The sequence below is a fragment of the Sparus aurata genome, chromosome 2, assembly GCF_900880675.1.
Source record: "Sparus aurata chromosome 2, fSpaAur1.1, whole genome shotgun sequence".
Lineage (NCBI taxonomy): Eukaryota > Metazoa > Chordata > Actinopteri > Spariformes > Sparidae > Sparus > Sparus aurata.
The window spans coordinates 9,368,132-9,440,220 of NC_044188.1; the positions used below are offsets into that span (position 1 = coordinate 9,368,132).

The window sequence follows — 72,089 nt, forward strand, 5'->3', positions numbered from 1 at the left end:
AACAAGCATCTCACGTAAACAGTGTTTTTCTGCCCTGTGAGTCCCAGTTCCTCGTCCAGCCACATGCAGCCGCCACTCTCCCACCACCTGATTGTCGAGATGTGCTAGAAAATTCCCTGTGATTAATTGAGGCTGCAATTCCTTTCAAGTCAAGTTACACAGCTCCCCAGCAATAATTGGAAATAAACAGACATGTAATTAAATTCATGTGTCTGAGAGAGAGAAACACAAAAAGAAGAGAGGACTGGATATGTGTGTCAACAGGCCTGATGCTCCTTTTTCTTCCTGCTAAAGTCTGAAACTTGAAGCATGAAACACGAACAGTATAATTAATGTACTTACATCCATTGAGCGCAGGGTTCTCTGTAACAAAACACCCTGCGGTTAGAGAGAGAAATGTAACCTAAAACCATTTCTTGTGTTTCCTGGTCGCCTCTCTGGAGTTATTCTTGTTGTAGAAGCTCACACAGTTGTATCACTGAAACTCAGAGTGCCTCACTTTCTTAGGAAACAAGACTTCTGACAGAAGATGCAAAAGCTTTCTTACTGTAGTATCTGCATCCAGGCCAGAAGGTCCTCGAAGAATCGTGTATTTGTGTTAGAGATGGGAATCTTTGTGCCTGGCGCAGCACTGAACCATATTGATCTCTGGGCGATTTTTCTTTCCCCTGAGGGGCGGCTGAGAAACGGCTACTGTGAAGACCCTGCAAGCGGCCAACAGAGAGAAAGTCCAGGGGTTAATTGATTTCCAGTGAGTGCATCATAAATAGCCAAACAAAAATAGATCTGTCTCGGTCGGAGGAAGATTCAGTTTCATCTTCGGGAGTAAAATGAGACCTTTTTATGGCAGCTTTATGAGAAATGTGGGTTAACAGTGATTTTTGGCATTTTATAGATTCTTTTATAGAAAATACTTTATTGAAAATGATTAAAACATTCATTTTATGTTCTTTTCATACGAAATGTATCATTTTAAGCAGATAATAATGCTTTTGGCAGTTTCAGTGGTGGGTTAGAAAAAACAGCAAAAAGTGATACAGTATGGAAAAGCACACTAGAATGAACCATTCATTTCATTTTATCCTTAACATGTGTGCCCTTCCCACTAAGACATGTCATGGTGACTTGTGTGAAACAGGTTAATCTGTTAAGGTGAGACAAAGAGGTGAAAGCGCTGGCGTGATGACACAACATCGCCCACAACTTCCTGTCGTGTCTTCATAAATCTCCTGAGATAACAATAATAGCTCTTCATGCACCGGTTCATACCTAGAGTTTAGCATCAGTTTCACTAACCTACACTGTACATTCCAGGACACTGAGTGTAGCATCTTGAGACAGATCTCTTGCTGACAGATGACAAGCCAAATATGTCACTAAGCTGGTCTGAGGAGTTGTGTATACACTGCGAGGCTCCTTTAGGTGCTCCTTTGTTGAGACATTATATCCCTGAGAAATGGCAAACTATTGTTTGTAAAAACCACCTACTCACATAGCTTCCCTCCACCAAACTTCATTTAAAACACTGCAAATTGTAGTGAAAAGGTTCAATTACATGAAGATCACCGTTTGTGGTGATATGTCATTATTTCAGATTGATGATAATAGAGGAGGTATGTAGTTCGGCACAACACAGAGGAGGCTTTGTGACAGCACAAAGCATTTATTATCCTCATGGTGGCAGAGAGGGGAAACAGTGCTCATGCAGCCTCCTTCCTGCTTATCTCAGACGAGGGGAAGGCGCTTTATAATCACCAGGCGTCTGAATGTAAGACTGCAGTATACGAAGTCCATGCTCAAGACGCTGCGCTAATCACATCCGTCTCCACTTGAGTTTGCACTTAATTTGTTTCCTGGCACAACACTAGCTGAACATGTCAATTCAAAAATCACCTAAAATGTTCCAAAAAGCAGCAACCAAAGCAGTGATTTGGTTTGAAATCCAAAATATATGTTTCAGAAAAGAGTCAGTTTTGGTTGGAAGTGATCTTTCCATGACGACAAAAAAACCTAGGAGACTAAAAGACTTGAATACTGTTTTACTTTGTTTATTAGTGGTGGACCCTAAACTAAGTTCTGGAGACCTTATTTTCCTTTTGAAACATATGTTTTCCATATATATATATATATATATATATATATATATATATATATATATATATATATATATATATGTATATATATATATATATAGATATAGATATATATATATATGTAACATATACTTATACTTATACTTGAAACATATACTTTCCATGTATATATATATATATATATATATATATATATATATATATATATATATATATATATATATATATATATATATATATATATATATATACATATATGTATATGTATACATCTGCAGTGCCTATAGTATTAAAATTAACGTGTTTTCATTAGGATTTGCTCTTCACACCATCGTTCCTTTTGCTAGATCAAACAGGAAGGGACAGAAATAAAATGTGATTGACTTTCTCTCCCCTTCTGTCTCTAAATCTCTTAATCTATGACTGAAAATATGTATTAAAACACAATATGTGTCACAGACAGTACTCATTAGTGTAGTCTTCTCCTTTTGAGTTTTTCCTTCGCCTCTTTTGTCCCTCGGTGCTTCCTGTAATAGCGGGGACGGGTTGCCTGGAGACGGCGGAAACGTTTGGGAGCAGCGAGCGCAGCAGCGATGGAGAAGTATGAGAAAATCAAAGTTGTCGGAAGAGGAGCTTTCGGGTAAACTCTGAGTTTACGAACGCTAAGTCACACACATTTGTTTATTTTGCTGTGTTTTTGGAAATACAACGTTTTCAGGACGTGAAGTTATGAAGCTAAAAGTCCGTGAGGCCTCCGTTTTTTCCCCAAAATATAACGGGATGCGTCAAAATGTCCTCTGAAGAAGACATGTCTCGAAAAGTATCGGAACAGAGTTCATGAAGAAAGAAGATATTTATAAATCATATGGTGACTAGCTGTGGGATAAATCTTAATGTCAAGTCAAGAGATACAAGTCTGTATCTCTTCGTAGTTTCTGTAAATCACAGTTTGTCGGGCTTTTTTTTCAGAAGTTTTTGAAACGTAGCTAACGAGGCAAGTTATGAATTATCGCGAATCACGAATTATCGTGAGCTATTGCATCCACGTCACTTTTAATGACTAGTGGCTATGTTTTACATTTGAAAGAAAAAGAAAGAAAGATGTATAAACAGTGAGTTGCTTGAAGATATGTGCAAAATGAGACTAACAGCAAATATACTGGAAATTGATTTATTTACAACCTTTTTTATTTATAAGAATTTACTATTCACTACACATGGAAAGTCACAAGGTTTACTCTGTCATGTCCTGTACAGTATAAATGTACACTTACCAGAGTAAATTAGAATTTAGCAAAGTATATGCTATTCATAATTGTACCCTAAACACTCAGAGGATACAGTCTGACACAGCTTAGGAGTACATTAACGTGCAGAAAATAATGTAAATCTGTAATTTAGTACATTACTATATGTCTTTGTGCTAAATCTTAATGTTAAGTGTTAACTCATGATAAACATTTTTGCGGGTTATTATTGCATTATCTCCCCTTCTTAAAGCCCAGTGGTCCGAGGGCAAGTGAAATGCCATGTCGGGCTAATAAATCTAGCAAGAATAAAACACAGTGTTTTTAGAAGTGACGAAGGTGTGAGCCATCTTGCTTCCTTTTCATCTCCGTGAGTGAGTGACCGTACAGTTATATGTACTTTTACTCATCCAATTACTCAAAGTGAATGAGTCCATCCAGGGGGAGAAAGAGGGGGGATTGTCATACCATTATCAATAAGAATGTTTGTTGCTTAACATATATGACACTTTGTTTCGCGCTCTGGCTCATTTACCTAAATAAAGGTTCAACATGACCATTAACAGTTTGATATCTGCTAATACAACTAGTTTTGAGGCAAGTAAAAACTGACTACTAACATGTACATTTCTGACTAAAATATAAGTGTTGAACCCTGCATATTTTAATTTCAGCACATCACATAAAATTCTGTTTTTTACAAAAACAAAACCAGCACCAACGCTCAGTAACACTGGCACACCGAATCCAAACTGCCACGGACCATCATCCTATATTGTTTTTGAAAGAGAATGTACATCTAATTTTTCTACATCTCCCTCCCCTGTCAGGATCGTTCACCTCTGCCGCAGGCGCAGCGACGGGGCCTTTGTCATCCTGAAGGAGATCCCAGTGGAGCAGATGTCACGAGACGAGCGCCTGGCAGCTCAGAACGAGTGTCAGGTCCTGAAACTGCTCAACCATCCAAACATCATCGAGTACTATGAGAACTTCCTGGAAGACAAGGCCCTCATGATAGCTATGGAGTATGCTCCAGGTAAGATTACTGTAATATCTTATTACATAACCGCCCTTTTGTTCTTTGTCTAGCGCTTCACTTTTCCCAGTGTCTAGTGCTTTAGGGCTCCATACCTTTTCTGGCTCCCATGTCATGTCAGATAAATGTCTAGTATCAGTGTGGTGGTGCTGTAAGGGACAATTTGATCGGATAACATTTCTGTTATATTACAAGCTCAAATGTAAAAAAACATTGCACTCTACAACCTTTTTTGTTGTCAGTAACATTTAACTTGTGCACCTGCTGTTAAATTCACTAATTATCTTTGATATCTTTACCTCATTGCTCTGCTCTAAACCCAGTAACTTGATCAATTTCTTAGTTATTATGGCTATTAAAGATCAGAAATTATCTTTATTGTCTATTCTCTTCTCAATGTTTTCTTCCTGCAGGTGGAACTTTGGCTGATTACATACAGAAGCGCTGTAACTCTCTGCTGGACGAGGACACCATCCTTCACTTCTTTGTACAGATCTTACTCGCCCTGTACCACGTCCACAACAAGCTCATCCTGCACAGAGACCTCAAGACACAGAATATCCTTCTGGATAAGCACCAGATGATTGTTAAAATTGGAGATTTTGGCATCTCCAAAATCCTTGTGAGCAAGAGCAAAGCTTACACGGTGAGTTGAACTTTCTTCGGTATAAAGCTATAATTACTTTAGCAGCATACATATCCTGATATGTCGAATGATAACAAATCAGTGCCTCCGTTTTTTTGACTCTGCAGGTGGTTGGGACTCCATGCTACATCTCCCCAGAGCTGTGTGAAGGGAAGCCATATAACCAGAAAAGTGACATCTGGGCTTTGGGCTGTGTGCTCTATGAGCTGGCGAGCCTTAAGAGAGCCTTCGAGGCTGCAGTACGTAAAAAAAAAACAACTCACTAATTTGGATGTAGTGATTCAAATAATATGTGTTTGTGTAATTTTTTTAAAGTATCCAAACTGTAATTCAGTGTTTAAAACCTAAAAGATCTCACAAACATCAGAGCTACAGTATACACACTAGGAGGGATGGATTATTGTAATTTCTCAGAATATTTGATATAAAGACCTCAGGTTATCCCATGTGTAACTCAACAGCAGATTGCTGGGGCTTTTGATTTCAAGGTAGATAAATAATTCACTCCAGATTTCCGCAGTGGGGTGGTAATGTGAAAATATGATTCAGTTGGCAGGGATTTGGGGAAGGGGATTGGGGATTTTACTCACATTTTTAATGGAAAATGCAATTTCACTCTTCAACTTTGCTTTCAGAATCTACCCGCACTTGTTCTGAAGATCATGAGCGGGACATTTGCTCCGATTTCAGATCGATACAGCCCCGAACTCCGACAGCTCATCCTCAACATGCTCAACCTGGATCCATCCAAACGACCCCAGCTCAATGAAATAATGGCTCTTCCCGTATGCATCAGGCCCCTGCTTAACCTCTACACGGATATAGGCAATGTCAAAATGCGCAGGTTGTGTCTCAGTGTATGCCTAATGACGAGACAGGTGTCTTAACACACATGATTAAAGAGTAATTTATATTTTGTGAATAAAATCACCTCCTCTCACTTTTTCCAGGATTGAGAAACCGCTCTCTACTGTGCAAACTGGACCTCAAGGTAGAGCAGGAGGGAGAGTTCCTACCAACAGATCCAGAGGTGAGACACATAGTTATGCTGTTTGGTAACAGAACTAGCTGTACCAGGTGGATCACAGTACTTTAATACAAATGTGATTGTTATAAATTGGCTTTAAACAGATGGATCCATCGGTTTAGGATCAGGGAAGCTGCATTCCCTCCCACTATCCTCGGTGTACACGTGGGGAAGTGGAATCTCAGCTCCTCTCCGCCTGCCGATGCTCAACACTGAGGTGCTGCAAGTGTCTCTGGGCCGCACTCAGAAGATGGGGGTGACCAAGTCAGGCCGACTGATTACATGGGAGGTCTGTGTTAACCTGTTTGAAATGCTGCTTTTTCGTAGGAATGTTTTATAAAGGAATAATTCTGACAGATGTGATCTTTCTCTTTCCTCCTGGGTCAACTTTTTGATGTATGATACACTCTTATTCTCCAGCCAAATGCAGTACCAACAGGTTTTTACAACAGCTATAATCTTTTTTTCAGATATCAAAAAGGGAGCAAATCTGGTTTTGGTGTCAGCACCTCAGGGAGCTACTTTGAAGCCTCTAAGTCCACCGTAGAGGGAAAACAGTGTTGCAATTCTACACCAGCAGTTGCTTCAGCTCAAACAATTATTCCAAATGTTTTGTGATTTTCCCTTGGAGTTAGACAAGGCTGGCTGGGGAATATGGGTATTTAATAATAAAATAATTGCTGTAGGGCACTGAATATCACAGATTGGGCCAATTTCTTCCCTTTAGCATGTTTTGTTTACTGATGTTTTTCTTCCCTCTTTCGCACCCATTAAGTTCTAATAATCATTTACTGTCGCAGGCTCCATCAGTGGGGTCTGGTGAGACCAGTCTGCCCGGTGTGGTGGAGCAGATGCAGCCTCAGTTCATTTCACGTTTCCTCGAGGGTCAGTCTGGAGTCACCATCAAGTCTGTGTCCTGCGGCGATCTTTTTACCACCTGCATGACAGGTCAGTGAAACATCAAAACCATGCCCAGTCAGTACGACAGGGAGCTCACTTAAAGGTCATTAGTATTTATTTTATGTGATTTGCCCTCACACGTGGCTGTTAAACACTTCCAGACTTGATCAGATAGTGTCAATCGATTTGGGAAATAAACATCTGAATTCTTGTTTAGGCAGTTTGGAATGATTTTTCCTGAGCTCAAACTGTGTTTCTCTGTCAGTCTGCTCGTTTAGGAGGCAGTGTCAGTCTGTCCAGCATCACAAATCAGATAGCAGAGGATTAAAGACCCTTCCTCTCAGCTCAGTTGCCTCTCTTTCATCACATTTCACTGTAGTGACGCAGATTAGCGTTTTCTAGACCGGGATTAGAAGCACTCTGTTGGTCCACACAAGAATACACCTACGCTTATCAACTAATAGTCTTTAATCCCTGTTCTTTATTTTCAATTTGCAGACAGGGGCATTATCATGACGTTTGGCAGCGGGAGCAATGGCTGTCTGGGACACGGTAACTTCAATGATGTAACACAGGTACATGTCCACCGTTGAAAAAAAATATTTGAATGACATGCTCATATTGATGCAGATATTTCTAATATTTATTTACGTTAATGAGACTAAATATTAGAAACACCCCTCAGTGTAATGTTACACAGGTAAACTGCCCAACACATCGCAGCATCAAGGTTATCTTCAAGTTAAATCAACACAAAAAAAAACATAACCTTCATGAAAGCAGGATTTATTACAGGACTGGTTTAATTGTATTAGACTGTATTAGTTTTAACTGGGCGTACCAAAATAAATTTGGACACAGTGTTTATTTCTCCATTTTCTTCAGCATCTCAAAAGATCTATTTAAAACTTAATCCGACGCAATCTGCATTAATACATCCATGTGTCAGCCAAAGTTCTGTTTTTACTTACTGGAGATTTTCTGGTCAGACTGCGTATACAGAAACTCAGAATTTCCCACAATCCCTTATTTTGTTTTGTACGTGCTATGATGTTAATTTTCTGTTGACATTTACCTATGATGTATGCAGCTGCTGGATTGTTTATAAAAAAAATGTGTTATATTAATATAACAATGATGATTCTTTACTTTTTTTAACTGTTTTTGCATTCAGCCTAAGATCGTTGAGGCGCTCCTCGGCTACGAGCTGGTGCAGGTATCGTGTGGTGCTTCCCACGTCCTCGCTGTGACCAATGAAAGAGAAGTATTTGCTTGGGGAAGAGGAGATAATGGTAACAGCATATGAACTGGTTGTTTTTGGAACTCCCTCAATCTATCTTAACATTCATCTTGTGGTGTTTGTTTATGTTTGACTGATTTATGACAGCACTGTCTCAGCACACATCTTAATGTAGGGTCCCTATCTCTTTGTCTGGAAGGTCGCCTCGGGCTTGGCACCCAAGACACCCACAACTCTCCGCAGCAGGTGTGTTTACCTGTGGAATTTGAGGCCCAGAGGGTGGTGTGTGGAGTTGACTGCTCCATGATTATCAGCACCCAGTGCACCATAGTGGCGTGTGGAAGCAACCGGTAATTATTCTGTGTTTTACCGCCAAAAGCTCCAGTAGCCACAGTAAACATGTCACTGACTGAGATGAGCAAAAGACCAGCAGTGAAACATCGAATATCACTTTTAATGAGAAGGGATGTGATGTTTTTGTGAAACTGATCTCCTGTGTTTTACACAGAATGAAATCGTGCCTCCAGTCGGCTTATAAAGTCACTCACTTGCATGGGGTGGTTTAAGATAAAAAGAGATGCTGTGGTGCACAGAGATACTTTTCATGGTGCACAACCTGTGAGGCAGCATTCTCCTAAAATGACAGAGACTTTTCTCTCATTGTTCGTCCCTTTATCTCTGAGAGGTTTACTGTAGGACAGGATGTAGAGCTCAGTATGAGTCAGGGAAACAGCAGTAAACACGGCAGTGTTTATTTCAGGTCAAAGCAGTATTGTTCAGATACCTGCGGCTCAGCAGTTACCTGCAGCAGACAAGGAAACAGAAATACAAAATATTCTGTGGTTTTGGGATAAACATGCATTGTGTATGGAAGGATGGGTTTAAAAAAAATATATAATAAATGGAGGTTTTCTGTGTGCCTCTCGTTATAAGTACCTCGATTTTGCTATTTTGTCATGATCAGGTTCAACAAGCTCGGGCTGGATAAAATAACCGGAGAGGAGCCAAATCCCTCCACTCAGGTGGAAGAAGTTCATTCATACAATCCTGTTCAATCGGCTCCACTCAACAGTGAGAAGATAGTTTACATTGACATTGGGACAGCCCATTCTGTCGCTGTTACAGGTAAAATATTCACACAATTAATCAGTGACACTTCAATAACTGGTGCATTTAAATTAAACTTTAATTTCACTGTTAACACACAATTAAATGCTTTTAAAAAGTTATTTTAAGCAATTGTTTATTATAAGTTGCAGCTGAGTTTGTAAATGGTCGATATATATTGTATCGTTCATCTTTAGTCATTATATGGAAATAAACATGTCCAATATATTAACAATGGTTATTAGAAACTGTTGCTAATGAATCTATCAACTCACATCTTCTATGCATTTCAATGTAACTGCCTTCACAATTGTATGAAATAAAAGAAGGTCACTGTTTCATTTAGCAGTAATCAGATTTTAGGTTCAGTTTTCTAGGTTATTGCAACAGCAGATTAAGTGATAGGCTGCTTTAAAAGACACTTTGACCATGTTCAACTTCTTCAATAAAGCTAAAGTGCTAAAGCTAAACAAATTAGTTAAAAAAATATGTGTGATCACACCTCAATCAATCAATTTATTGTGTCTTTTTTTATTAGCTTACTTTCACCCATGTTTTCCTCTCCAGAAAAGGGTCAGTGTTTTACCTTCGGCAGCAACCAGCATGGCCAGATGGGTTGTAGTTCGCGTCGTAGCAGCCGTGTGCCTTATCAGGTGCCTGGGCTGCAGGGCATCACCATGGCTGCCTGTGGAGACGCCTTTACTTTAGCTATCGGATCTGGTGAGTAGAAGAGACAATATATGTGATATTTGGACCTTTTGTCTTCGTACAGGCCCTGCACACGTCCACAGGTGTTGGGAGTTATTTTGGATAGTGAGACCTCTGCTCTGGTCACAGATGGGCTGAGACATGTCAGGTCTTGAGCTAATAAGAATGATGAAGGTGTTATTTGTCTCATGGAGCAGGTGCAACAAAGCTAACAGGAGAGTCAGGGAGATATCAATCAAGAGGGAGAGGAAAGACTGACGGCAGGGCTGTAAACATGATCTGTAGGAGCTAATAACAGTCAAAAGAGGTTTATAAACAGGAGTTTATCAAACATTTTAATGTCTTTAACCTCTCTCACTGCAGCCTTTATTTGCTGCTAAAATTATTTGATTGTGCAGTTATAAAACACAACTATAATCAGTATTTCCTGAATGAGAGTTGATAGAGAGTCTCAAGAGTTTCTTTATTTCACCTGTCACGGTTCAGTCTAATTAAACTCTGCGTGAAGAGTGAGTGTGTCTCGCCCTGCTCCACATAGAAATGAATGGAAAGTAAAATCTTATCTGACAGCACTGTTAGAAGATTAGGTAAAAACACCTGTGTGGGTGTAGCACAGGTGTGCTGGGCCTTTGAAAGTCACTGCATGGTACTACTGTTGTATGCAGGGACTGATCTGAAGCTCATCTTTTTGGTACATTGAAGAAAAACCTGTCCAACACTTATCAGTTAGATTAAACAATAAACACACAGGTGTATTCTATAAAAGATAATGTGAATTTCATGGTTTTGCATAAAATGGTTGCTGCTCTACTCGAGATACCTTCGAATCAGCTCTTGTGATCAAAGGCAGGATTTTCTCAATAGGACAGCCTCTTTTTCCCCCCTATTGTTAATCCCTCACTAAAAATGTTGTTTAGAAATATTTCGAGTAGGAGTGAGCACAAGTAAACTCAACAGGGTTCATTTCAGCTCTGAGTTGAGCAACACTGCTCAGATATCTGCGGTGTAGCTCCTTGGGAAGAAAAGAGGAGGATTCTGGGATACGGAGGGTGGTGCATTTTAATGAATCACCTGTGACAAACAGTGTGAGCAGCAACTTGAATCAAGAAACAGAAATTAATAATATTCACTGAGATGAGTTTTGTTACTTATATCTGTTGTCCAACTAGGGACAACAGATATTATTGTGGATTGCAATTGCTGTGAATTATCAACGTAACTGTGAATATCATCACGTGAAGTAGCTGAAATAGCTCGCTAACCTTCAGTCCTATGGATGTCTGTGTTATTTTGAAATGCCTCAAACCCTGCGACTGTCATAATGGCTGACGGCATGGCTTGTCTGTGGTATGTGTGGAAATGTATTCAACACCTCTAGTTTACATTTCCATCTCCGTTAACACAATATTCCTTCCAAACAAACTGTAAGATCAAGTGATTTAAATGTTTTAGTGCCATTATAAGAGTTTTCAGGGTAGTTTAATCATTATCAGCCTTGATGCTTGATCAATATATCCGCCTGGCCTTGTTGAACACTGTATAGGAAGACAGGCCGGTAGGACGTCCAATCAGTTTATGAGCCTGAGATGGCCTCAGTTGAAGGTTTCTTTTCTTCTTTTTCCTCAGGACATTTGATTTATTGATTGCTGTTGGGTTGTTTCTATAGATATAACAAAATACCCTTCTAAAACAACCTAGCAACCCTAGCTTTAAGTAACAGATGTGTTTGTAAGTGTGTGTTTTGTTCTTAAATCTGAGGGTAAAATGTCATGTTGTACCAGCGATTGGCTCCCTGGGGAGAGAGCAAACAGTTCCAGTCATGCCTGTAGGTTTTCTTTGTTGAGGGACATCTTTGTTCAGCTCTGACTTCCTACAGATAGAGCCATTATGCTGCCACTGCAGCAGAGCTGTCAGTTAAAGATTTGTGTGGGTTAATGCGTCCTGAGCTTTTTTGAATTTAAAGAAACGTTGACCGGCTGCTTCCTCTGCTGCTCTCCACAGAAGGGGAGGTGTACACCTGGGGAAAAGGGGCCCGCGGCCGCCTCGGAAGAAAAGAGGAGGATTCTGGGATACCGAAGGCGGTGCAGCTCGACGAGAGTCACCCATTCGCGGTGACATCAGTGGCTTGTTGTCATGGCAACACTCTGCTGGCAGTGAAACGTAATATTTCGCTTATTAGCCCTTTGTTAACAAACACTATGAGATGTTGGGATGTGGTGAAATCTAACTGAGAGAGTGCTAATCCTCAGATGAAAGACGGGCTGAACTCGAGACAAGCTTCTCTTGATAACATCGACACAGACGCATGCTTTTTCATGCAGAATTGTGAAAGGACTTAGTTGTGAGTTTGTAAGATCACAGGCTAAAGACACGACTATAGCTTTGATTCATATAGTCGTACATCAAGCGCTCTGTTTACATAAACAAACTACATCCTTTCAGCTTTACTCTGCACACTTAAACCTTTCTATCTGCATGCCAAAAGTAATCATTCTGTCCGGTGTTTCTCTGTGGCTGTTGATTTTGGACTGAAATGAATGACGCAGCTGTAGACATCTTTCTGAGTGGAACAGAAAACAGCAGTTTGCATCAGTGAAACCCACTGATTCTAATGAAAACCGAAGAACAGTGGAGGTGGGATTAAATCGTCCCACTACACTCCAAACTGAAAATAGCTGCAGATTTAGAGAAGATTAAACTGCATCACAATTTAATAAGGAACAGAGATGTTGGTAATCCTGGCTACAGGCTACAGGGCTGCTGTTTCAATGTTTCTGTGACCTGAACCATGTGACAAGGACGTGGAGACCAACATGGATCAACACTCACAGAGGTCATTAGCATGATCGGACCAGGAACTGATGAGCTTAACACTTCACTTTATCAGAACAGTCGAGATGACAGTGTTTACTCTATGTTTTTATGTATAGTACACATGTAGTTTTAGATAAATATCACAGGGTCAAAAAGCAGTTTATACCACATGATTTTATTAAACAATTTAATGCATACTGTGTCATGAAAAGACGAGTCGGGTCTTTGGATTTAGGGCTTATTTATAGCTGACTGACAAACCAACAAGATGACAGTGAGGCGGGGAGGCTGGTTTGAGTCCTGCAGACTCTTATCTGTAGTGAGACTCAGGTGTCACTGTAGAAATGAAACTGATGTATCTATTTTAAAGCCTTGATGTTTCCTGTAGATATCGAAAGTCTTGAAATTTGACAACTTTTTTTTATCAGATATTTTAAAGCATGTGTCCAAATTTTTAGTCTGGCGATGAGAGACTGAAACTCTTAACACACCTGTTCACCTTTTTTAAAAAATGTAAGTGTGCTACAGCTGTAACTGTACAATATGTTTGCCCAGCAGAGACTCTCTGGTCCAGCTTCTGAGTCTCAAAAAACTGTAATTGTGATTTTTGCCTGCCAAGGCAAGGCCAGGCTGCAGTTGCATTGCATCATAGTGCAACATCCATAAAAAAATAAAGTTTGTTTAGTACAGACCCCAACATATTTTAGATCGTCATGATTTTAATAGCTTCTTCTGTGAAAATGACAATTTTGATGCTAGAATTGATTGTTCTCTCTCATCAAGAATCCTTTCACAATCTGTCAAAATAATTTGAATAATTTTCTATCTGTGGTCCATCACCTGCAGCCCACCTGCAAGTGCCCAGTTTTAATCCTAAAGTAAATAACAGAATTGATTGACTTCAAACATCAGTATTTTTTCAGCGAGCTTTTCTGTTCCTCTGCAGGAAGGTTCAACCGTGCAGACATGCTTCCTGTTTCATGTCAGACAAAAATGACAAGCTTGTATTGATATTTAATTAACACCCACTATCAGCCTCATTACTGGCAAATTGATTCACTGGTTGCAGGAGAAGTCATGTGATGTTTATGGCTGCGTCTAATGATTTTTTTTTATCATTGATTAGTCTGCTGATTATTCTCTTAATTAATTCAACAAATTGTTGAAGGCAAGGTGATTGTTATCGTGTGCCCTTCTATCCAAAACCCAAAGAAACTCAGTTTACAACAAATCCTCAACACTGAGAAGATGCACTCATACATTTTGAGTATTTTTTTAAAAAAATGACTGAAATAACTGACAGATTACTAGACTAGTCAATCAATTGACGAGTAATTTCAGCTGTACTGATGCTTCACCCTCTTCATTTCCTCCCTTTTGTTCCAGCCTTGCTTGAGGAACCTGTCCCGAGATGATTTTGTCCTAAAAAAGAACCCACCCAGCGTCGGTCATGGCTCCCGGCGGCGTCCTGAGGTGAAGGACAGCTTCCTCTGAATAACTCGTCCCAGAGGCCCATCTGTGCTGCCGCTGAAAGATTCCCTTTCATACTGCAGCTGCGTCCTCACACTTTCACTCGCTCTTCCTCTCTGTCTAGTTTTCTTTTTTTCTCCTCCAGGAATGAATGTTTGTTTCATTGGCTGGTTTGATATCATGAAGCACAGAGGAAGGTCACAACCTGCCTGCTGCAGCAGGTGTATCTCACAACAGGTTAGTCGAAGGAATGTTGCGACACAGTTTCTGAAGATGGATTACAGGAAGTCATTGAGGCAGCTTTCATGTGGTGACTTATTGTCCTCTCTCACATGCAGCGTTTGCATGATAAAGACCAGAAAAAGTCAAACTGGTTTGAGCTCTCTTAAGCCACCAGTGAATAAGATGATACGATACAAAGACAGGAGAAGAATGAAAGCCACTCGAGTGTTTAGTAACTCATCATTCCAATGAAACGAACACATTCATCTCAAGCACATCGTCGGCGGTCACATTGTGCTTTATTGGATTAGTCCTCCGATACATTTGTAACTGGACGTCAGAGTTCAAAACAGATAACGATGTTTTGTTTACGGTTCAACTGAGCGTCTTTAAGACTTAATGACTGCGGCTGAATTCACTCGTTCACTCAATCAGTACTCATTCAGCAGTTCGTAGCGAGCAGTAAAACGAGATAAGAGTCATCTGTATTTTGCTTCATGATGTTTTTGTTCCTTTGTACGAATCTTTGAAGGCTTAAATGTTTAAATATATCTGGAAGGTAAATCAAGTGATTTCATACAGAACCTTTACCTATTACCTTAACCTATTTTTGGAAGAGTCCTCGTTGTACCTCACTGTACATGTGTATTATATTTTAAATGAGATGCTATATACTGTGTATATATCTGTAAACTGTTTTTATAGGATGGAACCGAGAAGGTTGAGAAAACAAAACTGCCAAAGCAGAAACTAAAATGTCAATAGTGAAAGAAGTAGTTTTTATGGCATTTCTGCAGCTGCTCTGTAGTCTGGTGGTACGGTACCGCACCAAGGCCCTGTCTACACATGTGCGAGCATTTCTTATATGGAACCTTTTGTCTGTGTTTTGGCCTTTTGAAGTCACTGAAAACAAAACTCCTTCCAGGCTGAAGATAATCAGAATCTCTGTCTTCAGAATTTATGACTGGACAGGCAGAAACAGACATGTCTGGAAATGATGATCCAGACACTCACACTTATCAATGTTCAGTGCTTCGTTGACAAAATGTTAACTCGGAGTACATGTTGTGATATTGAAGTATTTGAAAGGATGTTGGATTTTTTTATTTGTGCCAGTATACGTGAATGGCTATGATATTTGCATTTTAAGGTGTGTCAGGATGGACTGAGCTCATTTCTAAAATGATGCTAAAACACTTACACTGGATGGAGGTCATTGTTATGTTTCCAAAAATATCTTTGTTCATGTGAACTAGAAGTTTACTTTGTACTTTACCATTGTCGTGTTGTGTGTCCACAGAGGCTGCCAAATTAAATCACAAAGAAAACAAAAAAGTAGTAGCAGTGGCTTTAATAAAGGTATTATCATCCACGTATACTTGAAATACCAAAGATTAACACTCATGATGCGGAGTGGCCCAACTCATGATTGTATATGTTGTATTAATAGATGATAATCATTGATTCATCTGTGTATAAGCTCCACTGAGGTTGCAGCTGCTTAAGTTTAATGTACCTGATTTACTACCGAATGCTTTAATCTGTGGTGAGACGTCATTATTCATTTGTTGATCATGTTTTTTATTAATAGAAATCTGCACTCTAACTAAAGGCAGTAAATAAACGTAGTTTTCTTCTGAATTGTGGTTGAGTAGATTATAATGTACCACAACATGGAAACTCCTCAGGCTCAGTATTTGAGTTGGAGCACTGGTGCTTTCGTGGAACATAAAGTATTTTTATGTTTTAACTTACGATGACATTTTTCTACTGTTAAGGCTTTTATTGTTGTGATGATAAAAACACTTAAAGAGAGATGAATCTTTATGGGCGTCTTAAGTGAAGTTATACAGCAGGAAACATCCAACCTGTGATAAACCTCATGTTATACGAGAAGATGGTTGTAAAGTCTTCGTCACCTTCTAACAGCCACAAGCGGAGCTGCAATGAACATTTAGGTTGATTTTTTTCCAGAGGAGATGAGGTTTTTATTATTAAAAAGGATGTGTGGAAACAAAATGTTGAGCCTCCTCATCCTGACGGTGAAGTTTGACTTTTAGACAAAACATCAGCTGCTACAGATTAATAACTAAGTGCACTGATTTATTCCTCTGCTCTATTCTGCCCACACAGTCCCTATTATCCTCACATTAATCACCCAATCACACGTTAATCTGCGTTAATTTCCACAGAGCTGCGATCAGCTTATATAATTATTATATTAGTAGATTAATATGCATTTTGTCATTAAAAAGAAAACCACTTGGTTTTTTTCCCCCACAATATGACAACTGCTCCCCTCTTAAAGGTGTGCCAACACCTTGTCTGAGGACACAGGATCGTTTACCATTGTTGTCTTGTGTGATGATGTAATGATGATGTAATCCGGTGGCAATACAGCGGATGAGAAAATGATCTAAATATGCTGCCATGTGTTGCTCTTATTTATGCTGCCACAACAGGATCATTGATTATAGCTCGGGGACTTTTAGTTTTTCTCTGAGCGCACAAATGCAAGTCAGGTTTTAATTTTTTATCACGTATGAAGACAAAAAATAAAATAAAATAATTCCTGAAACAGGTGGAAAATACTAGATTGTCTTTATTTTTGTGTGTGTGTGCTCCACCAGCAGAGGGCAGCTGTCACCTCTGACTCTGCTGTAGGCTTCATGTGGGTCCATCTCTACGTTCACTGACTCAAACCTTCACAACAGAACCCTCCTCACTCCTCACTGTCATAACAATCAGCGTGCATGTTTATTTTTGTTTTAATGTATAACCAGCTTGTGAGTAAAAAGACGCACAAGCTAAAAATCTGGTACATTGCATATGAAATGAGGAGCTTTGGGGTGTCAAAACAAAATTATTATTTTTTGCACAGAGAAGCTGCAACGAAAAAAGCTCCCCGAAAAGAGCGACGAAGGGAGATAAAAATTAAAAAAGATAATAATGATAATGGTGTGATGATCACAGGAGTGTTTTTCAGCTTCTTGACTCCTCCTGCGCGGTGGTGGAGGAGGAGGAGGAGGAGGAGGCGGGACTCGGTGCACCTAAACAGACGGAGGGGTTATTCATTGTGCTCAGTGTGTCAGTGCTGCATCCAGAGAGGAAGGAGAGGAGAGCGAGAGAGAGAGAGAGAGAGGGCCACACACGGCCACATTAACCCTGCGCGTCTGGAAACCTGCACACACACACACGCACGCACACACGGAGAGAGAAACGCGATCGGATCTGCGCTCATCTCTGCAGCCTCTCCCCCGGACCGAGGCGCTCCTTTTGTTGCCGGGCTGCAGGAGCAGAATCTGGAGGCTGGACTCGCCGATCGGCAGGAGAGGAGAAGGAAGGAAGGAAGGGAAAAAAAGGGGGAGAAGGACGTGATATGAACGTCTCCTCTGCGTGAGACGGCAGCGCGGCTCGAAACAAACCCCCCGTGTTGTTTTTTTTTTTCCCTCCTTGTTTTGCAGGCGGGTGGAGGGTTAACAGGAGGATCAGACACACAGAGACAGAGAGAGAGAGACAGAGAGAGAGGGGGACATTTCTACCTTTTTCACCTGCAGCTGAAGGCCCCGTGAAGAGAGAAACACATTACCCTGCAGCAGCGATGCCCGGGTTTGATTACAAGTTTCTGGAAAAGCCAAAGAGACGCTTCCAGTGTCCGCTCTGCAGCAAGGCGATGCGGGAGCCGGTCCAAGTGTCTACCTGTGGACATCGGTTCTGTGACACCTGTCTGCAAGAATTCCTAAGGTACGGTGTGTGTGTGTGTGTGTGAGGGAGAGAGAGAGAGAGAGAAAGATCCACCTCTGTGCGTGCGTGCGTGTGTATGTGTGTGTGTGTGTGTGTGCAGGCGATACCAGAGCGTGCAGCCTCGTCTAGTTTCGGTCGAGCAACAGTAAATAAAGGATGTGTAGGTGTGTCCTCCTCACCTTTCCTTCAGCCCGTGTTCGTTTTTTTTAGACGTGACACAGCACCGAGCCCGGTGCACAGCGTCTGGACCGGACGGTTCCGATGGGCCACTGACACATGACCGAGCAGCCGTGTTGTGATCGGTCACGCAGGTGTCTCTCAGCACAGGTGGAGGATGCTGTCATTGTTCTGACCGAGCAGATCGCTCTTTTTATTTATTTTTTTGGTTCGCTTTCTGTCTGTGATTTTTCCTCCTTCTGGCTCATTTGGGGTTTTGTTTGTGTCGATATCATTCATGTTGTGGTGTTTGTGTGTCCTCCAGAGGGCCCCTTGTCTCCCCATCCTGTCTGTGTTTGTGGCCCCCGGGGTTGGCTGAGTCTGCGTGGGTCAGGATGAGGAGGGTGTGTGTGTGTGTGTGTGTGTGTGTGTGTGGAGACAGGCAGTCTTTGTTTTATCTGTAGGTAGACTCCCACCGGTCAATAATCATCACACTCTCCAAGGAAACTCATGTGATGCCCTGAATCTCAGTTTTAACAGCAGCAGCAGCAGGAGGAGGAGGAGGAGGCAGAGTGTGACCCAGCAGAAGTCGAGAGCGCCTCTCAGTCTCTTTCGTGCTTTTGTTGAAGTTTGAGCACAGATGACTCGTACGTTGCGCCTGGTTTATCTTAAAGTTAAAGATCTTGACGTTGCACTGATGGGAAGTGTGTTGTTCCTCAGTAAAAGCTCCGGAGGAAAACAGATTGTGAGATTTTGGTTTCCTTGGAAAATGAGTCCCGTGGAAAAAAAGCAGCTTTTATTTCTTTTGTCTGTCAGAAAGTGTCAAAAACGTCAATCAGAGTCCCAAACTGACGTCTTCAAATGTCTTGTTTTGTTTGACTAACAGCCCAAAACAGCACATTGTCACACTGGAGAAGCTGCGAGCGGAGGATGTCAGCAGTAGTTGCCGATTAATTTCCCAGCCTTTAAATAAAGGAGACAGTTTTTATGACAGAGCTCTTGAAACATGGAGTAGCAGTTCACAGGAGCCAGCACAAGCTTGAGATGCACTTTAAAGCCTTAAGATGAGAGAAAACCAGGCTTTTATTATGAGTTACGGTGGGATGAGGAGAGAACAGCATCCTGAAGTTTCACACCCACACCTGAAGTCAATATGGGTCATAATAACCTGCGTTCACAGTCGACCTGTATGTTTTTATTCTCTGATGAGGACGAATTCCAGAAGTTACAAAATCCCCCTTTAAGGAATCATTAACAGTTGATCAATAATCAAAGTAGGATCACTGTAAATTACTGTCAGTCTAAACGGCCTGCTGTATTTCTTTACTTCTTGTTCCAGTTTTCCCCAAAAATGTGTAAAAAGTAAAAACAATTCTACTCCTCCCTCTCCTGGAGACCCCCGAAACCCTTCTCAAGGACCCCTGTTGATTCCTGGACCCTAGTTTGATGCAACAAGTAGTCTATTAATCAATGAGCTGAATGACGGAAAAATAATCTGCAACTTCTTTCACGATCTTTTAAGTAACCTTGCAAGGAAAAAAAGGCCCAGATTGCTGTTTTCAGCCCCTCAGATATCAGGATCTCTGCTCCCTCCCTGTGTCACATCATCACAGAGTGAATATCTTTGAGTTTTGGACACTTGAAGATGAAACTGTGATGGCCAAATGCCTGACGAGATTATAAAATCCTCATTAAATCAGTCATCGGTTTGTCGTGGATGGAAGTGGACTTTCTTTCTTCACACACAGAGAAACAAACGCTGTTGTTTGTCAGATTTCTGAGTCACATCTCGCCGATACGGGCGAGCTGTCCTTTGTGTCGCGGGCGAAACAGCGATGTTGGCGTGTCGCGTGATTCAAATCAGAGGAAGACAAAACAGAAACTTGTTTTTTGCTCATTTTTGTGTTTCAGTCCCTCTCTGTGGAGAAGTTACTGCACTCGCATACAGTTCAATGTAGTGTTTTATTAGTTCATGTCAGCTTTACAGCCTGTAAAGCCACTGTGATGTGTTGTGTTTTTAGGGAGAAATCAAGTCTGTCTGACATCTGCAGTTTAATTCCAGTTATAAAATGGGTGTTATTTACTCTAACCAGCTCTGAAACAGTCTAAGATTGTCTTCAGTTTAACTTGACGCCCTGACGGAAACTCACAAGCAAATAAAACAACGTCTGCCATCAGGAAAGAGGAATAATCTAATCTGAACTTAAAATCGGGTATCAGCTTCTCATACTTCTCACAGCCTCCTTGTGTCAGAAAAACAGTCGACTGGTTTGACGGCAGGGATGTGAGTCCACGCTCTGAATGCATTACCGGCTCTGTCGTGAGTTCCTGGTTTGCACCTTGAGTCATCAGGAAGCCTCCTCTGGCTCGCTGAACAGCGGCACATTTTCATCTGGCTGAAAAGCAGAAACTCGGATGAACAAAGAGAGCGAGGGAGGAACAGCGCTCGCTGCTGATCAATGAGTTTGGCCCGACGCTTTGTCTGCCTCATCCTGCCCGCCTCCGTCCTCCAGTTTACACTTTTTTTAATATATATTTTATTTTTACTCCCACAGACTGAGTGAATTTAACAAAAAGTTTCCCAACTTGTGAAACTTTTTGTTGAGTAACTGTTTCTGTGAAGTCGGGGTGTGAGTCCTCTCTGTCTGACCTGCATGCTCTCACAGCTGTGCACCTTTTAATACCACGACTGCACAAATATACAACTGTCTATAACTTGTATCTAATGACTTTATTAGTGAGTAATAGGTGATCCATGAGAAAGTGTTTTGAGTTGTCAAGAGTTGAAAACTTCCCCTGACTGGTGAGATCATTTGACAGTTTGTTTCTAGAACAATCTGGACCAAAGTCCCGTTATTTACAGCTTTTCAACTCCCCAAGAATCACACTCTCGCACTTTCACAGTGATTTGACGAACGATATAAACACCGACTGCCAGCCGGAATCCTTCTGGGTCTACAGGGACATCAGTCATATTCCTTTTCAGGGACATTTTTCTCCTAAGAAATGCTGGAGTGCCTTTAATAGCCGCAGGAAGCACTAGCCAGACGGTCCAACATAATAACTCCGTCTTGGTTATTTAAACATCTCATTAAACGCTTATATAATGTATAATAAACTGCTAATTACACACGTCAACATGTCATGTTACCTGAGAGGTGCTGCCAGATGGTCTTTCATTCAGAGGTTTGAGTAGAACTTGACTTCATAAGACGATAACTCTCCTAACAGAGAACTCCTCATGAAAAACTATTTCCTTCCTTCCTTTAATGGTTAAAACTATGTATTTACATTAAGAACTGTAGATTGAACTCATTAATGATTTGATAGCACTTGCAAACTTTAGCTATGAATAAGATTAGATGAATAAGAATTTAAAACTGCATTATTACCAGATAGAAAGAAAAAAAAAACAGCAAGTTTTCACAACCTGGCAACCCAAAAGTTCTAAGAAATAGCTGGATAAAGGTAATGGCAGCTTAGTAAGATATTTATTAACCATTATTGGACTTTCATTGAAAAGGTGCCATTATTATAAAGCGGCGCCTCGTTATCTGACATCAGATCTGACATCAGATTGTGGCGCTGAGACGACTGAACAAGTTGTGTCAGTCATCCAGATTTATCACACCATCAAAAATGTTTTCTGCATCTTGATGTCAAAGATCACACTGACAAGTTTCTGGTTCACGTCTCCACACTTAAATCAACATTTATGTCAACAGCAGGCGGTATCTCAGCACCTCTTCCTCTCGCTGACTCCAAACAAAGACCAGAGCCGAGCGCCCGCCCGCCCGTCCACCTCTTTAATTAACAAAGTGTGCCAGTTGAGGCCACTTTCAGCTCGCCGGGCGCACGCATCTTTTGTGAGGAAAGTTGAAATTTATTGAGGCTGACAGACAGCAGTTAGCTAATGCTTCGCCCATTGTGCAACCAGGTTGCTCCTTTGCCTGGAATTATCAGAGGCTGGGAAACATCCAGTCCGGGCCTGCCAGCCGACTCTGCCCACTTCCACACTGACAGCTCCGAGTCGTCTCCAGAGTCGCTGCTCTGTTGCAACAAGCCACCCAAGAATGCAGCTGCATGGCATTGCTTCACTGTTGATCAGCTCCCTGGCAACACTTCACTTTGACACACACTACTCAGCATTCATGCGCAGTATATAAAAACTGATAAACTGGCCAGGAGGGTTTATTGGTATACACAGTGGATCAGTGCTCTTCAGTCCTCGTCCTGCATGTGTTAGACGTTTCATCAAGTTCTGCTAACGACACAGGACAGGAGGCTCCGAGGACGGGACTGAAGAACACACCAATAAATCATTAATAAAGGGTTATGATAACAATCAATGCTGCATGCTGAGATTTCATGATCAAATCTACAGTTATTAATGTTAATAAGTTATTAATAAATAGTTGTATTCATCAGGTCTGTAGTTTAAGATGTTAATACATAATTGTTTAAGTATTGAGACATCAAATCTACAGTAATAGATGTTAATAAGTCATTATAAAGATTATAATTATATATATTTTTCATATTGTTACACCTGTGTTTTACTATATTCTCATGTATTAGATGTTTAGACACCAATAAATCCTTAATAAAGTGCTTTAATCATTAAATCTGCAGTTATTAATGTTAATAAGTTATTAATAAATAGTTGTATTCATCAGGTCTGTAGTTTAAGATGTTAATACATAATTGTTTAAGTATTAAGACATCAAATCTACAGTAACAGATGTTAATAAGTCATTATAAAGATTATAATTATATATATTTTTCATATTGTTACACCTGTGTTTTACTATATTCTCATGTATTAGATGTTTAGACATCAATAAATCCTTAATAAAGTGCTTTAATCATTTAATCTGCAGTTATTAATAATATAAACTCATTGCAAAGGTTGTAAAAACATAAAATATGTATTATAAATACTTTGCAAGTGAGATATAAGGCTATCTTTAAGTGTCTATTGATGTGTTTGTGTCAAAAATTGTTAAGACACATTTTATATCATTAAAACTATTACCATCAACTACCATAGTTGTTGATAAAGTAATAATAAACAATACAGCTCACAGCTACATTATGTTTGTCATGAGCCATTTATTAAATGTGAATGCTGTTTGTTATTGTTGCCCAGTTCTCCGTCACACCGAGTTGTTTTCAATCTTTTCACTTCAAACGATGTCGCAGTAAAGTGGACCTTCCCTGCGAGGAACTCGAGGAAACACATGAGTTGTTCTCACTTCACCGTGTCCCCCCACACTGGGAAACACTGCTTTGTTGCTCCTCTGGCATGTTAGCATGTGATGCTAATGGGCTGTGTTTCCGCCCTGGGAGGAATGTGTGAATGCTTGGCAGCGGCGGCAGCAGTAGCAGTCCTGGAGGCTGCCCCAGCTCCGAGGGAGAGTCAGCCCGGCCCTGCAGCTTTTACGCTCACTGCAATCAAATATGAGTCACATGCTTCAACAGCTCAGAGTGCTGACCGGGGCTGGCCCTTTGTTTTAGCAACAGTGCCTCCTTAATAAAGGAGAATCAACACTTAATGGCGGGCCTTGTGGCCGTGCCACACATGCCAGGACTCATGGCTCATCAGTCCTGGGTCCTCTGAGCTGCTGCAGTAATGCCAGGCAGTGTGACAGCGGCGTCTCTGTGGGGATGATGCAGTGCTGTGCTACGGCCCTGACAGGGGTGTAATTGGTTTGTTCGGCTCGGGAGCGTCTTCCTACAGGCCCCCGCGTAGTCGTGTAGCACTGCTGCAACTGCTGACTTACCCAGAGTCACGAGGAACTCCGAAGTGGGCTAATATGAGAGTTTTTCACGGCTCGATTATTCACTGTCCAAACGCCAGGGGAGTGTTTTCTTGGAACGGGCCGTGATTCATTGCAACTTTGACACATCTTTCCGTGTGTAGCCTGGTCTTTTCTCTCCTCATTGATGTAGGTGATACTCACTTTATCTACCGCGCTCACCCACGCGCTCGTAGTCTGAATGCCCCGATGCACAATCAGCGGCATTATGGGCGCCACAGTCGAACGCCTCTTCACTTTTTTACACAGCTTCCACCAGGAGCTGTCTGTCTTATTTGAATATGTGGGGTCAGATAAATCAACACCTCTTTCTGACAAGTCGACTCTCATGAGGGTGTAGCTAACGGCTTTATTAGTGGTTCATCAACTGATCAACGTGGGCTGCAACTGGTGATTACTTTTTAATTATTTTGGTTGTTGGTTGGTTTGTCAGCAGGTCTACATAAAAACTTCTGAACGGGCTTCCATGAAACTTGGATGGAAGATCTGTCTCGGCCCAGAATAGACCCCCTTAACTTTTGATGCAGACATTTATGTTACTTTTAGCTTGACGTTGTGTTTGTTTTGACCTTGTTAACTAATGAGGAATGCTAATGCTATAGCTTACAGTGAGCTTAAGAAGTCCTAGTTGGCAGATTTTGTTCCATTCAGACGGAGCCAGGCTAGCTCTTTCCCCCTTTTTTTCCCCGTCTTTATGCTAAGCTAACTGTCTAATGGCTGTGAGAAACATGAGGAGGGTGTCAATCTTCTCATTTAAGTCTTGGCAAGAATGTGGCTGAGCGTTTTTTTCCCCCCAAAATGACAAAGTGTTCCTCGACTGAGCTGAAAAGACGAGTGTCTTGCTGGAGGATAAACACCTGCCAGAGGAATCTCAACCTTTCTCAAAAAACTTGTCCTGAGTAATGGCGTGATAATCGACTGTGAAGCTGTAGAAGGTGATTTAAAATCTGATCTGAAAGGCTTTTGGCTCGTCAACATGTGGTAATCTGGGCCATTTCTCCCTTTAAACACATGATGAATCCACTTGTGTCCATTGTGCGTGCGAGCGTGCAGCAGGACGTATAGAGAGGCACTTTGGCTGCTGTGACAGGGCGTCTCTTAAAGGCCTAAATGGAGCTGTGTTGCATTGGTGCCCAATGTTGTGTGTAAGTCTGCCACTTGAGGCAGCTGGGGCTTTGTGTCTCAGTGGGTATCTGTATCTGAATGGGAGCAACGCCATGGATGGCTGATGAATGACTGTGTGTTCATTACCATCCCCGTCCCTCAGTCCCATCACAGAGACATTCACAGTCCCCCGCAGGTGTCCGAAAAAGGCTGCGCAGGCATCCTGGGTCCAGATCCGGAGAGTTCGGGGGGACTCTGCTGTCCCATCCTTCTCTGGTGACAACGGCGGTCAGTGAGCTGCACACAGAGAGATGTTGTGTCGAGGCGAGTTGAAAGCCCTCAGGCCTCCGCTCTTGCACTTCGGGGTCTGTGAAGGCCTCTCAGCGCTGCGCACTGAGGCTGCTGTCAGCTGATGTATTTGGGGTGACGGAGCTGGAAAGAGCCCAGTAAATTTTAACACATCAATGCATAGAGGGAGGCGCTCGCTTGGAGAAGAGAGACGCGTACAGAGGAAAGAAATGCTGCGAGGTACAGCAGGAAGAGAACAGTCAGTGCTCTGTGCTCTGTTTGAATGTACCTCCACTCTCATCGTGTGCAGCACCTGTAAAGTTTTAGTGACAAGCGTTGCCGCCCACTCGGTTCTCTCGTTCTGGCAGCGGTGACTAAATGTTCCTGAGCTTCACACGTCATCACAGTCCTGGACTTTGATACTAATGATTGTGAGAAGTCAGTGATGTTTAAAGTTTAACGTGGATGTTCACTTCCTGCTGCTTCAACAGAGAGAAAAAGAAAAAGAATCTGAAGCGTTTTATTGAAAAATCTGATTTTTTTTTTTTTTTTTGGCTCAGTTCCAATTAACCTGCCATGAACCATGAATTGATTAATAATTTTGTCTAAAGTGTCAGAAAATGGTTTAATATGACAAAGATGACATATTCAATCAGCTTGTTTTTTCCAAAAACAGCCTGGAATCCCAAAGATATTTATATTTACAATCATATGATATAATTATGAGAAGTCAGTGATTTTTAAGGTTCAGTGTGGATGCTTACTTCCTGCCGCTCCAAATTATGTCTCTCTAGAGGAAGAGAAAGAGTCTAAAAATAGTCTGTCTCAAGCGTGTTATTGAAAATGTGGAGTTTTTCTAATGGGGTTTGGTTCAGTTCGGGCATTGTGAACCACAGCTGCAGCTTTTCTTTATTTTCTTTACTGATTAATCTGCCAATTGTGGTAGCTTCTGAATGAATTTGTCAGTAAGATGTCAGAAAATATTTAAAAATGACAAAAGTTACATGTTTAGCTTTCAAATCCATATTAGATATTCACATTCTAAACAAACAAACAGAGAAAACAGCACAGATTTGACAGAGATCGACTAGAATCAGTAAATGATACTTCTGCCTTAACAAAATGTCTGAAACGATTAATCGGCTTTCTAAAACGCTGATAAATTTCTCCTCAGCTCCAGTACGAACGGCGGCACTTGAACTTGGATGCACATTAAAGGGGCTGCGCTAAGCTGAAAATGAAAGCCTGGGAATGTAATCCAAACAAACAACAGGAAACGACCCTAAATCACTGTGTTTTATGGGTGTAAGGAAATGGATGTTGACATTCAATAGCCAGTAATTACCCGTGTTTAAGAAAGCAGGCATGAAAAAAATGAAGTGGAGCTGCAGATTTGACCCACAAACTCTCACTTACAGAGGGGAGATTATTACAGACAGTCAGATAATTCACTTTTTCCTTCCAACACCGTGACGACTGTAAACACAGAGTCCACTTTCTCACCACGGTCTGGAGCATAGGGAGCAAACAAAGTTCAGCGTTCTGCCCCTTTTTCTTAATCAGATAACTTTGATGGACAAAAAGAATTTTGTTCAACTTAATTCTCTCGCTGTTGTCGTTTTGAGAATTTGCCCCGTTCTTGCGATCCTTTCCCACAGAGACGGATGGATGTTAGCCCGGCCTGCTTCAGGATAAGGTAATCGTGCTGGATCTCCTGGGAGGAAGCGGAGAGGCTTTAGAGATGCAGCTGTGATGATGACATCGCTGAGAGAAAGTGGCCTGACCATTCTCACACAGCTGCAGAGAAGATATGCGCTATTATGGCGGCTCGGTGTTGCGACAGCTGTGTGTTGCGTGGACGTGAAAGAAACGAGGGCGGGCACTCGTGTCGGGATGAAACTCTCAGAAGACTTTAAACTCTTAGGTGGATTTCCTCGTTGGGATGTTTGGGCCTCTCGTTGTGACGGAGCGGCTCGACGCGCGTCACCTTCGGGTCGTCTCTCCACTGCGAGGGAAGTTTATTGGTGGCAGCCAGCTTGAGCGCAATTCATCGCTTTTGAAAGGCTTTGGAAAGTGATTTTATCTGACTCACAAGCGAAACAGGCTTGAGGTTGGACGAGAACACGCCCTAAATGCTTCTGGCGTGGTCGTTTTTTATAAAGAACTGTAGATGATGGTGTCTTCTGACTGCTGTGTGGTCGAGAACGATGTGAAGAGTTTGGATGGAGGCAATTTGTGGTTTGTTGACAGCGTTTTAAACCGTGACTCAGCTTCCTACTCACCCGAATTCACCTGCAGAGAACAACTTCAAATGACTGCAAAGTAGTGTTTGACTTAACGTTACGTGAAGAGCCGGAGTCATCGTCACAGGTGGTTTTGGCTGTGAAGGAAACATTGCACCTCTGGGCGTTTTTGTGTTTTTTTTTCTGTCAAAATGAAGACAAAAAACATCTGGATTTGTTTGAGTGTATCACATTTAACATTACAGAGTCGGTTCCCTTGAGGGAGATTCATGGTTTGTTACAACTTGGCTTTTAGTTTTTGTTGAAGAACAACATGAGAGATCAGACGGGTCTTAACAACTTGGCCAACAACACACAAACTCAAGTGGCCGCCCGTGGTCTAATGAATCACGTTAAGGGGTCCTGACACTCATCTAAACCTGGTCGTTTGGACTGAAAGCCAGACCTGAAGAGATAAGTCAACCAGTAGATCAGCTGGTCGACGTACAGACGGTGACAGATTGTGTAATATTTAGTCCAACTGTAACAGAAGAAGAGAAGAAATGTCAGGTCAGCGAAAATGACTCACGGACGCCTGTCTGTCCAGCCGTAAATGTTTCCAACATGGAGGACACGAATTGTTCTCAGTGTTTCATCGGCCACCTGTCACTATTATTTCCCAAAAAAAAAAACATTTGATTTTGAGACTCATGGTGACAGAAATGGCACGATGTGACGTACGTAACATACTCGCTGAAATGCCAATAGTAATTTTGCTTGAAATCTTTTGTTTTTCTTTTAGTCCTGTTAACTTTTCAACTATGATACATGAGTTTGAGTCATAAAATCAGTCTGTTGATGTGTACAAAGGACAGTTTAAACGATAAATTAACTGATTTATGATCAAACTTCTCTTTAGTGACACCACTGTGCTCCCAGATCACAGCAGTTTCCAGTTGCCAAGAGAAGCTCTGATGGCAAAAGTTGTAATAAACTGGAATTTTTCTTTAAAGACGTTCAGGGTTTATGTGTAGGATGTGGTGTGGGTGTATCATTATATGAATATCTCTGAACCTAATGACACTATATGAGCCGCAGCAGCAGTGCGTATGCAGCCTCCCTGTACGACACAGTTATAGGCATGCCTGAACTTGCCCTCCTCTATACGAGCTCCTTTAACACCAATCTCGCAGCCTTTTTGGTCCAAACAAAGACGGAAAACATTCCAGCTATGCAGCGAAGTACCTTGCCCCTCACACAGCGAGCATGCTGGGACCGAGCCACCAAACCCAGCCCTGCTGCTGCTGCTGGACCGCAGCCAGTTGGCCCAGATCTGGAGCGCATGGCTAGTGCGTACACGTGCCCGGGTATGCATGCTATGTGAAACAGCTCAGATAAAGGTGTACTTATCATAACACATACATGCTCTGGTGCCTGTTCCCACCGCTGCAGCCAGCCCCTCCACACGATTCTAATGAAGGAGGTAAACATCAGATACTTCAAGGTTTTTTCAGTCTGGCTTCGTCTGCGCTCTGCTTCCTATTGTGCTTACCGACCTCCCCCCACTCCAATCTGTTTGTCTTGCTCGCAGGTCAGTGAACCAGCCCGAGAGCCGACAGACTCGCACAACACACACACGTGTTCACGCTCCCACAGAAATCATTCCAGCAGGGTGATTTTTTGTTTTTCTGATTTGTGTCAAACATTCATGCATGAGTGAATTTACAAAACGGGGTGTTAGATGAGCTCCCGGACACCATCAGGCCCACGTTAGGGTCCGTTACATGATTAGTCTGAAATTAACTGGCAGCTGCCTTGATAATCAATTAGCTGCTTTGATTTGTTTTATCTGATAGTCAGTTGTATATTGTGGTGAAAATGTCTCATGCATTTTTTTCTTTTCACTGATTTCTGACATTTTATAATTGGCAGATTTCTCTTATTAATTCAAAAACGAAAATAGTTTTTTTTTAAAAATATTTTTCCTTATTTTCTTGAGTTATTCCATAATTAATGGATCTTGATGAAAAGAATCATATCTGGTAAATATGAGTGGGTACAGTTTCATGCAGGTCCAAATTGATAAAATCCAGATGTAGTGGATTTAATTCAGTTTTATTTGATGCTAGATCAAGCTTCACTTAATGGAAGGGGGCTTGGCGAAGGTATGCGCTCTAGTGACTGCCATTCTAGTTATTTTCATTTACAATTTTTATGTTTGCATAAAGACAATTTGTGGCAGTGGTTGCCTAAGGGTTAGATGAGCGAGCTTGTGACCGGAGGGGTCGTTGGTTCCAGTCTTTGAACCTGCAGGATAAACATGGGCATTTTTCTCCACAGCTGATTGTCATTTTACAACTTAATCGATCACTTCGGTCCACAGAAAACAGTTGCAGTTGTTGCAGCGCTGATCTAAAGACCACAGGTTACACTTCCTCATACAGTCATTTTCATAATTTCTCTTGAATCTGAGTCAAACTGGTGATTGTGACAGAAGTGGTGTTATGTTATTGTCCGCTATCACTGCCTCTATAGGGAACTTCCCATGGAGCAGATCCTGCAGTATCAGTGGACGTGATGTGTCCCGTGATGCTCTGGCAGAGGACTTGTTGGGGAGTTGTCTTCATAGTTGCAGGCAGCTGAGGGACCGCTGCAGTGGTTGCCAAGCTGTCAGGCCGGCATGTGAGGAATCTGTGTCTGAGGTTTGAAAAGAGAGCAGCTGGGAGCGGAGCGCAGCGCAGGGGAAGTGGGCGGCTCGCTGCAGAGACACCTGTCCTCAGTGAAAGGCTCCTCTGTAGAGCAGAACAGGTGTCGCCGGAGCAGTTAAGCCCTTCACTTGAAGCGAACACACTCTGAATTATAGTCATTTATCCACGAGGGGCCACATCGATGTTAAGGTCAGCGCCCGGTTGCCCCTCAGCCTTTCCGCCCTTTTTTTTTCCCGTCCTTCCTTCCTGCCAACACTCTTCCTCTCATCAGCTGGCCTGTTTACTGTGGTGCTCCTTTAACCAAACAGCTCAATGACTCCGCCAAGTACACTAACTCCCTTGTGTTGTGTCTCGGCCTCTCTCTTGCATCTCGCTCAGATATGTCAACACAGAGTTAATGCTCCCAGCCTCCGTCTTCCTCTCTCTACACAAGCCAACTATTGATCCCATGAAAGGGAGCCGCGCAGGAAGGAAGTCGCTCTGTCAGGTGCACGTCCAGATGGGATCATTCAGGATGAGGGAGCGCTTGTTCTGTAGACTCGGAAACGGCTCGGGATTGGCTGATTGTGGGGGAAGATTAAGAAGTTGCCTCACATCAGTTTTATTATTGATTAAGGATGACTTTCGTTAAAAAAGATGGCCATCATAAATTTCCCAAAGCCATCGTCAGACGACCCTGAGACAAAGAAAGCTAGAAAAACGATATCAAGTGAGGAGCAGCAGCGAGTCGATTGTCCTCACATCTGTTCCGTCGCAGCCCTTCAGGAACACCTCTGCTCATTCACTCAACTTGTTGCAGAGTGCAATTGTTAAGAAAATCGCTGGTTAATCTTTACATAAACTACATCTGACAAAAACCTCCTTTTTGCTGAAGTGATGGCTTCGTGGTGACATCTCTATCAGTCGCTATAATTCCTCTTTGCATGCCCATCTTTACTCCTCTGCTGCTCTTTGATGAGCTGATTGAGAAATCTTGTCATTTATCTCATTGTTGCTCCCGGCAACAGAGGCGGGTTGAAGTATTCACGCTGGAGGGACAATGCAGCCGAGGCGTTTTGAAACAAAGGAGGCGATTTTGACGTCAGCACCTCGCCTCGCCGAACAAAGAAATTGCATCCACGGAGCAGAGAAGTGGACAACTGCAGGAGGCGCAGCTCTGAGCTGGCTCACAGTCAGCCCGCAGAGGAGGGCGCGTTCAGGCCGGAGGCGGGTTCCTGTGGTTGTTTTGGACTATATCTACATGTGTTCTTCCCAGATTCAGACTGATAAGAGAAAAGACAGGAGCCAGAGCATGTCTGAGTGGTGATTATACGGGATGATGATGATGCGGGCAGTGATTGTTTACTTTTTGTGAATTAGTGCATGTGTCTGTGTGTGTGCTCACCGTCTGCCAACTGCTCCCTCATCACACACACACACACACACACACACCCACACCTAAAAAGCCCTCACCTTCCCTCCCAGTTACCATGGACACAAAAGCACAGGACCTAAAATTGTCACTGCCAGTGATGTGCACACCTCACACACTGACAAATCAGGAAAAGGAGCTTTTCCGCTCGCAGCTCAATGAAAATGCAAATGAGCCGGAAGCTGAGATCCACGTTATATAACTCCGGCTTTCTTTTTTTGGATATCCGCGCGGAAAGTGAGGCGTCACTCCGACTGCTTTATGAAGGTAAGCGGCGGCATCGGGGAAGAAAGTTAAGTTAAGACGACGCTGAGAGAGACAAAAGTTTGCAGTCGTTTCTGCCTGAGAGGAACACAAGTGACTCATGAGAACATCAAACTCACGGCTGCGCCTCCCGCACGCCGCTCTGATAACGGTGAATCACAGTGAGGCAAGTCACAGACTCTGACAGGGGAAAATCTGAATCATTAAACCAAACTCCGTTCTGCTCCGTCTTCAGTTCAGCGTGACCTCAGTCTGCCAGAGTTCATCTGAGGCAGGAACTTATTCTTATCACTTTTCACAACATGGGCATCAAACAATCGGTGAGGTTGAGTCATTGTGTCGCCCCATTTTAAAAAAAAACAAGAAAAAGAAACATCTCCTGTAATGATTCTGCAGAACCGGACTGCTCATTAGCCTCCAGCTCATTACGGGGTGTGTCACTGAGGGCATTGCACATTTCTCTCCGAAGGTGTTCTTGTGGGATCGGACTAAAATAACTCCCTCACACAGCAAAGCTGATAATGGTTTACCCACACCTGCTATCTCGCACACACATAACAGGTCAGCTCGAGAGGTGTGTGCGTGTGTGTGTGTGTGTGTGTGGCATGTGAGTGAAATACTTATCTATGACAGGCAGAAAAGAAAATGCAGCTGGTTAATGAGTACAGAGCTGTTCCCTCTGCTGTTCCCCAGATTGATAACGTTTGTGTTCAAAGCAGCGGACCAGCGTGGGCAGTGACCTACAAACGACAAACACTTGGTGGATGATCCCGTTTTCCAGAGTTACATACAGATGTAGGAAAGATTGTCACAGAATGTCCACACTATCTGCGAAATAATGTGAATTCATGCATGTTTCCACTCCGTAAATTGAAGTAGCGCACAAAAATGGATGGAAACTCACAAACAAAACACAAATTTATCAGTCCGGTTTTATGATTTTCAACTATTTAATCAAACGCCAACTGTTCTGATAATGAATTCGTCACATTTCTCTGGTTTCGGCTTCGAACACGTGAATGTTATCTGGTGTCTTCACTCCTCTAAACTGAATATTTTTGGGTTGTGGTTAAACCCGAGACATTTGCTGACGTCGACTTGGGCTTCGAGAGAGACTGATCAACAACTTTTCAGCATTTTCCCTCCAAAAAAAAAAACGAGTCGACAGATATATTGACGATGAAAACAATCTTTATGAAAAAGAGCAATATAATAATTCCCTGTAAAACAGATTCAAAGAGTCAAATTGTAGGTGTGATTGCAGATTTCTGTTTCATAGCCTTTTTTCCGGTGCGCAGGAGTGAACAGGTGTGGGTTAATTAAAAGATCTGTCGTCCATGAGAAGCTACTGGTTGGAGAGATTATCTGCGGCACCCACCTGCTGCTGCTGGTCGCGGTGGCCAAGGTGAGATAATCTGCCCATCGGTCAGTCTCCTCCTGGACGTGATGTAAGACGTTTTCAGTGGTCTGGTTCTCTGTAAAAAAAAAATTTTTAGCCTAGTTGCAGATGTTGTTTTCCAACTCAGCTTGTTTACACTCTTTGCTCCACATCTTCCCTAAGTAGTGACAGTCACTCATAAAAGAATGGTTTTAATTGAAGGGGGCTGTGATGGGGGGGCTCGGAGGCTGCGTCCTCGGGGGAACACAGTAGATCTGTCCGTGTTTCAAAACAACTGTCTCCTTTGTCTGCTATTGGCTTTGGCATTGAGAGGAGTCTCTCATAAACAAGGAGAGCTGAAGCACTCTGCTATAAAATGTGATTCACGATGAGAGTATGCCAAACAGCAGCTAGCCTTTCCCTCTTCTGGTGCCATGAGCTCATGTGTCTATAGGTGCTGCTAAATCGTGAAACCTTACCTCTAAGTGGCCTCTGATTGATGCCTCGCCGATTGGTGGCCAAGAGCCGAGTAAATTCTCTCTTTAAAGAGAAACTGTCCCTCTTGGCTTCTGGGCTGGGGGTGAAACAGATCTTGGTGGTTTTGGAAACTCATAAAAACAAACCCCACGGAGAGCAGAAGGAGGTCGTTACGCCGGAATAATGAGCCGTTAGGAGCGGCTAACAAGCCACTGGCATACTCCTCTTCGTTCCTCCACAGAGGTTAAGACCTGCTTGATGTAAAAATAATAATTTTGACAAACAGTAAGATTTAGAAAATAGCGTTACTAGCCAAGTATGCGTTCATATACGAGGCATTTGACTCTGAATGTGCCTACACAGGAAGAGTAGAGATGCTCCGGTTTTATTCAGTTGATGGGATGATCTATAATAATCTACGTCTCATGGCCGTGATTGATAAAATAAGATTGCAACTTTCACATTTATTTAAAAAGTAGTTAATAAGCTGTAGTTTCTACACACCTGAGGGCAGCGATGTGGACTCGACTCACCGTTTGTGAGTCTTGCAACTTGACTCGGCAAAACTAAAATGACTCGTGACTTGACCTGATGATTGAATGATTTGTCTGTGTTCATTTTATGTTTTTAGATGTTGTCTTTTTTGGTCCGGCTTTCAGAATGTCAGTGTTTTCGGAAGTGGTAAAAAAAAAATGGCTGAGGAAAACAGAAATGACTCGAAACAAACACCTGCACTGGAGCAAGTTTCCTGGATGACACGCATTAATGCAGAATTCACACACTAATTGAAAAATGCACAGCACCCATTTTCTCTCGTTTTGATCGACAGCTTGTACAACAGCCCGGAGCACATTGCTGCTTCCACACTTAATCTGTATTAGCGCTGCGATTTCATGCTGTGCTTCATGATGATTGTGACTCCAATGGCTGATTCATTAATGCCGTTTGAAGGCGACTGTGTCTAGTACCGCTTTTCCCCGATGCCATATGCATACAGTTGGCAGGCAGCTCTCCTTTTAATAGGCCAGGCGATGCCTTGGCAGTCTCAGAGCCCCTTCGTCCAGTGCAGGCATTCCACAGGATTAGCGTGGCAGCGTCGCAGCTCCTCGAAGCCAGTCGCCGTCGCTTTCGGATCGCCCTTTTGAGCAGAAATCTGCCCTCTGAGGCTGGGCTAAAATTAGACCGGCCATCTGTGATTAAAACTGCTAAAATTTGCACGTGTCTGGGGGGAAATTTATAGCACGTAAGTGCTTCCATTTGGGCTAAATCACACTTGATCGCTCTCTTGTTGTCCGGCATCATTTGAATCTTCGCATAAGTGTGAAGGCGGGTAGTAAAATGGAGAGTGGGGTATTTCACACCTGCTGCAACCTTGACAGCAGCTTTTAGCACTTTCTTCACAGACCAGCGGGTCCTTCATGCATGTGCGACATGTTTAAGCTCAGGACTTTCATTGATCTCCGGGCGCAGTCCTCCACCCACCCCGCCCCTCCACAAACCGCCCTTCAACCAGATCAAACATAAAGCATCTCCTTTCAAGCCCTCCATCTTTCCTTTCATGTACGCAGTGCAGGCCCTCCTGCATGCAGTTACTCCTCCGTTGTGGTGGTCTCTCTCTCTCTCTCTCTCTCTCTCTCTCTCTCTCTCTCTCTCTCTCTCTCTGTCTGTCTTTTTGTTTTTGCAGCGTGGGTGAGGGTGACTGCACTCATGCATGCATGAGCTCAGCTCCCGCTACAACCGATGGGACAGACCTCTCTCCCTCTCAGCACCCCCACCCTGCGCCCAGATCAGCAGCAGTTAATGAAAGTGGATTGATTTTCCTGTACCTCCTGCATACAGAGTATAATCTGGGGGATGAAATCGACCAGGAAAACAAAAGAACCTACAGCATTCTATTACATTTGTGGTTTTATTTATTTGATCGCCTGCCAAGCGCAGTGAAGAAACAGTCCGTGTAGGTATGAAACTGCATAACTGAGATTGAAATCCGTATCCGTACACGCAATTCTTTCAACAGGATGAGAAAAGAAAAGCTGAGGCGATTGTTACCACGCTCGTATTTGTAGGATGATGTGAAGCTAATGGCCATTAGCACAAGATTACGAATTCACACGTTGGGACATTTTATTTTTATTCTTTAAACAGAACTAAAGACTAAAATATATATAAAATATATATAACAAGTTTAGTTGGGTAATCTTCTGGATTATTTCTTTGGTTTACCAAAAGAATAACTTTGTTAATGCAAAGCTAATTAAAGCAGTTAGCTTAGTTTGGTAACTAGCTGCTGGTGGTATCCTTAAATGTCGTAGGCCTAGTGTTTAGCCAGACTCGTGGTATCACCTATGTAGCCCACATTCTGTGAGTAATTTTCTTGTCAAGAGTTAGATGAGAAGATGACCATTAATATCTGTCTGCCAAATATTAAGCTACAGCCGGCAGCTGGCTATCTTAGCTTTGCACAAAGCTTTGTGGCATGATGTACAAAAACTGAAGTATAAAAAAGATGCAAACAAAAAGTCAAGACGGTCATCTGATGGATTATTAATTGGTGGCGCCAGCAGATAAATTTAATAATAATGCTAAGCTAACAAAGCTGTCTTTGTGCTAACGGTAGGCTAACTAACTGCAGGTTTTACTTCCTTACTTCTTAATCTGTTTGCCAAATATGAAGCTACAGCCAGCAACCGGTTAGCTTAGCACAAATACTTGAATCAGGGGGAAAACAGTTAGCCTTTCTGTAGCTATTTGAAGGCAACAAGGTCACTAATTCACGTGTTTGTTTCATCTGTATGAGAACCAACAGATCGAGCCACGTAGCTGTTGTCTTTGCGCTGAGTTAGCCTAACTAGCTGCTGGTGCTAGCTTCAAATCTAACAGACATGAGATTGGTTTCCATCTTCTCGTCTAACTCCCTGCAGAAAAGGCACATAACGGTGTTTCCACAATGTCAACCTACTCCGCTAAATCACAGGTGAGCTTTAGGACGTAGCCATAATCAACTTGATTCATAAAGTCAACCGAAAACAAACTAAGCAGAGCTGGATTAGCATTTCATGTTATAACCCTCCCTGCTCTGATAACGACTCTATGTCAAAGTCCGATCAGGCTGATGGAAGGAGACAGTGCGAGGGGGGATTATAAATACTTGCGAGCGCTGTCTCCCCTCCTCACACACTTAAGGATGGATTATGGCATCTCGCAGGCTCGCGCTCAGGCCGCAGATGGCTGCTCCTCCTCCCTCTGGCCCTCCCTCCTCCATCTATTCATCCATCCTTCCTTCCTTCCTTCCTTCCTCTCCCCCCTTTCTCCTCTCTTGCTCTGTTTTTGTATCCAGCTTGTCCTCTGGCAGGTGGCTCTTCCCGTTACGCTTTGCTATCATGGCGCTGTGTCTAAAGCTGCACCCCTGGCAAGTTGATGAGTCATCGTCTTAATTGCTCACAAATTCAATCCGACCGTCTGATTTTTTTTTGCCTCGGCGGCATTTATATAATCACGCGAGCAAATATTTCCTTCAAGGAAATGTAGATCTACTTTCAGGAAAGAGCATAAAACTATAAAAGTGTATTAATTGTTTCCCATTAAGCCCTTACATGGTAACCTTATCATAAGTGGACAAATTATGATGCTAACAGAATTGTTACACCATTTACTGCAACATGTGTCACTCTAGTGTGTCTCTGTTGAACGTTTAGCATATGTGTTTGTTGTGTGTTATATTTTGGGGCAGTAATTTGCACCAAAATGGAAATACCTGCTCTAAATATACATTGTTGGCTACAGTTTGGAATTATTCTGTTCATCTTTTTGCCAAAATGAGTGGGTTGGCATGGGCAAAACAATATTTATACATCTTATAGCTTAATTTCCTCCTGTATTTTGCATCATGTATTCTTCAATTTTCCGACAGCTGCCGTCCTGTGTTTCTGGGTTTTCCTGCAGCAGTTCTTGTGCGATTTTCTTTCGTGCAAGAAGCCAAAAGTTATTTTTTTAAAACATATACATCCCGTGCCAGAATATTATCCGGGATGTCTTCAACTATCTCGTGCCATCATGAAAAATTAAAGAGCACAGATTTTGGTTTGTTATCAAACTTTCATCGCTTCACCAGAAGTCCTTAAATAAGATAGAGTACAGTACGCAGCTCTTTATCTGCAGCCGGTGCTACTGCAAAGCTGACATTTAAGGGAAAAAACAAACTGAGAATTTGTTAACCTTTGGAAGCTTTATCACTGTGTGAACTCGCGCACAGATGGCTTGTGCACACAAATGTCAGCACGGTGAGGTGAACTGCAAGGAGAAATGAATATCATTACATAAGCGATGATGTCACAGGCGAGGATTGGCCTCAGGTGTCCTGACAGTCCGGATCCACACAGCGTAACGTGTGTGTGTGTGTGGTTGTAAAATTACTTCTGAATATTACAATGGAGAGGAAACAAAATCCCAGAAGCATCCAAACCTGTGTTCTTTTGTTGTAAGGTGGTGTCAGTGTAGATCATAATAAAAAGCAGCGTTTTTTAAATGGTTTTTCTATCTTGGTCCACATTTGGTCCTGGCGAGTGTGTTACATGGGGTGCTAGAGATGAAGCCCGGGAAAGAGGCCAGACATCCACCCACACACACACACACACACACACACACACACACACACACACACACACACGTACAGTCTCGTAGTAGTGCCTTTCTTCCACTTGCATCATTTTTTTTTTCCTGCTTTGGCAAGGCAACACAACAAAAAACTAGTATTTGTCTGGATGAAGAATCATAAAATTGAGATTTTAAAACTATGCTTCAAAAGTGTAGCTCGGCTTGATTTATGTGAATGTGTGTAATCACCGTAGGAAGCGGTTGAATTTTCTGCCTGTCTTTTTGGGGTTGTCTGACGCTGAGTCAGATGTAATTTATGTCTGTCTCGTTGATGACCGTGACCTGCAGACTGTCAGCCATTGTTACTTCGTATGAAACAGCTGCCGGTGGCTGTTAGTGACGAGCGGAGGAAGTCAGATGGGATTTTACAGGTGTCATATTATGTTCTGCCAAACTCTTAACAGGTTCGACCAAAAACCGAAGACGTATGTTCAAGGGAATAACGTCCACTTTGCACATGACTAGAATTAACAGGTCATTTAAGAATTTATCCAAAGAGAATTCATGTGATGAATAAAGTCTGTGTTTCATTAATGATTATCTGATGTCTCGTTGCCAGATGACCAACTCTATTAGCTGCCTGTGGGGGGAAAAGCCCCCAGATTACTGAAACAATAACTCAGACTGGACTAATATTCATCAGATGACCTTGTGCCTGGTGAAATATGGTCGGTAATTAATGACAAAATTTGTGCTTTACAAAGTAAGGACGGAACAGATTGGAACACGATTAAGCACACAGATGACCTTTAATAAATTTTATAAAATCATGGGAGGACGGCAGGTTGTGCCAGCTCCATAAAATAGAGAAGAAGATGCTCTTTAAGTCTCTCGTCTTAAGGATTTAAGTACCCGCCACTGGGCTGGTTCGAAGGCTTTGCTAAGTGCTGGAAGGACGGTAGTAACATAAGGATGTTCATTATCCTGCAAGACTGTGTGTCTAACTTGTTTTGTTTACAGGCAATGATGCTAACTTTTACGCAACAGATGATAGCAAAAGAAGCTAGTCCCAATTTTAGATTTTACATATGCCTACTTAAAAGACAGTTTAAGAAATTAATCAATAATCTGAATAGTTGCTGATTTTCTGTTGACTGACAGTTGACTTACAGCCCCACTCTTTACACTTTGTACTATAGTAGGCCTAGTTGTCGATCAGACTAGCTAACATGCTGTATTGTGTTGCAGCGTACGCTATATGCTAACATCAGCGAGCTAAATTGCTCACATTGACAATGCTAGAATGGAGATGTTTGGCTTACCATGTTGGCCACCCTAGTTTAGCATGTTAGCATGCTAATACGACCTGTTTTAAAGCCAGGCTGCTAGCATGTTCTTCTGCTCACAATAACAACACTTAACACGTTGACATTTGGCTAGCAGGTTTATTATGTTCACCGTCTTCGCTTAGTGTGTTATCATGCTAACATGGGCTTATTTAGAGCCACGCTGCTCACAGTAACAAAACTAACATGCTGGCATTTTGCTAGCAGGTACAACCTTGTATTTACCATGTTCACCATCTGAGTTTAGCATACAAGCAAACATTAGCTTGTACTTATTCGACCCTTAGCATGGAGTCTTACTGCCTGCTAGAGATAGATTTTGGTGAGTTTATCGTAGATATTATAGTTGAAGACAACCAGGTGCAGCCTCACTCAGTGAATTAGAACGTGACGTGTTCATAGACGTTGGCATTGCCTTCCTGTTATCAGCGGTGGAAGTGGATGTCATCACAAGCGTTATAGAGGGCTTATGCACAATATAATCTCTAGAGAAACCACAGGTATGGACAGCTTATCTTGTCGGTATTAAATCCCACACAAGAAGCTGTCACAGCATCGTTCTGTGTGGATGTCCCACACAGAGAGCCTGTGAAGGAGCAGTCGATCCACCTGTGGGCTGATGTGTCATCGCACTCCTGTGAAAGTAGGAGCTGCTCCTCCCTGTTCAGACAAACAAGAGGGCTGGAGAGAGCTCGGCTCACAGCCAGATCAGCTGTGGGCGAACGGGAGCTCTGCGCCTGCGGTGTATCAGGTTCCAACGGTAGAAACACCACCCGGCCTCAGCCCCCTTCACTCGACCTCGTTTAGGGGCCAGCATTGACTGCTCACGTTAGAGCGTTAATCCAGCTAGTCGTGAGGATGAGAGGACGAGCTACCGCAGGCCAAATACCTCCTGCAGCTTTATATTCGAGGTAGTGCGAGCAAGTTGTTTGAAAGAGGGATTGTCAGTTTAAGAAGTAGCACAGCCTGTAGGGCTGCTAGAAGTGGGTTGTTACACCTTTAGGCTGTGTCCCAATTCCAAACTAAAGACTGATTTAAACTTTTTAGCATTTTCATAACTGTACAGAAAGATGACAGCACACATACTAAATTATTTGTTTTATCCTGGAGTGGATATAAACTATTGTTCCAGCAGAAATGTGGAGCCGCTTGCAGGCAGCCCCTCAATTTTCATTTGGAAGAAATGAAAAACAAATTGTGGGTTGTGGTGAGACAGCTCCAGAGACAGCTGGGAAAACATAAAAATAAACTATTAAATCTTTGGAAAAACATTTTGCTTTCTCTTTGTGAAGTTGCCATAATTAAAGTAGCTGTCCAAAGTCACACTTAATTTCAAAGTCAGTGCAAAACCGCTGACTACCCTGATTTATTCTATATTAAAAGCCAGTTTATCTTTACTTCTACCTTCAGTATACTGTGAGTATCAATACTTTATACAATATATATTGCATAAGTATAGCGCAGGATTGGTTTCACTAAAGATCTGTTGTAGACTGGTTTATTTCATCAGCTCTTGATTAAAAGCTGCAGTATTTAATCTCCACTTTGCAGAACAATGACAGTCTAGTTTAAGGTCCCAACAAAAGATAATAATTAATATAATTTGACATTTTAAAAAATACTATTACTTGCTTTCTTGCAGAGGTTTAGACAGGAAGCTTGATGGGTTAAATAGCATGCTAACTCGCTCACAATGCAATGCTAACATGCGGACGTTTAGCTAGCAGAAACAACGTTAACCGGGTTCACCACCTTAATTTAACGTGTTAGCTTACAAGCACTGGCTGAATTAGAGCCATGCCACAATGCTAACATGCTGGTATTTCGTGGTTTCATTTCTAATTCATTTAGTGTGTGAGCATAGCAGGCTAATATATGCTAATTTAAAGCCATGCCACTAGTATTTCTAAAAATGTTTTACAGATCTGTGTATGTTTCTGAGTATTTTCGTCTTTTCTATTTATATAGTGTTAGACAAAACAAGTAATTTGTATCCTTGAGTTCTGGGAATGAAAATACAATTCCTGTGAATGCTTTGAAATTTTATTTTGGTGGAGCAACGGTCCAAAGCCCCCAAAATACTCAATCGACTATGAAATGAAATGAAAAATCAGCTTTCTGAAACATTAAGGAAATGTCACAGACCGACGATACATTGAAGGATATCAGTCATATATAATGTCTCCGCATCTGTCGTCAGTATTGTTCACAATAGGAGGCTCTGAGGAAAGAAGTCTCAACGACACACAGTCCTCCACACACAAACTCAAACCCAGATGGATTGTGTAGATTATGGGAACTCCATCTGAGATAAAACAAAACTCCTGTTTTCTCCGACTTCCTGCGAGGAGAAAGCAGAGAGTTTGGTTTCAGCTGTGAGGCTGGAGGCCTGCGTCGAGGGCGCTGGAGGAATTTAAGGTTTTGTTTGTGTATATAAGAGTTAATCCCGGTTATAACTTGAAAAGACAAAAAGGGTTTAGCGCGAGGACGAACATAAAAGCCGGCATTGAGCTCCTGGAGGAGATAAGTTCAGTCGAGGCTCCTGATGCTATCTGAGTCGATGAGAAAATACCTTGAGTGAGAGAGAGGTCTGTTTAATGTGTGAATGTGCCACAGACTCTCTGAAGGCCTCACGTTTTTGATTCAGTTTGTTCAGTGAGTCTCAACTGCCCTGCCCGCCAACAACTGTAAACACGAGGAGGTTTGTTTTGGAGTTAATGTGGAGCAGGTCTCAAGGTTACTCTGTGGTCCCTGTTGCCGACGCGTCCCCTCCTGCAGGCTGGTCGCTGTTGCTTGAAAAAAAAACAACCAACAGCCCTGAGCTCTGCGCCGGTGGGATTAAACCTGAGGGATTTGTATGTCTCACCGTCTGCCTGTCAGGAGCCGCGCGCAGTGTGATGAGGCATGTTGTGACGGCTGTCCTCGTGGTATCAGCTGCATGAATTGGCGGCTGTTAAATCTGCACCTGAAAAAGAAGATTTCAGGGATTTCGGGGTCCGAGGCGACGATGTGTCTGACGTGTGGGTTCATTTCACCTGCGGGGGGTGAATGTGTTTTTCCAGAGGTTAACACAATGTGATCGCTTTGTAAATGTGGGGGCCACTTGAACGTGATCGTCTCAGCAGCAGAGCAGCTGTAGAGCCTCCACCACTCTCACAGCGCGAGCGGACAGAAGGAGGCGATAAAAGTTTAATGAGGTGGTTGTATTATACTGTACGCTGTCCGGTCTGAAGCTGCTCCCCTGTGACATCCCAACACGATTCTGGAGCACTTGTTTATCAGCCTCTCACCCTGGATGTTCATTGACGAGGGTGTGAACTGTGGTCAGAGATCAGTGGGAGAAGATTGGTGTGAAACTTGTTTTTTAAAAGAGCTGGCTGTTTGTGAGGTGCAAGTTACCACTTGTGAGGTTGTACACAAAGGAGTTTTCCCTTTGGGCTTAGTGTAACAGTTCTGTTTATCCTTTAATGACTGCGTTAGGGCTGCGAGGATTGATTAACGCCTGCCGGTTAACCGTGCAATTCTTTTTCACCAATAATCTAGGGCCCAAAGCTAACGCATCTGACAAATGAGCCAAAAAAGGGACTCATTTTTGTCTAATAGATGAGTCAAATGAGAATGTTTCACAGCTGGTCGATGTTGGCCTCAAGTCAAATTTGTCATGAGGAGAAAAGATCAATTACGGGATCAACAAAAATAATTGGAAACAACTCTGATAATCTATTAATCGTTTCATCAAGCAGCTTACGCGCACAGGAGCTTAGAGCCATGATAGCAGCTCAGTGAGGGCGTACCTTAAGCTAAATGCTAACACTGACATGCTCACAAGGACACTGCTAACATGCTGATGACGTTCACCATGTTCAGCATCTTATTTTAGCATGTCGGTATTACTGTTAAACATAATAAGCTTACTGAATGACTCAACTAGCAAGATAACCCGCCCACAGTGCTATTGCTAGCATGCAGATGTTAAGCTAACAGGTGCTAACCATGTTCACCATCTTAGTTCAGCCTGACAGTATGCTATCATTAGCTTATGACTCTGGGCACAATGACAGTGCTAACATGCTAGTGCAACGCTAGAGCCATGCTGTTAGAGCACTCACTTGCTCGCCCGCTCAAAATGACAATGCTAATATGCAGGTGTTTAGAGAGCAGGGATTGACCGTGTTCAACACTTTAGCCAAGCATGACGGTATGCTAATTTGAGGTAATTTTGTGCCACAGTGCTAATATGCTAACTTACCCACAATGACACTGCTTAGCCTGAATGCAGCTTTTTAAGATGGCAGGTATAATGTTACCGTGTTCACTGTCTTAGTTTAGCTTGTTAGCATGCTAATATTTGCTAATCTAGAACGTTTCTGCGAGCTCACCTGCTCACAAGAAAGCTGATATTTAGCTAGCGGGTATACTATTTACCTTGTTCACTATCCTAGTTTAGCATTCAAGCATACATACATTTGCTAGTTTATGACCACAGCACTTTTAAAAATTCTTTAAAAACAAAAAATTTGAATCCTTGGCATCTGGTAATCTGTAGCACTTTTAGCTAGTGTTGTTGACAAAAGATTTAAGCGAATTATTTGATAAACGAAGGAAAAGATCAGTAATCAGTCCATTTCTTACAGATCTGTTTGTTATGTTATGTCTTGTCACGCTGCTCTCTTGTCTCTACTAGAAAGCCCTCAGCAGTCAGAGGAATTGTTAGTCAGAGGATGGAATTGAAGTGGAGCTGTGTTACACATCGGCTCCACCTTTCACTGCTAATGTGCTGTCACAAAGCGGCAGCGAGTTCGTCTCACGAGCGACCAAGAGAGTCGAGCGTTATTATCAGCAGTGGGGCCAAACACATGAATGTGTGGCTGCGGGAGCTTCTCTGCGACCAGGGGAGGAATTATCCTGACAGTCTGTGACTAGGCTCTTTTCGCCTGTCTGCCTCTCTGTGCGTCAGACTCGGGGCCCGGGCTGGATGTGGGGCCTCTGGCTGTCCCCCCTGTCCGGAGCTGAGAGCCTGTCGCTTCCCATCTCCTCTTGCTCTGTGGCTGTGGGACGGGCAGCACTCTCTAATACCTCGCCATGATTCCTCTGTGATGGCGATGAGTACAGTAAATGACTTCACACTACGCATGAGATGCTGACTGGGCCCCTCCTGGCCTCTAATCGATTGACCCTCTTTTACAGCCCGTCGTGGATTGTTAATTGGTCTCCAGCTCCCTGCTGACACAGTGACCCTAATGGAGGAGAATTACTGCTGTCTCGTCATGCATTAACCTCTCTCCTCCATCGCCCCCGCCCTTTTCATCAACCCTCCCCCCCTCTCAGGCCTGTAACCTCTGCTCCCATCCCCCCCCCCTTCCTTCAGCACACACTCCCTGGTTTCATAGCAGCTGGGTAGACGGGGCCAAGTGCTCCAACAGTCCCGTCCTGTCACATGTCGCTGGGCCTCTGGGAGCAGCGGTCAGGTGACATCGCAGCCAACCAAATTAAAGCACCGAGGGGCAAATACTTACTGTTCGCACACTGTTGTCCCTTAATTAGTTTAAACATAATTTAGGCATGGTTGGGGGTATGAGGGGCCTCTACGCATGAGAGGTCAGATCAAGCTTCAGGGCATGTGACTCTTGAACAAAGCACATTTTTGTGCATCCCTGTTGTGGACTTCAGATGAAAACAGGAATACGTAAACAGGATCGTGGACGTGGTAACAGAGACAGCCTCTCTGATTCAGAGACAGCAGGGGGGGCTCGAGACGTGTCGTGACACCGCTGACATCTCAAGAGATCAGCCCCTGATCACCTTTTTCTGTTTTCTCAAGTAACCTTTGTGCGTTAAGATGGCTTCACTATTCCGCTGCAAGCTTAGACTCCATGCAGCAGCTCACCCCAAGCGGCTGCTGGCTCCATTATTTACAAGTGTGAATATTTCATGATGACATCAGGGAAGGGACGCTGCGCCTTAATAAGCTGTGGCACTCGCTCATCTGGCCCCAAAAACAGGCCAGTGAAGGCTCCTCTGTGGCGCCACAAAAACTGCACTGGGGCTTGTAGTAAAACAAGAGTTCTTAGTCTTATTTTGGGTTAAAGTGCTGGAGGGGGAAAAGAACAAAAAGCTCTCCTCACCCCTGCATTAGCAAACCAGCAAATCGACGATTTTTCCTGAGGAACAGCCTCGAGCAAGGAGGAGGGTTTACACGGCTTTATTCTCAGGAAACAGAAGCCTGTTGAAACTAGCACATTGTTATCTAGACTGCGAAACCAGGGCAAAAAAATCCAACTCCAAACTGTGAGAGAAACGGTAAAAGAAAGCCTGGAAGTGGATCATCAATCATCCCTCTGTGTTTTATAAATAAACCGATCAGGCTCCGACTTGTAGTTTTTGTCCTCTGTTGTAATAAAAGTGCAACTGCGCGGGCAAATCCTCCGAGAGGGCGACGATGAAAGAGCCGCAGTCATTAAAGGCAGCGTCTCAAACATCTGACTTTATTGTGCGGTGTGCGTATGTGAGTGTGTGTTTGTACGTCATACGGCGTGATGACTCAGAGAACTTTTCATATTAAGCCTGCTTGAAGAGACAGAAGAAAACTGAGGGCAACGCAGCGCCGCTCTCACAGACTGTCAAAGAAGTGCCTTTTAGCTTCTGTTGTACTCCGTCAGGGTCGGAGTTAGTAATCTCACTGAGCGCTGAATGTGCTTCAAAAAAAAAAAATGGCTGATTGTCCTTGTCGAGGTGGATGTTAACAGTCTTTTGTCCACAGTCGTCTTTCATTCAGAGTGATTCCAATAATAACAAAAGCTTTCTGCTCTTCTGTTGCAGTGAGGGCGTCTTCAAGTGTCCGGAGGATCAGCTGCCTTTGGACTATGCCAAGGTACCATTCACACCTCAACACACACCTTCACACACTGCTCATCCTCAACCCAAGATCATTTTACTTAGGATTTCTTCTCAAATAAGATGGTAAAAACACTTTTCATGTAGCTACTTTTTTCAAAGGGTCAGATTCCCTGTCCTTAAATAGGCTAATTAGCCTGCTAACAAAATGATCAAAGGGCCATAATGAGGCTGTTAGAGGGCCACATTTGGCCCACGGGCCAACGCTAGCAGCTCTCGTCCGTACTTAAGCATGGCATTGCTTTGAGCTGAATGTTAATGTCGGCATGCTAACATACTGATGTGACGCAGGTTTGATGTTAATTATGATCACTTACCATCTGAGCTTCTGATTAAACGTATGCTAATCAGAACTTCACACAAATTGCAGCTGAGCTTTGTTTTGCAAGTATTTGGTCATGAAATGTAAGAGTTTGACCTGATGGTGGCGCTAGATGAAGAGTAAGAGGGTCAGAAAGTTACTGCAACTAATCTGAAGGGGAAGATTAAGAGCTGTGCCAAATTTCAACGCAATCCATCGAACAGTTGTCAAGATGTTTTTCACTCCAAACCACAAACCGCACTGGAGAAAAATGATTTCCAAAGTCAGAAGGACTGAGCCGCTGGGGATCATGAAGATCACGTAGCAAAGTGGTTGTTGAGATATCTCGGTCTGGACCAGAGTCATGGACTACGGACCTGACGGCAAGCATGGCTGAAAAGAATGCTAAAATAAAGAGGATGCAAAAAGTATTTAGAGGTATAACATATAATAAAACAGTAAAACAAATAGGAACCTGTGAAAATGAAAACCAGAAAAGCTTCAAAACATAGTCAAATTACAGGTGATGGAAAAATGTAAATAACTCGTGTGCTGTGATCCAACAAGGAAAATGCAAATCAGGGACGAGGCGGGCAGCTCAGATCCTGACAAACATATAATCCTGGTACGTTAGATCTAGATGTAGTTTAGATATGAGCTGCAAACTGCCAGACTGGAAGAGAAAAACAGCTCCAGGACGGTGACTTTGACTTTAAGGTCTTGTAATAACAGTGGGAAGGCCGACTGAACCACGACATCCAAAATAAACTCTCTCCCGGTCCGGTGAAAGAGAACGCTATCTTCATTTCAACTGAGCTCTTTTCTCTCTTTGTTTTTCAAAGGCTGTTAATCAGATTGAGTCCGGAGGGGAAAGAGATAGTGACTAACTGTGTTCAGAGTGAGAGGACGTCTCTCTCCCGCATGACGTCTCTGCTGTAAAGTGAGAGACTGCGACGCGAGGATCAGGGCTTAATTTCAGACTAACCAACTGAACGGTGAATGATTGGCCCTGTTTCTGAGCAGCTTTTGGCATCAATTGAAAGTAGACCGCTCTGTGTAATTCTTCCATGCAGTTAGTTAGCATTAGCCTGAATTAGCCATCAAGTCATTAACCCCTCAGAGCTGCAGTGGGATCAGCAGTACAGGTCTGCAGTGCTGAGCTCGGAGCGATGGAGGCGCCTGTAATAGCAGGGACTCCCCACGGGAAGGATGTGCTCATGGCACACCTGTCACACGTTGTTATTTACCCTTGCAGGCTCCCAGTCGCCTGCAAATTACCCCTGTCCTGGTGGTCTTACCGTCAGGGTTATTGTGACGCTCCTTCGCTGCACACTGTCCTTCAAAAAAGAAAAAAAAAAACATGCACAAACACAGCCGAGTGCAGTCATTAAAGGATTGTGCTGCTGCTGCAGTAGTAATAGTAGTAGTGTGGGACTAACAATGGCTGAAGCAGACGGAATAAACCCCCAAGTTGGAGCTCCAAAGAGCTTAACCCCCCCTTGATCTGCCTGGGACTAAGTTATTAAAAGGTCATTACAGCCGTCTCCCTGCAGATTCCAAGGCTGGAACAATGAGAGTTTCAGTTTGCTGGAGAGGATTTTTTCTTTTTTTCCTCTTTGCCTCTCTTGAAAGAAAGAATGTGATTATGGCAGCAGAAAAAGCGCTGCGAGTCCAGCATCGATTTAACTTTAGCTACAGACCAGATTTAACAGGTCAAGATAATGCTTTAATAGACCTCTCTAGTCTGGCAGAGGCATCTGTCTGTCTGTCTGTCTGTCCAGAAACAATAAGATAAGTGGAAGCGTTTTATTGTGGCTGATTTTTCAAATGGCTCCAGTGTTTCCGTGCTGAGGCACGTGAGCGCAGACGAGCTGCTAGCGAGCGGCTATTTGTTTAGAGGGCTGTTGTGACATTTTGAGGAAGTGGCTTTTCTTGTTTGACCAGTGCTCAGCCCGTGTGACAGCATGGGGGGATGGAGATGCAGAGCCGGGCTGTAAATCCTCAGGACTGCGTACTGTATGGGAGGATTTGGGGTGTTTGGGCAGAAAACTGACTCATCCCCATCGTTCAGTGGCCGAGGAAAAAATAAATCTTTTCCTCTGCTCTCCCCCTCGCTCTTTCTCTCTCTCAAAGGTCCTGTAGACCCATAAACTAAGTCGTTAACGCTGCAGCAGCTGAGTTGACTCACTGCTGCAGTTTTCTTACACTATCAAACAATTTGACTTTAATGGTGTTTGTGTGTGTGGATGAAAGATTCTTCATGTCGCTCAGGATTTAGTCTTGTTTGATGAGATGCAGAAATCAACATGGTATTTGTTGTGTAAAGGGATAGTTCACAGTTGCATTAAGGACAGAGCTGCAGTGAAAAGGGATTTGTTTAGCCTAGCTTAGCATAAAGACTGGAAGCAGGGGGAAACAGCTAGCCTCTGTCGGCCCACCAGCGTCTCTAAAGCTGACGTGCTAACACAACCTAACTCCTTTGTTTGTTTAAAAGAAATGTAACACTGATTGTTTCTAACTTCGTAGATTAATCTACACTGGCCAGTGTTTTTATATGTAACATGAGTAACTAACTATGAGACAATACGTCAGTTTCTGCATTCAGATCAACACAGCGGTGCTGGTAAAACAATACGGGTCATTTGTCGTAGGTCCAAGAACCTCCTCCTGACCCGGGTGCTAACTCATTTCCCACATTAGGCAAAAATAATAAACATTGTGCTGAAAAATGTGGTTGATTTAGAGAAGGAAGGTGGGAACAGAAACAATATGAGCTTGAAAACTTAAAAGATGCAAATGGTAATATTCTCTTTTTTGTTGTTGTCAATAAATCCCATAAAAAGACCAAAACTAACCTTATTTGTTATTTATACTGTAATTGTTGCAAGGCTCTATGTTGTTTTTATGGTTTATTATGTGTGTGAGCAACTCACTCTCTGTCACTGTCCTGTCAAAGCCATCGCCCAACTTCAAAACTTTTATTCATAACTTTCAGCTAAATGCATGATATTGGATTATGTAACGATGTACTGATATTTCCCGACTAATTTTCTCCAAATGCCAACTCAGTTTTCAATATACATGCACTTTTCAATTTTTCTCAGCTAAATTGAGAACATGAAGAGTCTGGGTGGACATAACATATTTTATATCTTTTCAAAATGTACACAATCACTGAGGAAAATTAAAAAGAAACTAACCCTTGTATCAACAAAAAAGTTTATTTCAGGTCAATTCCAACGACCTGCTGAGATTATCGTGTGTCAGAGATTATTTATCTTAAATAGATTGAGATAACTTCCCTGACCCGAACCTTCTAAGGTGAAACCTGATCCTTTAACATTAATTAACACCAAACTTGGAGATAAGTGGCTTTTATTGGACAGCAAACAACAGTGGACTGTGTTCGAACGCGATATGTTATAGTCCTCCAGCATGACCCGGTCCTCTCCTCTAACTCCTCATGACCTCGCCCTGCTCTCCTTCCTCAGATCTACCCCGATCCTGAGCTGGAGCAGCAGATCCTGGCGCTGCCCATCCGCTGCATCCACAGTGAGGAAGGCTGCCGCTGGACCGGCCAGATGAAGCAGCTGCAGGTGAGAAGCTCCGACATCCTCTTTCACTTTCCCTTCATCTTCTTCCCCTCCATGTTCTTAAACACTCTGACTTCTCCTCCTGGTACCTGTTGCCGCCCTCCCTCCCCTCGCCTCCTGCAGTTGTCTGGCGGCGGTCTGACTAATCGCCCAACAAGTGCTGGTGTGTGTGTGATTCTGATGCCTCGCTGTCGTTGTGTCTCCCTCAGGGCCACTTCTCCACCTGCGCCTTCAATGTGATTCCCTGCCCCAATCGCTGCTCCGTCAAGCTGACGCGCCGTGACCTGCCCGACCACCTGCAGCACGACTGCCCCAAGCGCAAGGTCAAGTGCGAGTTCTGTGGCAGCGAGTTCACCGGCGAAGCCTACGAGGTGAACACAGACTCCAAACCTGTTTTTATTATTTCTCTCTTTCCTGTTGCAACACGGCGGGAGTTTGACGTAAACAACCCAGAGTGCCGCCTCGTAATTTCCAGCCCCATGTGAAAGAGTCTTTGTGGAAAGCAGCGGGAGAGGCTAATGCACGTGTGTCGCTGCCTTCAGAGAGCGCTGGTCTGTTTTGAAACGACACGTGTGTTGGCAGAAGGAAATGAACCTTTGACTGGCCCTTTCATACTGAATATGTTTTCTTCCATCAGTCTCCTCGCTAACACCTCCGTCATTTCTACCACGCTGCCCCCTCCTCTGTTTACTCTGGCCCTCAGGGTCCACCCTCTGCACACACCGACAGGGGCATTAATACACCTTTTGGATCTCATATTGGAACCATGTTTAACACTCTGACTCATTCAAAACCTTTCAACACCGCTGACAAATGAGACTAATCTGCAGATTATTCTCTAATGTATCGATTGTTTGGTTAGTCTGTAAAATGTCATAAGAAAGAGTACCAAGGTTACAAAGTGCTTTACATCGACAGCAATATGGAATAAAAATAATGTAGGAGAGAAATGACAAAGACCAACTACAAATATGTAAACAGAAACATCTCCTGTATCCACATCATTCGCAGCATGTGCTGACTGTAGTAGCTCGAAAGTGTAATCATGCGTTTCATTTCTTCCCCAGAACCACCAGGGCGTGTGTCCTCAGGAGAGCGTTTACTGTGAGAACAAGTGCGGGGCGAGGATGATGCGTCGTCTGCTGTCCCAACACGGCATGGCCGAGTGTCCGAAACGCACACAGCCCTGCAAGTACTGCGGCAAGGAGTTTGTCTTCGACACGATCCAGGTCAGTTTCTCCCCCCGTGACTCCCGTCAGTATCACCGTACCTGTCGTCTGTCCTGTTCGAGGCTCTCAGAGGGTTTCCATGCTGCGCTTCATGGTGTCCCTGTCCTGTGGCAGCTGGATGTTACTGAGAGCTGTCTGGTCTTTTATGTGGAAGCACCTGCCTCTGTTCACATCTGGCCAGAGGCTGAGCAGCCTGTCTCACTCACCCCTCCCCCACGCTTTGGGGCCAAGATGTCAAAACCCAATCTTGTTTTTCCACAGTCGTTTAATTTAACATCATTTCATCTCTACAAACAACAGCTGGAGAGTACCTTTTGGGGCATTTTGCCTCCTAATATGACGCTTTCTGACTTTACGGTGGTATGAGATGACAATAAACACTCAGGATGTAAAATTTGATTTGTTTTATTCAGGCAGATTCTATTCCTGTGAGTTTGTTGTCCATTGTAGGGCTGCTACTTAATATAATTTTTTTTTTAAACTGCAATGATTAGTCGATAAATCAATCTCTAAAAACACAATACACCTATTTTGATGATCAAATCCTTGTTTGAGTCATTTTCTAAGCAAAAATGACAAAAAAGCTGCTTCTTTCAGCTCCTCTAATATGAGGATATTCTGCGTTTCTTGGTTTTATATACAGTAATTTCATTTTAGGGGGATTTTGTCCCCTGATATGATTTGACATTTCCAGTTTTAGCTTCTTTCAGCTCCTTAATCAGCTCTCAGCTCTCATCAGTCTGTTTTCTTCCTCTCAGTTAAATGTGCTCATGTGTTGATCCAATGATTTACTTTACTTTTCATGTGTAATTGACAGCGTGGATATTTTCTGTGCCCTCAGGCTACATGATAAATTATTTTCCTTTTTTTTTTTTTTCTTCTGGTCTATTTCTGCAGCCTCATTTTTAACGGCATGTGTATTTTTTTGAAACTTTAAAGGACATGTCGTCCCGGTGCAACCATCACTGTGCAGCGCGTGTTCTTATCACTCATCCTTTCTGCGCCGCTCATATTAACACCATCCCCCGACTCCCTCTGCAGAACCACCAGTACCACTGCCCTCGGTTCCCGGTCCAGTGTCCCAACCAGTGTGGCACACCCAACATCGCCCGAGAGGATCTGGCTAACCACGTGAAGGACAACTGCGGCAGCGCGCTCGTTCTCTGCCCCTTCAAAGACGCCGGCTGCAAACACAGGGTAAGACCGACCTGCATCATTTAACCTTAAAGGATTATTTTCCGGCCTCTGGAGGAACCTTTCTGTCGGAATGCTAATCAATTTGTTAGTTTACACGCTCACTTCCTTCATATCTGTGCTCACTGTGTCCAAAGTAATGATTTCACGAACATACAGCACTGTGCCTGTAGGGTCTGTTTTAATGAGAGCAACACTTGTGTATTCTGACAGCACTTTTCGGTCTATTTTTGAAGCTGACGTCAATTTGAGAAAATGTGGACACGCTCGAGGAAGAGCGGCAGATGAGCGCCTTACTCTGTGGTGTGGGCTCCTCGTTCTGTTAAGAATCACAAAGCATCTGGAGAGCCTGATGTGTAACGTGTACAGACGGCCTGATGCGCAGCGAAAAACATGACTCCACAGCAGCAGAGTGACCGTTAAATATAACAAGACAAATGTCCACGCTCTTGAACCTCGTAAATAGAAGTTCGTCTGCGGATGCACTTAGCTGTATATAAACGATCGAGGCAGAATCCACAGTTTCTGCAGTGATATTTATAGTTGTCTCTATTTTTCAAACATGACTTTCCATAGTGTAGACACGAAGGACATGCGGTTTCATCCTCAACAACATTTCATCACTCTTCACCACTTTATTGTGCAGTGAAGGATGACACTGATGTTTATCTCATGGTCTAATATTAAGACATAACTTAGCCCTGTGTGCCATTTAATAGTAGACGGGGAGCTGAAGTTATCTCAGAAGTGCATGCAAGACAACCAAGGAAGCTTTTGTCATCTTTCTCTTACTTTAAACTTGTTTTTTTCTTCTTTGGACCAACTCATGCTTCATTGTTTAATTTATTAAGGCACATGGTTAAAGTGGTTAAAGTTTCATGTGGTTTTCTGTATTCTGTTGGCAGTAAAACTTCTCTAAATATGAGAAATATCAGAAAATCTAAATCAAATATCAGTATGTGAAGTATTAATAACAAACAAAAATATATAAGCCATCTAGACGCTCCAAATCAGATGTAAGCTTTGCATCACTTCTCATAGCTGTGTATGTGTAAACTCTGTACGTACTCACTGTGCAGCAGCCTCTACATAACCTCTGTGCTGTCTCTCTTGCAGTGCCCCAAACTGGCTATCGGTCGTCACCTGGAAGACACCACCAAGTCCCACCTGACTATGATGTGCAACCTGGTGGGTCGTCAGCGGCAGGAGATCCTGGAGCTGCGGAGGGAGATGGAGGAGCTGTCCGTCAGCCACGACGGCGTCCTCATCTGGAAGCTCAACGACTACTCCCGCAAGCTCCAGGAGGCCAAACTCCGAAGCAACCACGAGTTCTTCAGCCCGCCCTTCTACACTCACCGCTACGGCTACAAGCTGCAGGTGTCGGCCTTCCTCAACGGCAACGGCAGCGGCGAGGGCTCCCACCTCTCCGTCTACATCCGCGTGCTGCCCGGAGAATACGACAGCCTGCTGGAGTGGCCCTTCTCCTACAAGGTGACTTTCTCCATCATGGACCAGAGCGACCCGTCGCTTTCCAAACCCCAGCACATCACCGAGACCTTCAACCCCGACCCCAACTGGAAGAACTTCCAGAAGCCCTGCAGCAGCCGCAACTCGCTGGACGAGAGCACCCTGGGCTTCGGCTACCCCAAGTTCATCTCGCACGACGAGATCAAGAAGAGGAACTACATCCGAGACAACTGCATCTTCATCAAGGCTTCTATAGAGATTCCCCAGAAGATCATGGCTTGAGATCTGACCTTTGTGTTTCTTTGGATGAAGGAGAAAGATAGGTTAAAGACTTGAACTGACACGTAACCTTGAAAACTTCTACACACTTACCCTTTAGATACTTTCTGCCCTGACAGCCTCTCCACCACGGAGCTTGAAGCGAGTCTGTATGGCTGTGTGAGCTGACTCGGAGGACCTTGATATATCACAGAGGAGAAAGTGTTTGGTCTGCAGAACCATCACTCTCTGGCGTTTCTTTTTTTATTCATTTTTTTTTTTTTATCTGTTTGCTGACCTTTTATCACAGTCTACAACAAAAAGCCTTGGAAATCAAACAGTGCCTAGAGAGTTTATCTTAAGTTATATTTTTGTTGTTATTTCCGCAGTACAGATGTTAAAGATTATGGAAAAGATATAAGAAATGGGGGGTGAAGGGCTTCACTAAGCCTCTGCACTTAGAGTGGAGAGAAAGTTAGTCGGAGACATCCCGTCGGGGTGATCTGAGGAAGAGGGAGCTCAGCAGACTCAAGCTCAAGCCCAACTGCCTTTTGTTTACACACTCATACAGTATACCCCCATTGATCCCTTAACAAACACAGAGCCCTTGGAAAGAGACTACTGGTGAGGTTTGTGTACACACAAGCGTCAAACAGCGGCTTTCGAGTGAACAATGTCAACCTTGGTGATTTTCGTATTTTAAAGGACTAGTTGGACATTTTTGGTTTCAGTTGAATGAGAGGGTCAGTGCCACTTATATCTGTCCCGTTAATACGACCAGCAGCCGGTTAGCTTGGCTTAGAACAGAAACTAGAAAAGGAGGTTATAGCTAGCCAGATGAAGCTTTACGTTTTATCTAATTTCATCAATCTGTAAAAAGTACAGAGTTTGTCGCAGTTTGCCTCGCAGCTGCTTCAAATATATAGCCCTCCGTAAAGTGGCAAATTGTAACTTTACCCTTTGTTTTTTTTACAGATTAAACAAACAAAATGACAAGGTAAAACATTTAAACCTGTGAGCTTTAGAGGTTCTGGTGGGTCATTTTTTCAGCAGGTGGACAGAGCTAGGCTAGCTGTTTCCTCCTCTTCCTAGCCTTTATGCTAGGCTAAGCTAACTTTCTTCTGACAGTAGCAGCCAGTTGAATTAGATCAGCATGAAGACAGGAAATAAGCTAGCCAGTCAGTCTACCATCGCCTAAACTCCAATTTAAATATGAGAGTGGTTTCACTCAAGCAAATAAGCTTATTTTCCCAAAGTGTCAAACTATTCCTTTGCTTTTGGGCTTTTAAAACAAAAAACATTGAAGTTACAGATCCGTCTCTTCTAGCTAACGGCTCCATCACAGGACCTGTTCGGGGCTTGTGTTTGTCAGTAGTTCGACCCAGTCGGAAAAAAGCTTGTGGAGCGTGCAGACGTACCAAACATGCACTTCATAGTGACCCTATGAGGCTTATTGTGTGCACCAATAGGGGAAAAAAAGCACCTTCTTCGTCGGTCTTCGGATGAGCAGAGCAGACAAAGAGGCCAGTTGTCGGAGTGCACGCGCATTTAATAGTGAAGGAAAAGCCATGTGGCCTTTTTATACAGTATGTCTTCGCATGAGGGTTTTAGGGGTGAGCAGGGCAACATAAACACATGCATGCTTCATGTGCTACCACCTGGACCACGTTTTTGTACTGTAACCTGTATTCTTGAAATCCTCTCCTGTTGATGGCTAATTTGTCTCTTTTGTTGGACCATTTGAAAGTTGACAAATTGTCAAAAGACTAGGTTTTTTTTAAGTTTTATTGTTTTGTTTTTATATACAGAAAAATGTGAACACCATTGGTCATATAACCTATAAGGACAATGAACACTGGGCTGTGAAGTGTATTGTTTTACATAGCCCGGGCACGGACAGTGGACTGTTGGAAAAGGATGGATAATGAGGAGGATCTCTGCAAGTATGTGGGTGTCTTGGGGACTTTGAGCATTTGGATGGACGTTAGCCCTGTGCGATACACCCGTCTCCATCACAGCACCATCCGAGAGGTGGAGGACTTTGATGATACAGTACACTCATGATGTATGTGAATACTAATGTAAAAATGCAGAAGCACATTCTGTCTTTTTATTATTCTACATGGAACAATTCATGATTTCTTGTCATAATACCAGCTGATATTTTACAGTGATTTAAAGAAGTGAGAAGACGAAAAACTTTTTTGTAAGATTCTGTATTTTTAAAAATACTTAGCTGTTTTATACAAACACTTTTCGTTGGAGAGTCGGGGTTGACTTTGGGAATTTTCAGACCCTTTCGTCTCTTGGACATTTGGATAATTTGTTTGTACTCGTGGTTTGAGCCTCACATATTCTGTCTGTATTATTTCCTCTTAAAAGTATTTATTTTAAGGAGCCGTCGTGCGAGTTTGCACAGATGGCACAAATGTTTTAATATGTTGATTGATGAGTGCTTGTCAATTTCTTAATTGAAATAAAATACCATATATTATAGTTGTTTTACCAGTCGGAGGTTTTTTTTTTGGTTTTTTTTAATGCCAACTTGCCAAAAAATGTTTGACACATTTGATCACTTGATCCTAAAGACGTCACCAGACAAACAGTACCGGCACCATTTTTGATCCATCGTCTGCTCGTATCCACATATTGACACATAAATCCAAGACTCGAAGAAATGCAACACAACCGCTGCTGAACTGAGGAGAATGAACATCATTTGGTTCGCTGACAAAAGTACGGCCTCTGTCATAACAGTATAGGACCTAGAATTGGTAGTCTTTAATCTGGGAATACGTTTTTTGCCTTAAGATTCAAGGTCCAAGGTGATCTTTTTACGTTTCGTCCTGTTTTACCAACTAAAACATTTAATTCCTCGGTGTGACTGCTTTTGTTAAACTGAAGAAGCTCCTCTAGAATTAGTTCCGCTACTGAACACTGAAGAATTACTGAACGCATTTTGAGTTAATACGCTACTGAATCATTGATGAAATATATAATCAATATTAATTCTTAATGAAGCTAAAAGGCTATAAAGCTCGTCTCAACATCTCAGAGTAGCCATTATTATTACTCTAAAGTGTTTGTTTGCCTTTTTAAACGTCTCCTCTGAGAAAAGCTCGCCTCCTGTCCTGACCTCTTGTTGCATGTAAAGGGTTTTGTTCAGTAGCCTCCCAGTCCAGATCAATAATCCACTCAGTTTTCCTGTCGGATGTGCGAAAGTTTGTGCTGTTTTAGTCATTATTAAAAGTAAATATACGAGAGACCCTGTTTCTGTTCTAGACAATCCACAGTAGCCGACTCTTCTTTATTTCCATCCCGACACCTACTCAGTGATCTAGGTTAAAGGTGAACGCAGATTCTGTCCTGCCTTTTCTTGTAGTCTTTGCTCGAGATGGAGGGAGGCGAAGGAGCAGAGAGGAAGTGAGGCAGACACCAGGCTTTGAAGCGATGCCAGGAGTTTGCATTAGCTTGCAGTTTAGATGATGTTCAGTGCGGCGGGATTTAGGGAAGAGGGTAAAATGAGCTTTTGACGTGAAAGTCACTGAGTGGTCCCTCAGGAGGACAGTCCTGTTTTCCACTTACAGCGTACAATAGCCGGCCAAAGTCCTCCTGAAACAGAACTCTCTCTCTCTCTCTCTCTCTCTCTCTCTCTCTACTTTTGAAAACAACATCTGTTTTAGGAATACAGCGTGACTTTTCTCCGCTTCTGTACAACCTTTTTGAGGGGAACTGCCAAATATCCTTGCTTCGTGAGTGACCTTATTTTTCATTCCAGGATAGCTGTTTTTAAGTTTCCCCACAGTGAGAGGGATCATTCATTGAATTCAGGGAGGGGTCCTCTGGTCAGGACAGTCCCCTCTGTCCCTCCTCAGACCAACACAGAAGAAGTTCAGAGCTGCAAGTTGAGGCCTCAAACTTTCCTGGCACACGGTGTACAACCAACAGCCCTGCGCCGCTTCGGGGCGACACAGATTGAAAATAGTAACAGCTAATTACACGTTAGCGAGCTCCATGTTTCCCATGCGAAGCGGAATCACGTGCAGCTCGGTGTACAGTGCTGCCCTTTGGCTTTGCCCTCGTTCGAGCGACCCTCTGGCTGGCTCTGTAAATGATTTGCAGGTACAGTCACGTTCTCATACAGAGCGCGCACACCTCATTCCTGCCGGTTGCGCTCACCCAACCTTTGGTCAACGTATGCTGAAACTCAGATGCCAGCTGGGTCGAAGGGGGAGGCGGCAGTGGCGGTGGTGAAGGCAGAGAAAGGCCCAACCCATGAGGCTCTCCTCGCCCATAAAAACTAACACATCAAAGGGGAGCTGTGGTTTGTGAAGCGGTGCCATGCTGTCGTCCCTCTTGCTGAAGATCAGCAGTTCTGCCTCACAGTGCAGCAACAGAACGGGGGTGGTATCAGAGTGAGGGGGTGAATCGGCGTCCTGCAGCAGAGATACAAACTCTGCGGAGCGGGGAAGCAGCAGGAGTTCACTCACCACTCAGGCATCAAGTCATCGGTTCAGCTTTGACCCTGGAAACACAGAAACCTTAACTAAAGGTCGACTGGGACTGTGAGAAGTGGTGTAAAAGCTCTTGAGGCCAAGTCAAATTTTATTTTTACAGCCCAGAATCATAAATCAGAATTTGCCTCAAGGGGCTTTACAATCTGTGCAGCACATGACACCCACTGTCCTTCTGCTATACCCTCAACCTGGATGAGGAAAAACTCCAGAGACATGAATTAGATGTTGTATTTACAGAGTAGACCAAAAAAAAAAAGTATACAAATGAAATTAAACACCTTGAGGCAGGAGCTGAGTTAAAACCTTGTGTTAAGTCTCTTTTGACAAGCTCATTGGCGTTTCATTGGGTTGAAATTCATAGTAAATCTTTGGATTACAGCTCCTCAATCACAGTATAAATACTTTGTACATTTAGGGCACTAATAAAATACTTACTGGGTACCAAGTGGTTGTAGCGGGGATGTTCAGAGAATCAGCAGCTAGGTTAGGTGTAGCGGACGGACTGGATGGTAGGGTAACGGCAAAACTACAGCTCAAAGACAACCAAAACTGGACATTAACAGACCTTATATCTTAAACACAAAGTTATTACCCTCTCAGTCTCCACATAAGTACTAGTTAGACTGTAAATGCTGGCTTAACATTTCAGCCCACATTTACAGTCTGTCCTGAAGGTGTCAGGGCTCAACTCAGAATTACCTCATTAAGTAATTTGACCTCATGCAGGTTCTGTCTTGGATTATCCAAAATCTAATCTTCTATTGCTCACATGCCGCTCCACCCCACCCACCCCTCCACACTAAAAGGCATTAGCTGTGAGTCAGTGTTATAATTCTACTTGCTGTTTATCTACTACAAGCTGAGACGGTGTAAAATGTTTGCACATCACTTGTGAATAACTTTGGCAGAGGATCGACCTCAACCACATCTTGTATATGAATCATTAAGAAACATCTGAAACACTCTTTGAGACCCTCAGCATACCTGAGTCATCTGATGAAATGAGAGGCCTGTTGGATATTCTCACCGTGATGCTGTAGACGTTATGATCTGTGTGAGGCTGATATTGATTGAAAGCTTGCAGACTACAGACTACTACTATTTCTTGTTCTCATTCCACCATCTAAGCGTTCACAAGCACCTTCTTCTTGGATCACAGACTGGATGACACACGCTTGCAGACCACCACTGTTTATGATGAGGCCGTCTGACCACGCTGACCTCACTGACCCATCTGGCTTCTCTGACGCAACAGCCGGACTGCACGGAATGTGAAAAGCCAGCAAAATACAGCTGACTTATCATTTGGAGAGAAAAAAAAGACAGCCTCTCCTGCGTATTGATTTTTTAATTCCCTGTGATGTGCATCCATCCAGCGAGTGATTGATTGTTTTCATCTCTTTTTAAAGCCAGCAGAGTACGACCAAAAGCACTGACCTGAGGCCAAAGGTCAGTCAGACCCACCGTGGATACCTGCCAGCAGCGCGATGCTGCCAGGCCTGGATCAATCACTGGCCTGGATTACTGGAATAACACGCTGGTCCAGGGGGGGAGGAACCTGGAGGCGTTCACAGGCCTCACGCTCACCCCGTACACATCAAAGACATCTCTGATAGATCATAATAAATGTGCTACAAATACCGGATGGTTGATTCTGCCAAACAGGATTTTAGGTGCAGAGTAAATTCAGCCCCTAGACTCAAACCACATTCATAACAGATCAAATATGCAATTATATTTTGTTATCACTGAGCCACACTTAACCCTCCTGTTGTCAAAAATGACCCTAAACTGTGTTTAACAGCAGAGAAAACGCCTTAAATGTTTTTTTTTCAATTTGAAATGTTATGATTTTTCCTTTAGTGACTCCAACATTAGAAGATGGGAAATATTGCCTTTATTCATGTTTCCATGGAAGCTGTACACCGCTTTGGTACAAAGATCGCCTTGTTGACTATTATTGGAAGGGCCTTCAGTAAATTGCATTTAAAATTACTTTATGCGCATTTGTGAAACTTTCTTGTATCTTTATCTCTTCATCTCTTGATAAATAAAATGTGTTTACCACCTTTGCAGCACTTTAAGATATTATTAGAACAATAAAAGTGTACTTTAGTAAAGAAAACATGTGACAGCTGTGTTAAAATAAAAATGAGTGGTGTCCACTGAATGAATTCAGTCTTTCTGCACTGTAATAAGAGAAAACTCTGATATTCACACAGTTTCTCATGAATGACAGGTTGTCTCTTTGTGCCAAACAGATTTGGCATTTAACATGAAATGAAATTGCTTTATCTTAGATCTTCAGTGAGAGTGGGTAATTTTTGACCGGGATGACAAGGAGCATATACAGAATCTGATGACAACAGGAGGGTTAATGAAACCTGAAAACAAACAACAGACTTCAGCTGTGGTTTAGTTTTAGTCCAACAGGGGGCTTGTTTAGTCGCCTTATCTCCTGCTCCATCCCACTCCAATTTCACTGCTTTGGACTCACACCCTGAGTCCGAAGCACGCTTGACCCAGAATGCATCTAAGTCAAACTCAAAATAAATCCTTTCTGTTTGGAAAATGTGGTTTATGCTGAGTGATTTGGAACTATGATTGAGAAATTCTCTCCAGTCCAAACACATGCTCTGACCTCTGATCGTTGCTGCAGTCAGGTTGATCAACAGGAGTGAAGATGAATGACTTTTTCATCCTAAAAGTTAAAAAGTAATCTCCCATCTGTAAACTGCTCTGAGAATTTTTCATATTTTCCTGATTGACCTCGTAGATTTTGTATCACATTTGCGGTCATCATCGTTCTCCCCCTGACTGGAAACACCACGTCTCTTTGAAACTATTAAAGAAAGATGTATTGCACATGAACACCCAAAAGCCTTTCAGACTCTGCTCATTTATGTTTTCGCTGTTTCCTAAAACACAGCCTGTAAAAGTGGCCTGTGTTTGACACCTCTGTGAGGATTCTCGACAGGTCTGATGCAAACATCCAGAGAGGTGTGAGAGTCTGTCAACCGCTGTTTGTATACTGCGAGAGAGAAAAGTGTGTTTTTCAGACAGTGTTTCTTGAAATCTGTTGCTTCCTGAACACAACTCAAGGCAGAAGCTGTTACATGTAGTAGTCCAAAGCCCAAAACTTTTCTTTTTTTCTGCTGCTTAAATGAGTTTTTCTTGATCTTCTAATGAGTCTGATATTTTAATCCCGGTTATCCTGCTACAATATTTCTAACCCACTGGGTCGATTTATTTAGCAAACTATTACAGCAAGCAAAGCAAAACTTTGTTAACATAAATCAGGACAGTTCATCGTCACTCACTGTGTTAGATTACCTTGATGCAGTGTGGGAATTTTTAAACTATTTTCCTGTGAGTATCTGAGAACAAAACACACTCCCAGGCTTTGGCATTTTAATGAGCACCTCCTCAGATAAAACTGTGCATGTTTAACTTTCATGGTCATGTGTACAGTGTGTGTGCAGGAGGTTTGCGGCTTGAGTCTGTGAACCTGAAAGGCGCTCTCGGTGACCGCTGCTTACACGAGTCGACATTCATGATGACAAATCATCCCTGCAGCGTGTGAAACTCTGGAGGCTTCCTGGTCATCCACATCAGAACCTCAGATGAAGAATGTCACTCTGACCGCACTGCGTGTCCCTGTAGCTTAGTGTTTCCATTACTGTCCAAATTCCCCTGCTGTCCAAGAGGATCTTCAGCATCAGTCACATCCAAAGTGGGAGGGAGCCTCTGTTTTTAATCAAGATCTTAACTGGGCAAATATCGAAATTCATTAATGTCATTTTATTGCAAACTAGCCGTGGTGCAGAAGAGCACCTATAATAGAAATTTGTGAAAAGCCGAAACAAACAACAAAATTGCACAAGCTTTAACGCAGCTAGCTTAAACAATGATTGTTCAACAACTGCAGCACTGATGTGGTTTAGACAGCATGATGGCTCATAAGCATGAGCCATCGAGATTCCTTGAAACAGGGTCCAGTCTCAGTTCCATTTTTCTATTTTTTTCTATTTCCTGTTAGTCATTTCTTTTGACTGAGTCTCCCTGTGGCCTAGTATCCTTATTTTGACTAAAATAACCTTGAGAGACGTCAGTGTTTTTTTTGTTTTTTTTAACCTCAGTCACAAATTTAGTAATGAATCACACCCCAAATTCAACTAAAGTTCCCATCAACCAGAATTAAATTAGCTTAATCTGGGATTTAATAGTTGCCACCGCAGAATCCTCTCACTACTGAACAGTGTTGTGTTGTGGAAACAAATCTCTTTTGGCCTGAAGTCCTGCACATAATCTTAACTCCTGCCTTCAGTCCCTAAGTAATGGCTTTCTGTGGCTCCGACCATGCAACCCATAATCTGGCCGTATGGTAAAAGGCCACATGGCAGATACATGAGCAGAGCAGAAGACTCTCAGATCCCTCCGTCCAGACCAAAATAGACATCTTATGGTCCTATTTTTATTTCCTGTTTTCTGGAGTTCGACTATACAATTTTGTTTGGTAAGTAGCAGGTATCAACAAGCTTAATGTGGCATATAAAGTTATTTTTGTGACTTCACATTCAGCTTAAACCTCTTAACCCCACAGCTGAGACATTAGTCTAATTAGGCCTTTAACTCATGTACAGTAATGGCAATAACTGGAGAGTGATCTGTGTGCAGTTGATTTTCAGCATGTGTCTACATGTGTGGATCCGTTCTGTACATCGATTTTCAATAGTAACTGTGACACCCGCTGACATGTCATTCAATATCGCTTTGTTTAGCCAGGACGAATATGAAGACGTCTGTTTTTATGTCACTAATTTTAATGTTACGCTGTCATAAAAGCAAAGGCGCAAATGAGTTTTAGATGATTGATACTTCTTGTGTTTCCTGGGTTTCATGCTGTGTTTGCTTTGCTACCTTCTGTGTACCTCCCCAACTGACATCCCCCTCCACACCCGCCCTGCAACAGCTTTGTTAGCTCAGCCTCGTCCCCAGTGTCCTTCCAGCCAATCAGCTCCTTTCCTGCTCTTTTGTTTCTCCCCTCACCTGTGTTTCTCCACCTCGCCCCACCTGCGCCTCATCCCCTCGTCACTTTAGTTTGCATTTAAGTCCAGTTTTCAGTTCAGTCTTTGTTGACTCATCTCGTTGTTAACCTGCTCATGCTGTGAAAACTTCTGCCACTGCTCTGCTGGCTCCCAGATTTGAGTTTATCTTCTTTGCTCTCAGTGTGACCGAGTCCTTAACAGTTGAAAACTTTGATAGATATGATAAACAACAAATATGGCAGAGGGCCCAAAACCTTGAATGTGCAATATGTTAATAATATGACAGGGCTAGCTTGATAGCATGCTAACTTTGATATATATAGTAACTATAAAGTGTATTGAGACAAAAAATTCAGGCACAAAAGCAGTATGAGCAGAGTGCATATAAGGCAATAACAATATCAAACTCAATCTAAATTTTAAACTACCCATAACTGCTGAACGATAATTTTAGCTCACTAGGATCTGCATCAAATTGTGCTTAATCATACATACCATCCACCTAAATACGGCAGATTTTTTTTTCTTCGAGATCAATGCATTATTTCCTAATCAATTAACACAATATATGTGTAATTCTGCTCATAAACCAACCAACATACAAATGAACATTGGTGAAAACATAACCTCCTTGGCAGAGGTAAGAAATTAAATTAGGAATACGCATTATTGCACAACATTCATGTAACACTGACAGATACGAATGCAAACCTGATATGTATCAAAATAAAATTTCAAGAGTGTCGGTGGATTTTTAAACAATTCAACAGTGAGTGGAAAGCTGCACCTAAAACTGAGTGACCTACATTTAAAAACAGTCAACAAAAATTTAATGTGTGCACAATTTTCTAGCTAAAACCTGCAAATACACTTCTTCTCATCACGTATACACTGAAAATATTCATGTCATTTATAATGAAATAACATTTCTCTTTTCAATCCTGGGAATCGCAGCAAATACACAGCAGGTTTCATCCCACCAACAGTATAATTCAGTGCTGTACACATGGAGTAATGCCCTGCAGTAGCGATGTCACACTCCTGTCAATCCCTGTATAATCCTATTACAACCACTTTCATCATCACCAAGATATATAGATTAAATTTCCTGTGTCAACAGTGATTACACTGGGAGAGCCATGGGATTGCTGAAACATCCAGATGGGCAGTGGCAACTGGAAGTGATCAGTAATAGTGTAAGTATAGATTATATAGTTCACCACTGGCTCGGGACGCTGCACAAGCTGCCCTTTCTGCTACAAATGCCAGTCAGTTATCTTTTTCAAGAAGTGAATCAAATCCATGTGACTTTTCAGCTGCATTTCAAGACAACAAAAACATTTTTTTCATCTTTTCATGGGAAGAAAAAAAACAGAAGAAATCCGGAGAAAAGAGAAGAAAATCTTGACCAGATGGTCCGGCCAAGATTATCCTCTAAACATGGCTTCCCGGTCTCTCTGAGCCCCCTGATGGCAACGCTGTCATTTCAAAGAAGTCGGGGGGTAAACACATGCAGCTCTGTGTCAAGCAGGTCTCTCCGCTGGGGGTCTGCATGTTTAGCGTCTCTGTGTGTGTTTGTTCCTGTGTACAGATGTGTGTTTGCTGTGGCGCGGTCAGGGAAGGGTTACTCAAATAAGTGTGGTTTGTCTTTTGACCCAGCTGCATTGAAACACACAGCACCACCCACACTTGTCTTCAGCTGTATTCCCACATCTGTGCTGTGGCTCAAATATCACTGCTTCCCCCACAAGCATCTGCCATAGGCGGAGGACGCCGCCTCGCACAGGCCTCTCAGATTGTGTTGTCTTACCCATTTGTAGTCACCGGCCTCAACCTCTGAGATAACCTCAGCCCCTTATGTGAAATGTTCACTCTTAAGCCCTGGTTTATTAGGAAAAACGTCCTCCAACAGGCAGGATATCATCTGTAACACACAAACAGCCCCCTCCTCTGTTAGGGGAGACTTTACCTCATCCTGAGCAGCAGGGAACGGCCAGTTTCACTTCACCGGTGGGCGTTATTTTGGCCATCTGACGGAGACGGAGAGGACGGTGTGAGGAGTATCAGTGAGCAGAGGTAGAGTGGAGCGGTTGCCACGGTGAGCGTGCTCTGTTCCACCAAGCCGGCCTCTGATTGGCCGCAGCCACGGCTGAGGGAAGGAAATTCTGCCAATTGGAAACAATTGATGTTTTGTTGCCGGGCCAAGCTGTCCTGACACAAAGCTGACATTTATTGGCAACAAGATTTCTCCTCAGGTTTGAGAAGGGCTCAAAGCTAAGGCCATTTTTGCTGCTGTTAGACTTTTTTTTTTTTCCTGGATAAAGAGACAGACAGTCAGATAACAGTAACAATAAGAATTCTGATATTCAACTTAAGTAAAAGTATTAATGCCACAATATAAAAATATTCTATTACAATCATTATATTATAATATTTTCAAATATAATACATGAACATGCACATATGATCATCAAACTGCATCTTTTGTTTTCTTTGTTTTTATCAATACGCCCTTAGTAGGAGAAGTTGCATACTGTGGCCTGAGCTCCACGTCCTCAGCCTTTAATTGATACATGAAGACAACCGGACTTACTTGAGTTCCTTGAAGGTGTTTCACCTCGAGAGTGTCGACGGTGAAATGAACCTGCAATGTCACGCTCTCGTTGAGCCGCTGGTTCTGAGCCCTTTGTAGGATCCTTGCATTTCCATGGCCTTTCATGATGGAACCGAGGCGTAACTGGACTTTTCCAGGGTTTCTACAATCAGTTCTCCTTCTAAAGTCAAGTCCAGTTGCCAGTTATTTTTCTTCTGCCTTAAGATTGTAGCTACTGGTCCTGCAATCACTAATAGGCGGCAGCTGAACATTGGTATGATGATGTATTTTCTGACACAACAAAAATAATATTCACATTCAGTTGTAACCACAGCCGGTCTCCTGTACATCTCTAGTAAACACAAACACTCACACGCATGAATCACATAGAACCAGAGATAGACGTCTTTCATTCCACACATTTTCACTTAATGCCAAAACATGACGAACACATTACCCACAATGCAGCCCTAACAACCAACCGGTTGGAGGAGATACTTGTGTGTTATGCTAGTAGCGGTATGCTAATGTAGCCTTAAGCTGCTAGCATCAAGCAGAGATGAGGAGCGAGCTAAAAAGGTCTGGTAAACTCTGGTTAGATTATTTTAACTCTTCAGACCCAATTTGTCAAACTCTGGATCCACAAAAGGCTTTTTTACAACCAATTTCAACAAATGCATTAGCACTCCCCAAGACCTGTAAACACTCTCTGATGTTAGAAATCGGTTCACCTCCCCCGACATAGTTGCCAACTCTTCCGATTCACGCGGGAGACTCCCGATTTTTAACCCTATCTCCCTCGATGCTCCCGGTCAGTAATTTCTCCCGTTAATCTCCCGATTTTACAGTAAAGGAAACAAGTAAGATTGTGTCCCTATATTTGTTGCAGTATCTGGCAACCCTGGCCTGCCTGTGTGGATGAGCAGGTGTGTGATTGTTCCTGATAAATCCCGCAATCCGGCTTTTCCGACCTGAAAATGAGGCTCTCGTGAATCATGCAAATCTGTTTTTCTTTTTTTTTTTGGGGGGGGGGGGGCGTTGCGCAAGGCACGGTCGGTCGGGTATTGATAAACATAATGACATTTGATTTTGATGATGACGTGATTTTTGTCGGTTTAATATCACGAGCGAATGGGGAATTTAAGTTGCACACAGTGAAAGCACCACACCCCAAGTTATCTTGAAATCGATTATTATTTTCATTACTGCTATTTGTACCATTGAAGTTGAGTGACTGAAATCCTCGTCATCCTATTCAAAGGCTGCAACAGGCGACTCATCGAACCGGGGTGAAGTTAGTTTCAGTTTGGATATTCTGTGGATATCGGGTCCAGCTGAGACTTTACTGAGGTTCTCCCAGTGTCAGCAGCAGGAGGACGGTCAGCTCACCTCTCAGAGCCTCGCGCTGAATCACTGAGACTGATTTAGGGACCGTCATTAAATTACTTAGCATAAATAAATTAATACAAAATAACTGCTGTTTTTAGAATATCTTTCATGTCATGTGACCCAGTGACTCCAAACCAGCTGCAGATTGTATCAGTAAACTGGACGAGTAAGACACCTATTGTTATTGTATTTTAGTGCTTCCTCTATTTAATATGAATATTAATATGCAGAAATTATGATGAATTATTATGATAAATATTATTAATTATTTCTCAATAGCTTCCATGGCATGTGGCTCACTGACTTCTGAAATGCTCAGGATGTTAACATATTTTCAAGCAGCAATGTCAGCTTCTGCACTATTTTGTCTCATGTCTTAGATTCTGATTCTGAAATTCTGAAAATGATTTTCTTTTCAAAAATCTCACGAGTAGGTGAGATTTAAAGGGTCATTTTTAAAAAAAAATTCCGGGGGGGCATGCCCCCGGACTCCCCTAGTGTTGCTAGGTTATCAACTCAGAGCGCAACTGCTATAAAAAAAATTAGGGGAAACACTGTTCTAAGAATTTTGTGTGGTTTAAAATACAAGGCAAGAAATTATGACAAATAAATCGCACACCTGGCGAAGGAACCTTGTGACTTGGGCCGATACACCGATGAAAAAAATCTCCCTATTTTTCACAACCCAATGTTGGCAAGTATGCGGGTATTGATTACTGAGGGCTGCCAGCCAAATACAAAATCAAACTTTTGCATGGAGATCATGTGGCACACAGAGCCTGTGTAGCATCAATCGCCCATGAGATAAGCAGCTAATGTTTGCATGAAGTATGAATATTATTAAAAAGTCATGTTGATTTCATCTGTTCTTCACAAAAACGACAAATAACCTTTAAATCCAGCTGAATATGTCAAACAGAGCTGCACACCGCATATTTCAGGCTTGTGATATTCACATGCTTTATTAAATCAGAGCAGTGCATACAAACAGATCCTCCCTGCCTGTAATAAAATCACGTCCCTCTGAGATTTCAGCCCGTTTGAAGCTTTGGGACATGAACTTTCTGAACTTTCTGATGAAAAACAATGAGCTCACTGTGCTCTGCGGAGGTTTTTTGTCCCTTCAGTGTATTCTTACTTTTTATTACCTCCTTTAAAAGTCGGGTGTGAGCTAGAAAACGTGTGTATAAAGATTTTTATTTCCTTATTGCGATGTAAAACGTACATGTTATAATGTCACACCCTCTGGATGTGACATTAAATCTGTGCTGCTTCTGTTCTCACTTACATGCTCATGTTTCACAGTCAAATTACAGTAACTCGGCAGATTTTCTCCACATGTTACTTTAAAGGACCCTGGTGTTATTTTGACAACTAGGCCTGTGGAAACTCGTGCAGGCGTGCAGTAATGCAAGGTGGAAACACGTCCTGGTGTCATTCATTAGTCGTGCATCTCAAACGGCCAGACAGTAATTGTCAGCTGCACATGAGTAATTGAATTGGGCGGGCGTGCTTAAACAATCGGCTCTAATTGCATTACTCTTTTGGACCATGACAACTATTGTCAGGCTGAAATTTACCCCTGCAGCAATGCTAATTGCGTATGTAAATCAGCAATATTTGGCCCCTAACAAGAGGAGAGAGTTAATGCGATAAAGGAATCCGTCCACTGAGGTTGAGTTACAGCAGGACTGGCAGGCGTCCACTGGTGGAGGTTGAAACGGACCACCGGGATCTGTTCAACTTGTTTCATCACTGCGCACATCTCTGAATCAGTCAGAGGAGATGATTTCACTCACTCTGTTTTGGTGGATTTTATGGCTATTGTAAGAGAGTGAAGGCGGGTAAGAGAAAGAGGGGTGGGTGGTGTTGTGATTGTTCTTTTCACTAAAGGTTGAGTAGTCTGGTGTCTAACTGAGCAGGGGCAGACAAGGTGGGATCCAGCAGATGCATGCAGATTGTTGATTATGAGTAATAAGTCTGTATGTGTGTGAACCCATTCGTTTATGTTAGCAGACTCTATCTCTAAACTAATGTTAGCTAATGTTTCTCTCAGTTCAAAGAGCAGAGAGAGGGCACTTGAGAACGTGTATAAAGTCACTTCCTTTGGACTGTCGGAGGAAATTCCGACCTCAGTCCTCCATAAAGAAATCCACAGCAGCATTAAACAATCATCCACAGCCACGTATATGCAGCAAAGAGACGGGGAAGGTGTCATTTTTTATGTCACTTTCACAACCCGCTCACATATTAAAAATTGCATAGCGACAGATTCAACCCATGGCATCGTTATTTTTAGGGACACCTGGGGATATTTCCAGACGCTTATGTGGCGACTAAAATCAGCTGTTTCTCACAGTAAGTCAGACCATCTCCACCCGTGATCATGGCGACCAAAAGCATCTTACAAGGACTGAAAAGGGTCTTATTATCTATTAACTAACGCTTTATAGAAGGACTTTCATGGAAAGGGCGCCTATTTAAAAGGAGGGTTTAATGACTTAATGATTATATTTGATATGATATTAATACGTTAGTGTGCATGAAAGGAATAGCCATCATTTAGATCCCATCTTGAGGTTGTCACTGGACCCAGGACAGCTGCTTCCGCTGAACGTCGTCGACACTGCGATGAAAACCAACAGCGGAAAATAAAAGCAACATTTTGCCAGCAGTGAGATGATTCACGGCATTCGTGTCAAATCGAACTGGTTGAACCGAGGGGTTTGTATCTTTAAGGTAAATGAGTTAAACTCATTTTACACATATTATTTTAACAGGTTTCGGTCAAGAGGAGCATCCAAAGAAAACATTAATAACACTGGGCAGGGCCTTGCTTTCTTTCAGCCCCTCTCTTTACCCAATAACTTCTGCACAGTCCCCTGAAAGCTTCCCAGGGTGAGTTATGTGTCACACAGGGCGGTGCAGGGAGCGCTGAGGACGACGGGGTGAAGGAGGAGGGAGGCAATTTCCCTGCAGCAGTCTCTCCTCCCTCTCAATCCTGCTGCGGAGTTTTCCTCATCCTCTTCCTCTGGGCGTGTTGAGAAGCCCTTCGCACAGAGAGACAGATCACATCTGGAGCCGCAGCCATGGGGCCAAACACGGCGCCAGCCAACACCACAGAAACACACACACACAGAGACACACACTCGTCCCTGTGCGTCCCGAAATGTTGCCGTGCGGTGGCACAAAAGAGTTTTCTGCTTGCTCATTATTCATGCACACAGCTGAAGTACTGGATGTACAGTTGTCTCAGTAATGCAAAGGCACAGTTCTCACTCGGCTCAACAAAGCGGGAAAAGAGTCACTCTACTTTAGAAATCCCTCCCACTGAAGTGCCCTTAAAAGCTTCTTAAATTAATCCTGAGAAATTAACATAAGCAGATACTATTCCTTTTCTCACTGAGGCAGGGCAGACCCTCATGCATGTTAATTGTTCACAGCTTTTATAATCCAGTCTTCCACATGTGGGACCCGATCCAGTCTGTCTGTTTCTGATTAAGACGCAGCCACGTGGGACGGGTAGATGCTGAGAGTAAGGATCTGTGGTACATTTTTCTGGGTTTGCGGGATCCAAAACTATTGT

At 42.9% G+C, this 72,089-nt stretch overlaps 2 protein-coding genes across 3 annotated transcripts; both read left to right on the forward strand.

Moving 5' to 3' along the window:
* The first annotated feature begins 2,633 nt into the window (after positions 1 to 2,633).
* Positions 2,634 to 16,151, forward strand: nek8 (NIMA-related kinase 8). Of its 2 annotated transcripts, none has more exons than XM_030437878.1 (15): positions 2,634 to 2,733; positions 4,171 to 4,376; positions 4,790 to 5,022; positions 5,130 to 5,261; positions 5,658 to 5,866; positions 5,973 to 6,052; positions 6,154 to 6,338; positions 6,850 to 6,997; positions 7,448 to 7,524; positions 8,124 to 8,241; positions 8,389 to 8,539; positions 9,154 to 9,314; positions 9,864 to 10,016; positions 12,006 to 12,164; positions 14,205 to 16,151. In XM_030437878.1, exons 1-15 carry the CDS (start codon positions 2,687 to 2,689, stop codon positions 14,231 to 14,233), a joined length of 2,088 nt encoding a protein of 695 aa, XP_030293738.1. In that variant the 5' UTR covers positions 2,634 to 2,686; the 3' UTR covers positions 14,234 to 16,151. The 2 variants fall into 2 exon arrangements, with proteins under 2 accessions (XP_030293738.1, XP_030293747.1); XM_030437887.1 differs by having other exon boundaries at positions 6,172 to 6,338.
* Positions 16,152 to 17,536: 1,385 nt separating this feature from the next.
* traf4a (tnf receptor-associated factor 4a) lies at positions 17,537 to 57,461 on the forward strand. Its single transcript, XM_030403163.1, has 7 exons — positions 17,537 to 18,254; positions 46,840 to 46,891; positions 50,707 to 50,811; positions 51,018 to 51,179; positions 51,876 to 52,037; positions 53,079 to 53,234; positions 54,348 to 57,461. The coding sequence occupies exons 1-7, from the start codon at positions 18,112 to 18,114 to the stop codon at positions 54,978 to 54,980; spliced, it is 1,413 nt and encodes a 470-aa protein (XP_030259023.1). The 5' UTR covers positions 17,537 to 18,111; the 3' UTR covers positions 54,981 to 57,461.
* Positions 57,462 to 72,089: the final 14,628 nt, after the last annotated feature.

Coding starts and splice junctions, on each gene's coding strand:
- traf4a (XM_030403163.1), top strand. CDS start 18,112: ATGCCCGGGTTTGATTACAAGTTTCTGGAAAAGCCAAAGAGACGCTTC. Junction 18,255..46,839: donor TGTCTGCAAGAATTCCTAAG/GTACGGTGTGTG, acceptor CTTCTGTTGCAG/TGAGGGCGTCTTCAAGTGTC. Junction 53,235..54,347: donor ACGCCGGCTGCAAACACAGG/GTAAGACCGACC, acceptor TCTCTCTTGCAG/TGCCCCAAACTGGCTATCGG.
- nek8 (XM_030437878.1), top strand. CDS start 2,687: ATGGAGAAGTATGAGAAAATCAAAGTTGTCGGAAGAGGAGCTTTCGG. Junction 5,023..5,129: donor GCAAGAGCAAAGCTTACACG/GTGAGTTGAACT, acceptor TTGACTCTGCAG/GTGGTTGGGACTCCATGCTA. Junction 5,867..5,972: donor GGCAATGTCAAAATGCGCAG/GTTGTGTCTCAG, acceptor CACTTTTTCCAG/GATTGAGAAACCGCTCTCTA.